Here is a 52825-nt window from a genome sequence, read left to right on the forward strand (position 1 = left end):
AAATAATTTCAACGTCCATCGACCCTCCAACACAATGTCAGATGTATGATATATTATTACATTGATATTGTTTTTAAGATCTCGAAGAAAATAAAAGCAGATACTATTTTTTTTATAAAACATATAATAATAGTTATTTTTTAAGGAAATCTGAAAACGTTCAGTTATTACGAGGTTTTTTAAGTAAAATACATATTAAGAGACTATGTCCATACTTACGAGTTACGGTAAATTGTATTTGTGTTCAATATCACCGAAGAAAAATTAATACTGACTAAAACATTCAAAACAATTAGGCAAATTATAATCATCATTATGTCAATAGTCAACTCATACTTCATAGGACGCAATTGATAACGTGTTGAACTAGATGTAGAGTTATCCAGTCCTAGGTATAAATGAATCTGTATGAAAAAACGTCTGCGCCTTTCCTCCCCAAAAAAAAAAAATTCTAATAAATTCACAGACATGAAATATGAATTTTTACACGCTATAACTTTTCCTAGCACATTTGGTATGTATTTAGTTATTGTCTTTGTATATTAGTATGTTACAGTTTAGAATCATATTTTTTAACTGACCATGATTTGTAGTGTAATTAGACAATCAAATCTTTTATATGTGTATTTGGCATTTACCTACAATTTTTAAATGTGATTGACCCTTTTATAACAAAGATCTAGAGTTTATAGTTTTTTGGGATTATTCCGGTTTTGCAGCTAGGTTTATTTTGCTTGTGGAAATAAAATTGTATTTTTTTCTAATAAACAAATTGATTACGCATATGTTTTGTGTACTTGAACACGACTTACTCTAGTCTCATTTTCAATACATTTATACGCCCGAAAAATAAATAAATTTCTATTTCTTCACGAGGAAAAGCCGAAGTTTCATCATAAGAAGCTACTAAAATTATTTTATTGGTTAAACGGTATTTCATTTGTAAAATGGTAAAACTACAGATTACAGTATATTTTATGGCAAAACTACAACTTAATTGTTAGCGACGCATTTCAAAGTACAGTGCTTAGCGTCAATAATAATTGTGTATAGCATTACTATTTACTATAGTTATAATGTCTACGACTGATGTCATAGACTGCATACCTACGACATCGACTGCAGTATTTCCGTTTCAAGAACCTTATAAATGCATTAAAAACAATATAATTAAATAATCGAAATTTGATTAAATTGAAATGTTCCTGTTTAATTAGATTTTAAATATTTTCTATTTAGGTAAGAGGAAAGTAGACAACGCGGCGGTCAACACTTATAGGTATGTACTTATTACAAATCAATTTTAACATTATTAGATTGGTGCAAGTCTTAAAAAATACACATTGAAACATCAATAAAAACGCTACCGATTTTTAACTTCGGATTTTCGACCATAACAAGTACTTGCACGCTTTTAGTATTTATATTTTGCAAAATAAAGTTTTTAAAACATTTTCAATTTGTTAACATCCGGTCAGTCTGTATCGTAAGTCATAACCGCTGTGTAAATCCACCGTGTCGCCTATCTCTCATAGGCCAGTATTAACTATTAGGGGGAGAGAGACGGGCAATATCGGTCACTTTATTATCTGGCAAAACATCGTTTTAACATTTAAACGTTAGGTATAACCCACAAACGATTTATTTTTCATCGGACTACAGTTGGATCAGCTCTCTAAGCGTTTCTTCGACACTATTTAATTTTAACCTTATTTGTTCGAGGAATTACATTCAATTTTTTGGCGTTATGGTACTCGGTTGTACCTTACACAAGTAAGTACATTTTTATATCATGTAACACGTGTTTCATCTATGTGTTCTCTTACTTGGGTTTCCGGCAAATGTTGCTGGAGGACGCAGACAGCTACGGTTAGAGTTTGTGGAAGCCAACAGCATTGCTCTCCGCGACGTTTTTCGAAATTCAGTCCTCTGTTCGAGGCGTTTCAATGCGGAAGATTATACAAGAGCAGTGCAGCGACGTCGCCTTACAAATGCAGCTGTGTATTCAATAAGTATAAATAATCATGAATGTATGTTAGTTAATGAGTAACTAAAAGTCAGCACGATGGTGACAGAGCATAATATAGGCTACTAATCTGGAAATTTAATATGGTCAGAAAATAATTCAAATTAGACAACGCAAAGAGTATTCACTCAAAACTGGTTAGTCAGTATTATTGTACAGATACGTTTAATTTTAATTTTTTTCGGTAGACATTCAGAAAATTTCCCAATGATTTGAATTCAAAATTATCATTTACTTTTATTAGCATTGTATCAATTTTTTATATAAATGTTTAAGAGGTTTTACGCTTAGATAATTTTTTTTTCCTTTTATTTAGAGGTGATCAACAACGTAATTAATGTTTGATAGTTATACTTCAAGTGTAATGTGATTAAAGTGAAAAAACAACATGTGTTTATTATTGGATTATTAATAATTATTATATTTTTAATTACTTAAATAGCCTCTCAATTATTTAAAAAAATAATTAGTCCATATTTGTTTCGAGTATTTAAAAAAAATGAATTATCCACTAATTTCCAATATAAAATGTTTATGTGAGATTATAATATATATACGGCGTGGTACAAGCGGTGGCGGCGGCGGCCAGCCGTGCGGGTTGCTGGTAGCAGGGGATAACACAGTTACCACGAATGTTGCGTGCTACGATGTTATGTTAGTCCGACATTTTTGTTACGAATGACAATTGCTACGACGACAATTGACACGAATACATTTACAACGAAAATATGTTTTCGCTTTTATTTTTTATGCCACGATTTACAGTTACATCAAAGTTCCATTTTTAATTATTGCTTCGAATTACATTTACCTCGAATTCCTGTTACATCGACATGACTTATCAAAAAATCTTAATGTTATGATTTCGCTATTTTATAGGACATTTACATTGATAAACATTATATGGACCTTAAATTCCATTTACACTGACATGACCCAACAAATAATTTATATAAAACTATAAATAATATAATCTGAGTAAAAACAAGTTTAAAATTGTTCAGCAAGATGTAACTCAAAGTTAAAATAACATTAAGGGGACCGCAGCATGTTTTTTATAAAAAAATATTAAGTATAAATATCAAAGAAATTAAAAAAGGCCAACCCATTGATAAAGTGTTTCCCTATACATTGTGAGAATTTAGTAAATCTACCCCTTAAGGGGGTCGGAGCACAACTAGTTTCATGCGTTTTAGCGGTGCTTAATTAGACATACTTCTCAATGTTGGATTTTTAAAGTATGTGTGGATTTGTTGACAAATCGTCTGGGTTTCTTAGGAAGCCCATTTTTGATTTAAAATGTTATGCCTAAAATAAACTCAAATAAACTATCATTGAATTTTCAAAAAAAATAATTTTGGAGATCTTCAAAAGAGAAAATTAAAAATCGCCTTCCTAAAAACCTTGAAAATTTGTCGAAAAATGCATACATGTATTAAAAATTAAAATCCAACATTGGGAAGTATGTCTAATTAAGCACCGCTAGCAGATGATATTTACCAATATAAAGTTAACAACATTTTTATTTTAACGTTGTAACTTACTTTATTAATAACTAGAATTCAATTGAATTGAATAAATTACCACTACTGTGCTTACCAGTCGTGAGTACATTGGTTGCTGGCTGAAATGTGTGTTACTATGCTGAAACGGCTGCGATAACAACCGTCTCAGACTTCAGTTGTTTTTCAGCTTTTCACGAGCAAACGACATTTTTGTTGGAAATACAGTTTTTGCGTTTCAAGTATTATATCTAATATTCTGAAATATGTGCTCTATGGAGAAGATTTTGTGGGCCGGCGGCGCCGTTCTAACGGTAACTGGCGGCGGTTACCTGCTCTATAAGGTATGCGTATGAACATACATATTGTTTGATGACATGTTCAATGACACACCTTCGACCAGGGCTCGCTGTTTTGTCAGTGTCAGCACAATAGTTATTAGTTTAAATAAAAATTGTTCTCGTGTTCAAGGCCAAAAAGAAATGGTGGGACGCGGCACCGGTAGAACTTGCACCGGTTGAACTTACACCGGCTGAATCCGCACCGGTAGAACCCGCATCGGTAGAACTTGCAACGGCTGAACCCGCACCTGTAGAACCTGCACCGGTAGAACCCGCATCGGTAGAACTTGAACCTGTAGAACCCGCACCGGTAGAACTTACATCGGCTGAACCCGCACCGGTACAACTTGCACCTGTAAACCCTGCACCGGTAGAACCCGCATCGGTAGAACTTGAACCTGTAGAACCCGCTCCGGTAGAACTTGCACCGGTAGAACCCGCTCCGGTAGAACTTGCACCGGTAGTACCTGCGTGTTACTACCACGACAGATACGGGTCGGCGGCGCACAGATGTCGTCCTCCGTGCGGCTACAGGCCAACTGAGGCAGGACAGCCGGAGCCACCGTGTGTGTACCACAGGCGACACGGCGCGGATGCAGTAAACTGCATACTGCCGTGTGGATTTGCAGGAGTGCAGGAGTACGGCATAGGGGAGCCCGTACCATATTGCATATACCATCGACGGTTCGGTCCGGAGGCGGTGAACTGCCGAGCCCCGTGTGGCTTTAGGGCCATACACTGAGGTAACACATTCATTAGTTTCCACAAAAAGCAACATACTGCAACGCGTTGATAATATTTCTTTGTCAGTCTCCTTTTTTTTCTCTCTGTTAATATTGAACCCAGGTATATTTAACTTGTTTGACTCTACTGAACTCATATCTACAGACTTTCAGGTGTGGAAAAACGGCCGTACTATCATGTTGGAGACCACTACAATTATTAGTTGTCTACGGCCGCCGTGTTTGAACCCATCACGTTGTTTTTTCTCTCTATCTATTCAAGCTGTCATCCCTGTGGTCGCATTCATTTTGTTGACCGCCGTCTCAGCCATCCTCGCCGTGGCCGTCATTCATGTGGTTGGCCGTCGACTAAGTTTTGTAAATTAATAGTTATTTAAGTTTATGTAGAAAAATTGTCCTGTTTATTACCTTTCTCGTGAAAACCTTAGTGATACTAATACACTTAATTAATGATCACCTAATAAATATGTACTGTGTTAATACGGATGTTATTGTTTAATATGTTAGGGAACTCGGGGCAATTGCCCTGATGTCGAAACACTTAAGCTAAAATATTATGTACTTACTCGAAATAAGTTTACCGACACAAGGGCTTTAAAAACCAAGTCGCTATTTTACTACTTTATCTATTTTACTAGAGCTTCGCTCTAGCTGGGAGCTCCGCCCCCAGGCCCCCGAGTCGGGCGGTTAGGTCACAGATTCCTGGTACTGTACCCGGCTACGCCGGGCACGCTCACGTCCTCTCGCTGCAAAGTATTTTCGGGGAGGTCACAGATTCCGAGGGGGGTGCCCGGCTGCGCCGGCCACGGTATGTGGAAGTCAGTGCACAGCGGTTCCTATGGGGGTGCCCGGTTGCGCCGGCCACGGTGTCGAGCCATCGCAATACGTCTTAAAGGAATGACGTTATAATTCATGGTACCTATAGGCTGTATCTAGTAATCAGAATTCATACCTAGTTATGGACAAATATTTGCAAGCTAAGTACTGATTAAGTGTAGAGTAAGTCTAGCTATGTATCTGTAATTTTTTTAAATTTTGAATTGAAAAGAATAGTCTAGAAGTTAGACGGTTAATAAATATCAAGTGTCCGGTGTTGCTTACTTGGGTTGCTACCACTTTTACCAATTTTTATGAACTAACAATGTCCAGTTTCTTATCAGCGGGCGGAATTCGTATTGAAAACTGATAAGGACGGCAGGTCTCCGAGTGTTTTGGCATTCACTCGCTTCGCCAACTAAAAATATCCTAGGTTTGTAGGCTACAGTCTATGAGGAGGTAACAGGTTTAAAATTAAGTTTAAATTAAAATTTTAAAAAGTTAAAGAGGCTTGATAAGAAGCTGGCCATTGGGAAAAAGTGTACAATGGAAATTGTCTTTGGTAAAAGTTGTTATATTATAGACCACGTCATCAATATAGGCCGGCGTCATCTCGCTTAATTTTATGAGTTGAAAACAGATAAAAATGTCTAGAGGACAGTCAGCTAAATGTCTGTTAAGGTTTACCTTTGTGAAACAAAATTTGTTTAAACGTAGTATGTTATATGTCTGTACACAGCAGTTCCGAGGGGGGTGCCCGGCCACGGCGTCGAGTCAGCTCACTACGTTTTAAAGTATACCGTTATAATTCATCGTACCTTTATCTAGTAATCATAGTTCATACTTAGTTTCGAAAAAGTGTTTTGCAAGCTAAGTACCGGTTAACTGTAGTGCAAGTCTAGCTATCTGTCAGATCAGAAACGTCCTACTACTAAAGCGAGTGTGCTACTTGCTTAAAGGACAATTTTTTTTTTTTTTTAATTTGAATTGTTTGAGGTGTTGTTTACTTCACGGGCTTGGTAATAGCTATGGTTAAAAATAGAAAGAAATGTTTAGAGGTCAGTCTGTATATGTCTGATATGGTGTTCCTATGTGCAACAAAACTTTTTCAAACGTATACGTTATATGTCTAGATATTGGTTGAATTAAAATTCTTATTTGTTCAGAAATCACCGTCTATGCCATTTTTCGGTAATGACGTACTGTACGTTTAGAATGTAACCAACAGCATAATGCATTAAATATGTATATTAAAGGTCTGGTGGTTTAACAGAAGTTCATAAGTGTTTAAGAATTCAAGAGTAAATCACATGAATGAAATGTCTAGAGTTTATATTAAAACTTAAAAGGGAAAGAAGTGAAGAGTGATAAATACATTATTTTAATTTTTGATCGACTATTTGGCAGAGCTTATAAAAATGTCCAAAGAGAGGTTAAATGAAATGTCTCGATGCAAATCTTTTAGTTTTTGGATCTGGATCTTTAATGCTAAAGGTACTTTGTTACTTAAGGTCTGACGTTTGTTGGTTATTAGAAGTTTAAAAGTGTGGAAGAATGATATGTTTGTGTGACGGTTACTTAGGAACTCAAGAGTACAAAACATGAATGAAATGTCTGAAATAATTTGTAGCAAATATTTTTGATTATTCGAGTGTCCGGCGGTGATTATAAAAACGGCCAGAGTACAAAATGATAATAATAATAATAATATTCAGTGCATAAAATACCTAAATTATTTGATACTTATCCAGACATATTTTATACATAATAGATAAATTGATATATACATTAATACTTTTTTAAGTAAACCATGAAAGGTATAAATCCATATGTTGATATATTTTTAGATGGCTAACCAACAATTCATCCTACTAAATGATAATAATCAAAAATTTTAAAATAATTTTATTTTTCATTATGTAGTATCAATTTAAAAAAATATAGCAAAATCTATAGATTTGCTATACTTTTTTAGGGTGGAGCGAATACTTATACTATACTTCTATAAATAATAAAATAGTAAATTAAATGTTGATTTTTAATATAAATTTTAACCCTTTGAAGCACAGCATTTTTTTCTCCGATTTTCTCTGAACATGATTATGAAGGTGGTAATAAATATATACCACTGTGCGAGAGTAGGCTATTTTTTGAAAAAGTGGTATATTACTTATACCACCATGCTTCAAAATGTTAAAATGCAATAAAATGATTTGAAATTAATATTTTATTTTTATGTTTTAATTATGCCCTATGTCTGAAATCACACCACAAAAAAAAACAAAATAGTCAATATTAATAAGTATCTAATTTAGTTCAAGCTATATCAACAGCAGCTCAAAAAAAAAAATATATATACATACATATAATATAAAAAATTAACATTAAATAGTTAGTAAAAATAAATGTTGGCCGCAGGCAAATTAATCGGTGACGGCATAGGATAACAGTCTGTAACCAATGGTAACAATAATAACTACTTATTGTATTAATTAAAGACAGAGTAGATAGAAGTAGCAATCAATCTTCTAAACGGACACGCGTCGGTTATGATTTCACTATAGTATTGGCCTAAAACAAATAATTTACATATATATAAAATAAGTCAGTAAGTTATTTAATTGAAAATAAACAGTAGATATATACGTCAACAAATTTTTCAACAAAAAATATGAAATGTATCGTTATCACCACACACAGCGGTTTGAAAAAGATCTATACTCTACACATACAGTTGATTTAAAATTGAAACACTGGTTCAATATTATTACTTTTTTATAATACCAATTTGTTTTCACATATTAATCGTAATTAAAAACTAACTTTTATATTGTTACAATTATTTTATAATATTGTAAGTTATTGTCCATTTTAAGTGACTCTAAAACCTAAAAATAATTGTTTATAATACCAGTCACAACGAATTAACAATAATATATTCGAAAATCTATCTGAAACCCTTGGGCCTCAATTTGAAGCAATCACCTACCTTCTAAATTATATTATATTACAATCAGATTTACATAATTATTTATTAAAAAAATAGTTTATAAAATTCTTATCTTATTTGTCTAACTTTTCTATTTTAAATGTATAGTCTACTGTATTCAATTATGTATATCAACTATTTTAATAAAACCCTTACAATGGCCTTTGTTGCCAAAGGGTTTTACCCAATAATTAAAAAAAATATTGTATATTAAAATGTGCAATTGATAATAAAGAATATACTATAAAACGTAATTAATGAATTTAATATAATGTAATATAACATATTAAATTCATTATGCCCGGTGGTCAAGTATTCTTATCATGTATAGTCGAAGTAAAATACTTTCGTGGTATCACAATATCGGGTTAACTGTTGTATGATTCTTTAATTACTTTACGATGTCGGGTATGTTAAATTCGGGCTAACCGTCTAATCGTAGTAATTGTATATTCGAAGTAGATTATATTCGTGGCAAATGACTGATAAAGCAATGTCGGAGTAACTACGAGTCGTGGCATGCAACATTCGTGGTAACTGTAGCAACCCGGTAGCAGCGCCCGTGCAGAGACGGCGCGGCGTGCTTCGTGTTTATACTAAATACTGATAAGTGATAACAGTTTTCCGTTACCGTAGTGTTATTCGTTTAAGAAAATATTGCTTTTTACATTTTCGACTCTTTCCCGTCGTAGAGGCCGAGTTCCGGACACTAACATGTATTATTATTAATATTAAAATGAAAAGTAATAAAAAAAAACGAGTTGTGATCGACGTTTCGTCTGTGCGCGGTCGTTTTTCGACCCTTTGTTCATTTCGTTTGTTATTGTGCTTTTTAGGTTTTATTTAAATGTCGATCAACGTATTACAGCACCTCAGCGAAGACTGGAACTGACGATCGGTATAGGTTCAAGTACGATATCCGATATTTACGCAGTCGAGTGATTGCAATTATTTATTTAGTTTAGACGCCGTTTGTGTTAAAACGTTTTGTTATTGATTGAGTTTTCGTTTCATTCGACCGCGGCCGGTGTGTTGCCGTCTTGAGATAATAACACTATGCTTTTCGATTTTAATATATCAAATTTTACTTAGAAATTAGTTATTGGTATCCCTTACAGATAGTTGTTGTGTTTCTACCAAATCTTCTGCTCAAAATACCTTACTGTCTACCTACGATTGAAATCCGGTATTGTATGGTGTTTGAAACCTGAGCTATTTCTCTGTAATTATTCGGTACAAAATCATATATACTCATTATTCATTTTTTGCTTTTCTGTAAAATTATAAAAAAATAGGTAATACTTTATTTATGTTTAAAAAATATGTATTTTCATAACAAATTATTTTAAACATATTATATAATATAATGGAAGCACTGAATCCAAATGGCCCAAGTCAGAACAATACATTTTAAAATTAATAATACTGAATCTAATTTGTGTTATATATATTTTATATGTTGTATATTGAAATACAACAAACATTTGATAACTATTTTAACTACTACATTATTTTATTCATCAGCTGACTACAATTACTATGAGTATTATTACATATTATATATACACCATCCGCACGAGGATAACCATCAGAGATTTTGCGTGTTACCGTTTAGCCGTTTGATACAACGGAAACAACGACTGATGACACAATGAGTTTAGCTTGATTCATGCAGGACGTTTTTGTTGCGGCAGTATGTGTGTGATCAGTATATTCGAATGGAAGCCCATTACCTGAACTGTATCTGCACGAATCAGTCTGATTTTTTGCAGAAGCCTATCCAGGTTTAATGGATCACATTAACCAACAACACAAAATGGACGGATTAGTCAATCCTGACGTTAGTCAAAGAGTAATTTTACTGTCTACCTTCACAGGCTGTCCTATATGCATGAAACAGTGCTATCACAACGCCATGACGGTAGTGCGTAAGTATGGTAAGCCCGATTTGTTCATAACGTTTATATGTAATCCTAATTGGCCAGAAGTCAAGGATAATCTCGCTATTCGCTCGGGAGCAGCTACAGACAGACCGGATTTAGTGTCAAGGGTGTTTCATGCCAAATTAAAGGCTCATGAGTGACAACACGGTAAATAAAATATTTGGTAATGTCGATGCATTTGTGTACACTGTTGAGTTTCAGAAACGAGGTTTACCACATGCTTTATATGCTTACGTTAGTAATACTATATCACAAAATTATATTTTGTTTAAGGTTTTTAAATACCTGTTACGTAAGTCCACCTGAGGCGTATTGGAGACTGGCATCATACAAAATGCAAAGGCATAGTCAAACAGTAGTTAAGCTACCTGTACACATGGAAGGACACCATAGAGTGGTCTTTCCGCTCGGACAAGCAGCCGAACTACTATGACGTTAAAACCTTAATCGTACAAAACTGACAGAGTTCTTTACGCTCAACCAGACAGACAACAACACCCAGCGATATCTGTACCATGAGATACCTACACATTACACGTGGAAGACGATTCGTGTGTGGTCTGTCCACCGTTGGAACCTTACCAATTCAACATTGTCCCGATGTGTATTGTCATGGATCCATGTATGGACCGTGAACAATTTTACATGCCTCTGTTTTGTTACACCAATGAGGACCTCAATCCTTTCAAGATTTGAGGACGGTCGGAGCGTTATGGCTGTTGGAAGGCAATCGCGCCTGGCGATCCTGCATGAATGAATCTTCGGGCTTAGACACAGTGAGTCAGCAGCGGTACCTATTCGCAACTATTCTTCTTAATTGTGAACCGGCCAACCTGCTTGCATTGTATGAAGCTTGCGGGGGTTTTTTTTTAAGCCCAACCGCATATATACTTAATAATCTTAATATTATGTTTATATATATTAACCACTTTAATATGTTTACATATTATATTATTAAAATTAATTAATTAATAATTACAGGTTCATTTAATGCAGTATTTTGTACAGCGCTTTAATGATCCCGACCGTGCAGGGCGGCTTCACTTGATGCCATTAACGAGTTGTTACGTGTTCGTGGTCAAATGCTAGAAGATTACGGGTTGCCTTTACCGAGACTTGAATTGTTAGAACAGCGACAACAGGACGACCAAATTGATCAGGCTGCCGAAGCGCTACGAGCGACTGAACAATTAAAACAGCTCAATGATGAACAAAGAATTTTATATGAAAGTGTCATGGATGCCGTGAACGTTGATCGACCTGTCGCAAAACTATTTTACTTCGATGGTCCTGGAGGCACAGATAAAACCACTCTTTGGTTGTCTTATATCCACTCTTCGTGGACAAGGCAAAACCGTACTATCGGTAGCTTTCACTGGTATTGCTGCCTCGCTAATAGAAGGTGGAATGACGGTACGTTAATTAATATTTCAGATTTCATTTAAAAATAACATTTATAATAATAACTATATGCTCAATTTAACTTTTATCAGTTATTTTTATGTAATTATCAACTACAATTTATCTGCTAAAATGATTTATAAAATAAATATATAAATATAAGATATAATTTTATTTATAAAATTATTTAATTGATGATTAATTATGCCAGAAGGGATAACCTAGTCATATTGACTTTGCAAAAAAACATTATTTGCTATTTACCTTGAATTAAATATATATATATTATAATTTAAACACTTAATGTAGGTGCATTCAACGTTTGGACTGCCCATGGGTGTTTTGACAAACGATTCTACGTCCACCATTACCATGCAGTCGATGAGGGCTCAAAGAATACGGGAAGCCGCACTCATTGTCTGGGAATAGGCCCCCATGTCCCCTGGAATGCAACTTACGGTGGTTGATCGCTTACTTCATCACGAGACATCATGGACTCGCAGTTGCCATTTGGCGGGAAACCATTCTTATTTTCGGTGACTTCAGACAAATATTACCTGTCGTCGGCAGAGGCACGAGGAGTGATGTGAAGTCTACATTCAAGCAAAATTTGTTGTGGCCGTTGATGCAACAGTTTCGCCTGACGCGTAATATACATGCTGGGGGGGGGGGGACGCTGCGTTTGCCGACTGGTTAGTACAGTTAGGCAACGAAGATTTCCCTTCCGTGGGCAAAATACCTGACTGTGTTTAAATTCCTCCTCGGATGGTATGTGCGTAAGTTGATCACAAACTTCGTCTATGCACCGCAAATTTCTTTGGATAACATCGAAGAATGCGCTCGGAAAATCAAACTGTGTCCGAGAAACGACGACTGCAGGCGTATCAATCAAACTATAGTCACGCAACGTATTGTGGGACAAGTTAGAGTGTACAATGCTGTGGATACGGTGGTAGCCGACGCCCCCGACGAGGTGGCGAATTATTCTGTCGAGTTCTTAAGGCTATTGGGTACCGGCTAATTTTTCTGTCCAAAACTACCCATTTAACTGCAGTTGGTCCGATCATTGTATTAAAGCGATAAGACTTCTGAAAACAGATTTGAATTCAGCATGAAGTCTACTTGAGATCAGTCAGAGTATTTTTTTCAATTTTTAATTTTAACCCTTTCCAAATTTGATTTTAAAATTAGGAATTTTGTATAATGTTGAAACGTATTTTATACATAGTAGGAATAAGCTATCAAAAAAGTACTCTGACCGATCTCAAATAGACTTTATGACAAATTCAAATCTGTTTTCAGAAGTCTTATCACTTCAATACAATGATCGGTCCGATTGAAGTTGAATGGGTAGTTTTTGACGGACAAATTAACTAAAATAGGCAAAATAGGCAAAATTATTTAAATTAAAAATAAATCCAAGAAGCTTTGTACAAAATAAATTAATTGACATGGCCGAAATTTATTAAAACCCCCTTTTTCTTAAATATTGCCTATACAAAACTCCTTAAAAATTGCCCGGTAGCCAATAGTCTTAAACACACTTGAACCTGATGGAATGCCATCGTACAGACTTACGTTAAAATTCGGTGGCGTTGTCGTATTACTTCGCAAATTGGATTCAAAGAGACAATTGTGCAATGGCACAAGAATGGTTATTATCCAATTGCGCAGGTACAACTTCAAGGCTAGACTGTGTTAGGGTCAACAAGAGGAAGTAGTCATTTCTGTCATACCATTTATGACCGAGTTGGGCTTTTACTACACGGGAAAAAATACATAGTTGGACCAACTTAAATTATGGTTAATATAGGGACGCAATAAATTTTTAGTTGAAGCAACTATACTTGAGTTGGGCCAACTATTTATTTAGTTATTCCAACTAGAAATTTATTGTGTTACTATATATTAACCATAATTTTAGTTGGACCAACTATGTATTTTTTTCCGTGAAGCGTCTCCAGTTTTCTGCACACGGTCAGCTATATGTTGCCTTTTCAAAGGTTCGCAACTCAGATTCGGTTAGTGTTTGGTTTAGAGCTGGAACTGACGATAAGTACACTACAAAGAACATTATTTATAGAGAAGTACTAGAATAGTAATTTCCCTATTTATGTCTGTTGTACAAGGCGGTCCGAGTATTTGCATTCTATGTAAGTACTCGGTGAGGTGGTGTTTTCTTGAAAACCCACCTGCGATAGGTGTTCCTACGGGAAACCGGTCGGCAGGTCCGATAGTTGTGGCTTTACCAAAACAACGGTCGGACGGTGTGGAGAGAATGATCGAAACCTCCACGTGGTTCTTTCTGGATGCGATATGTCATTGGGAACATTCGTAACTAATATCGATCAATTTGGTTTCAACAGTGTAAACTATTTTCTCAATATATTTGCAACAACATCCAATTACTTAGTATTTAATCAAATTTTATTAAGATTATTAATTGATCATAATTTTTGTTTCAGTAGCTATTCATCATTTTGATGCTGATGTGCCCATCAACATATAGTTTGCTTTCTAATGTTGAACACTTGATTTGTCTGTGTTGGTGTTCAATGATAGAAATCCTCTACAGAGGATTCACCAATTTGAGATGGGTTTTGCGACATTGGGCTGTTAATCGATTATACGATACAAGCAAAATATTATGACCATTGGAAGAGACCAGTATTGGTATGTGTAATTAAATTCTTATACATAATCAAAATATACAACTTACGTCAAATATAATACATACGCATAATATATTTAACTTTTTACAGTGTTTGTTGATTTCCATGTCCTGAAAAATGATAAGAATGTAAAATTGAATGCAGAACACATTGTTGATGTTACAAACTCATTTAGAAAATTATTAAACTAATTTACATGTTTAACTGCAAATTTTTAATTGTATGATTGTTGATGTAAAATATTTAAAGATGCATTTTCAATATTTTTTGTACTGTAATTCGAATATTACACTGGTTGAGTTAGGTCAACTTATGTTTTGTGTAACAAAAAAAATGTGCTATTCATTCTGTTATACCTAATTTGCCATATAACTTTTTTAAAACCTGTTAGTACTATATTTTACTTTTTTTGAATTATTAAAAAATTTTGTTTGCCCCAAGTGAGTTTTTATAAATGCGTAAATAATTTAAGAGTCAAATAATATAGGTACTTTCTCTATTTAATATGTACAGATTGACTTCTAGACATTTCATTTGTTTTTTACTCTCGAGTTCAAAGGACACACAAACATACATATCATTTTTCTACACTTTTGGACTTCTGATAAATCAGCAGACCTTAAGTATATGCCGCTTAAGTATATATCAATTTATTATACTTAAATACATCATTTGTAATATTCATATGTTTTAATTACCAAAGTTTCTATTGTTATGTTACTTATTTCAAATTGTATTTTTAATCGTTAAATAAATTAAAAGTTTTTCTTTTAATTTTTTTATATTTTAGTTAAAAAAAAAAAAAATTATTCAGAAGTAAAAACTTTGGTACATAGGTAATATGCACGAGCGAAACTTTTATGAGCTTTGTACATTAAGAACCTACCTATTATATCATTATAGTAAGTCAAATGTACTGAATTAAAATTTCTTAAAACTAATTTTACTATGATAATTTATAATGAAACTCTTCATTATCATTACTCATAATGTAAACAATGGGCTCTTTGATAAGAAAAGTCGGCCGTTTACCTGACTTCAACATTATTTCTTAGTCGGCTATAGCAACATATTCTGAACGAGCATGCGCCTAAAATAACAAGTTTGCAGCTACAATCCGCTTGAACAGTGTTCGGCGATTGTTGTTGTTACCATTAACCATGATGTAACCCATATTAACCTAGGTTTTTGGTTTTGCACTTACCGCCAAAATAACATAAATTTTGTTTATTGAATAATTATCAATTATCACGAGGTCAACCACGGTTATAGATAGATTATCTATAACCGTGGTGTCAACTGAGAAAACATGATAAAATAAAATATACAAGATAATAACAATATTGATATAACTGATCGCGTTGTACGCATACGCGAAACTTGTGACTGAACGTTAAACTGCCAACAAAAAATGATTGTTTCCAACAACTTGACAACATGTTGCAGCGCTGATGGAACAAAAAACATTTTGTTAAATGTTTCTATTTGCTCTGCTGGAACACGTCTTTGACTTTGCGCATGCGCAGAAAGTTTATAACACTATGTTGGAACAAAGCTAATATAAGTCAAGACTCAAGTTGTTGGAAAACGAATTTGCTCGTTATGAAAAATATGATATCCAAATAGGTCATTTTTAGATCTTAGAGAAAATAAAGAATACATTTTTTTCGTAATGAATATACTAAATAATGATTTATAGTTGGAATCATTTTAAATAAGTTAGAATGAGTTAAATTTAAGAAATTAGTTACAAGAATAATAATAATTGTAAAAATCATATTGTACTAATTTTTTCATTCATTTTTTATTTTTATCTGTGGTTCATGTTTATATTTTTATATACTCGTCATTTTAAAGGTTAACACTACAAGGCGTATACCGCTAGAACAGTAAATTGTATTTAACACAAAATAAACTGGAAATAACTCAATAATAATAACTCGTACACACGAAAGTCATAGGAACTCTCTCTGTAGATAATTATTCCCTATATAACTTTTGTTTGAAACCTTTAATCTTTTGATTAATTGAAAGTCAGATATTTATGACAAGATCGTTTTGGTGACCTTTGACCTTATATATAACACCGTAATTTTTAATTAAAATAAATACATACATTTTTTGGGTGTTTTTCTCGATTTTGAAAAGAAAGAGGTAAAATTAATACACTAAACGGTCCGCCGCCCGGTCATGATCTTATTTTGAGCCGAGTATACATGCATATACTTTTATTAAACTTTTTATTCTTTTAATAGAGTTCAACAGCTAGAGTCGCCCTTATTCTTTTTTCGCTACAAATACGATTTGTAGGTGTTCATTATGCTCGAATATAGCCATTAAAAAAATGTCACTCGTGACAATCGCTCATTGTGTGAAAAGTGCATGCTTGTCGACCCATTTTTTTCAACATTACGAGTATATGATATTATACACAATACAGACCCTGTACTCCATTTAATACCCAATTCAGCTATTATCCTTTGTGTACTACATTCCTTTTCGCACTTATGTATATATATAATATAATATAATATATATGAACATAAGATCACTAGTAATGAGGCTGGAACAATGGATAAGTGCCAAATAAATTATAATCTTCTACCTTATACATTTAAGCTTATGCGTCCAACGTTCGACGTACAAAGTTGTTGACTTCCAACTTGGTTTCCTGGAGCACATAACCTAGTTATAACCGCTAAAGCCGTTACAGGACCTGAATTCTGGTTACTAGCTGTAATGTATAAACCGTCCAGTCGATTTTGTGCTCTTTCGGCCGCTACGTTACATGTACACGTAACAAACCAACGAACGAAAAGCTAAATGGGTTATGAATACTTGATACGTTGCTGATGGTGGACAACTGTTATGTCGCTGAGTAAAGAAAAAAACACTCGTCCCAGAGTCAGTAGATTCGTGGACAAACGAATTTAATGAATACATTTGAAGTATATAAATGTCAAATAAAAAAAAATACAAAATAAAATATTATACGTTTATAATACATTTAGGGCCTAATTAATTATCGAAGGTGTTCAAGTCATAGTCGTCTGAATCCCAATAGTCCCGCCTATAGATTTGATGTTTGCGCACTATGCATTGCATCAGGCGGTGAAAAAGTGACCACTATGACTTAAAACTTACGCAATAATCTTCTTACACAATAATAATAATACAATTATATTTATGCTTAATTATACTTATACTTAAATTATGTAAATACTTGAAAAATTCGTATGGTTTTGTTAGCTCGGTCACGGTGAAAACGCTTAAAATCTAATGGGATACAGGTACATGTTCCATTGCAGACAAAAATATATTATTTATAAGAAAACCAAAACAAATCTACGGGACAATTCACCTTAGTGTGACGTTAAAAATTTGAAAGAAAAAAAATAATAATAAACGAGTGAGATGTCAATAAATACGGAAAAAAACTGTCGATCATCAGCGATTCGCCTACAGTACATTTCTTATCGCAGCCTGCTCGGATGATGTAAGGTATTTTGAATGAATATTTTTGTCCTTATGATTTTAGTACCTGATTTTTGTTTCCTCCCGTCGAACCGAGCTTAATAAATACACAACGTTATTATAATTTGTTGTTCTTTTTGGGAACTATACCGATTTTAGGCGATTTTCCTTTAAAGGAAAGTATACCCAGTATATCCATCGGCTGTCACTTAGCTCCGGTCACCAACCGTCAAACCGATAGTTTTTTATAATATTAATTTACAGTTTTTCTTTCCATGTATCAAACGGCTGATACCAAAACCGTGATCGGCATGCTGTCATAGCCCACAACAGTTGATATCGTCGCCTCCTACATATTATTTAATAATAAACACATGTACATTTATATTATGTCATGTGTGAGTGTGTACTTGGATAATATAATAATAGGTTCTAAATTAATAACGGCATAATTATGTTATTCAGTCTTGGGGAAACAAATTTGTCCTTTTAGTATCAATAGTTTCATTGCAAATTCATTTTTTAGGTAGATATGCTAAACTTTTTTTTTTAATTTACAATCTTTATTGGTAGCTTTAAATGAAACAAAATGTATTTAATTATGTTTTAGAAATTCATGAAAAAAGTGTTTAGAATACCTGGTTATTCGTGGTCGATAAAAAATGTATGTTGTATTATTCGTATCTACGAGCTAATTTTATAATAATGATAATACTAAATAATTGATCATTATTAATGGGTGTAATTACAAGGCACGTCACAATTTACAAAAAATACTTAAATGTATTATAAATATGTACAAAATGCCTATCAGCTTTAGGGTAAAACACTTGAGTCAATTTAAGAACCGTAGTAGTAAGTACGAGGTATTTATAGTTCTCTGGAAAAAAGTCGTCTGTTTTTTGTTGTTTTCAAAAAAAAAATCTGTTTTAGATCTGCTGTGTTTCACTCAAAAGCCTTTAAAAATATATATATTCTTATATGCAAAAATACATCTTTTTATTTTATTTTTTCACCAAAAAAAAAGACGTGTTACGTAATTTGCGTTTTATTTCAGTCTTCTATGTTGTTGTCAATAATTTATTGTTATACTTTATTGGCCCGATTAAAAAAGCATGTGAATTGTTTTTAATATGATTTTACACAATAATTATTTCACTTTATTATAGGTAGTTTTAATACCGATTAAAACATATATTTTTAGTAGGTTAGTATACCTAAAACAAAATTTTACTTTTTATGAAAATACAATAGTCTTGAAAATTGTTCAGAATACAGTATTAATTAACTTGAATACAGCCCAAGACTGATATCATTTGTATACACCCTTTTTTTTTTAAAGAAAAATTGTGAAATCCTAAGTTTTTCTTTGAATTTTAGTCAATATTGTATCAAATGATTTTTTTTTTTTTGCTACCAATGAAGTCATTGTAGTAGCAATATTGTGAAGTGTTAAAAAAAATGCACACACTCACACATAAACATAATTATACACCTATCGACCGGTATTTAAAGTACAGGCATCACGTTTTCAAGGCCGAAAGTGGGGTGGTGGCGGATGTCTCCTAGTGTTCCACTTGCATTTGAGTATCCTTAGGTAGGTCAAGCGAAACGTAGTGTTGCATAGGGCGTAGCACATTGGGTTTATGGTACTGTTGATGTAGCACAGGTAGTAGAAAAAATCCCACACGCCCTGCGTCACCCATCCCTTGTTGCTATCCGACTCAACGGTGCTGCCGGCCGCGTCCGAGGCCGCCGTCAACGGCTTAAGCAGTACCAGTATGTTGTACGGCGTCCACGTGATAATGAACGTTAACAGAATGGCCGACAGCGTTTTGGCCGCCTTTCGCTCGCTCTTTTTCTCCTGAAATTTTTTCTTTTTCTTCTCCTTGTTCGTGTACGCCGCCGCTGCCGCTGCCGCCGCCGCCGCTGCTGCCGCGGGCCCTCGGCCTAACTGCTTGGGCAGGATCTTGGTCGCGTTCAACGGTAACCGCATGTCTTGCGACGGCCGTTGAACCATTTGTCCAGATCTCCTTTTTGCTTCTTCGTAACAACCGTGATACTGCTTCACTGTCGGCACGTCGTGATCGCAGTCGCCGGGCAGTTTTATCACAATAGTATACACCTTGACAAACAATAACCAATAAGTATATTAACGAAATTAGCGATCAAGTTAAATTACCTATATAAAATTATCTCAGTATATTGACACTTCATCAATATTATTTAATTTGGTCACTATATACTTTGTCGTTTCAAAAATGTTGACACAAACATTATTATTATTAGTTATCATTGTCGTTAGTTAGAACATATTTGAGAATATATACGTGATCTTTTTCGCCATTTAAATTTACATTTATAATTATAAATTATTATTGAATATTATTTTTAAATTATGTTAAATTATTCGTAGTACAAACAAAATTGCACTTGAGTCACGATTATGCGAATAAGTTTTTTTCAATATTTATAATAAATATCTTACGTTGTATAAAAATTCTAAGGAATTTTTTAAAGATCTGATAAAAGGCGGTCTCTTTTTACATACATATCGAAATATTGTAAAAACAATTTATCTTGACAATTATATAAATTCAAGACAGTCCCTTAAAGGCCACTGAAAACTGCCAAGGCTCTGCTCGATTAATGGTAGTAAGATCTGGATGGACTTCTAGAGGCTGTGTATTTTGGTAAAAAACATATTTTACAGACTAGAAAAATTCAAATGGTATCAGTCCAATTTATCGTTGGATTGATTTATAGCGGATAATATTTTTAATTTATAAATAGAAACGTTTCGTTAGACCCAACCATATGAAAAAAAAATTTCTACATTTTATAACACCAAAAGTTAGCACGTGATTTGCATAAAATCACACGTCTAACTAGAAAATTAGCACGTCCCCTATAAACTATTAAACCCCATTGTCTACAAATTACGTTTTTTGATTTTCTGCGTTGCGCCAGCCTCGCCTAAAATTGAAATAACAGGATTATCAAAAAAAAAAATTAAAAAACTACAAATAATTATCATGTAATATTCATTTGCGTCATCGTTTTTGCGGTGAATTTACACAAGACAGTAAAAACCAATGTTATTTTTATTTTTAACATGATTGCAGGTTGATTAAAAATATAAACGTTATATGGCCTATCTAATAATTTAGATTTATTTAAAAATAGATGTGTATAGAGACCTTTCGAAAGTTACTCCGATATAAGGAATACCATGAGAATTAGATGGTTCGGGACTTGGGTGATTTGAAGAAAAAAATAAAATAAAATAGTGAAGGAAAGTCAACGTAGAAGGGAGTGAGGGTAAGAGGTAGGCTATAGGAGTGGATACATAATATGGAAACGTTGGGCGGAAACAGAGTGATGGATATTTTTTATCTTCCTCGGATGAAAGGCGAGGATTTAAGTGGCGCCGTCCCCGTTATTTTGTGTGATGTAACGAAGAAAGAGAAAAATGTAAGTGAATTTTAACTATATTGCTCAGCTGTATTATTAAATCAGCTACCCTTTTGTCGTAATAGTGACAATAAAAGGTGTCGAGTTCCCGTAGTGCCAACGTTAAACATTTAAAATAGATGCCAGAAATATTGAAATATTACTCATTATTTTAAAACCAAAATTGTATGCTAACAGGTACTTATATGAGTTAATGAATAGTTGTATCTTAGGGAATATTATTAATCTTCCAAGGGTGATGTATAGAAGTGCACTTATACACGATTCCACAATGCAATTCACTTGTTTTTTCTTCGAACTTCTCGAAGTTCTTTCCATTTTTTTCTCTAATGTTTACCTCGACAATATTTCTACGTACGTCACAAGCCTGTTAGCACGCTTATTTTTTAAATTTATTTTGTCAGATTTTATACAGTAAAAAGTATACATAATTATGACAGGGGGTATGCCCCTGTCATAATTATGTATATAATGAGAGAGACGATGTCGGACTCATTGCGGGTCACTATATTCTTTAGTTTCCGACTAGTTTGCTAAATTGTTTGCAATTAAAACAGTGATTTTTTTTTTTGTCATAAAAGCTAAGTCAATGGCCTCTGTGGTTTTGCTACCTGACTTAGACTATACGAGGATGTACAACTAGCGCTCACCGAGTCGTTGGACAAAGACCTGTTCGCCAACCGGTTGTTGTTGTTAACCGCGTGGTAGGACTTCAGCGGCGGTGGCGTGGTGGGCTGCTGATGGATGATATTTAATGATGTCGACCTGGACACCGTGGTCCCGTAACCGATGCCGCCCGGCACATCGCTGGGCGTTTGGTCTTCTTCTTCGTCGTATTCGTCATCACGCCCTGAGTGCCACCAGTCTACGCACCAGTCGCGTAACCACGACCACGTCAGCAGCCGTCTGGCTTTCTGTGAACACCAGTGTGATGTAAAAATTCTACAAATCACAAAATCGCGGACGTCCGAGGTATTTTTTTTTGTAAAAATCGCTAAAAAAAACCACCTCGAGAAAAAAACAATTGAAAGGGTAGAGGGACACGGTGCGCTAAGTCAAGATATAGTAATTGGTCAGGAGACCGTAAAAGAAGTTTACAGTTGCCGACGTACACGGGTGCAAGTGCAAACCGCAAAGAGGTATGCAAATAATTACCAGTGAGCACTGCGAGTACGCTTGTCGCAATGAGCTTGACTCGTACAGTTCCCTTCGGTCCAACGAGTTGCTTGGATCCGACCTTATGCGACCCCAAGAGTCTTCGTGCTGTTGATCGCTGTCGAGAATAACAAAACAATATGTGACCGCCATGCAATGCAAACTGTGTGGCCGCACTTACTTGTGAGGCTTGTTGATGGCTTGCAAATTAGGCAAGTCTTTTTGTCTTTTTTTGGTCTCCATATAAATGCGGTAATACAGAACGATCATCACCGTCACCGGCGTGTAGAAAGCCAGTATGGCCGTGCCGAAAGTGATATATTGGTTAGTGAGTATAAACTGTATGTAGCATTGTGTCTCGGGTACGGTTCGCCTGCCTTCGATTACAGGCCACAGGTAGATCCACGGTGGCCACAGACACAGCGATATAAACCACACGGCCGCTATAAAACACATACCGCAATGTGGTATTATATAGTGTAAACAGGCACTGGACACTTTAATGTAAACAACAATTGGTAGCCATTTTGTTGGAGGAATTGTACTATCATTGATTATATATATATAATAACTGATGTTTCCTCCAATAAGATAGCGGACTAATTTCGACGGCGGCAAATGCTGCCCGTGTAATTTGTTATCAGTGCCTATTCTGATTTATCTATTTTGTGGCGTGAAGTCAACTGGATTTTTTTTATATAGGAAAGTGACCAAACTTGATTTTTTTCTATCCAGAATTACTATAAAAATATTGAAAATCTGTGTAGATTTTATGCGAAAGACATAATATTTGACAGCAGATCCGAAATGATTACTTTTTTTCTATGTAAGCCAATAATCGAAATTCCATACCGGATACTAATTTAAAAACGTTACTAGTGCACCGGTCTAATTAGATTTCTACAAAGGTAAAATATAAATCGGCGTAGCAGAAGGATAAAACGACAATGGATATCGGTTTCGGTGCCCGACCGGTTAGAATACAAATCACAGATACTTAATGAAAATTAACAAAAACCATACAAAGCACTACAACGAATGGTCGAACGTTCTTCATTTGTCCCTTCCTTCTTTTCGCTCACCATCTCCCACGGTTTACATGGTCACACACACACATATTATACAGGTACTGTTTTTCTGCTAGAGCCCGTCAAACGAGAACGCATTAATCAATCTAACGACATATTCTTTACGGTCCATAAGTCGTCTAGTTAAGACGTTTAAGCCGCCATACTGCCGGAACACAATTTAACGCGATCGACTCAATTTAATTTCAACGCCAGTTGTTTTACCACGTTTTAGTACGCGCTTTATAGTCGCCAATAACATCACAGGTTAGAGCAGCCAAGACTAAAACGAAAATGTTTTCATGATACACTTTGCTTATAATTCTAAATCACGGCGTATCTCGTAGAATAAATACGTCTGCACCAATTCAATAATGTTTAATACATTTCCGGCCAAAAAGGTTTACTGTATAATGTGAACAAGAATAGAAAGATTTATTTTTGCCAAATCGTAGTAAAAAAAAAAAATAGTTCATACTTCAGGAGCTAAAATACATAAAAGTTGCGAGTTAAGTATTGTAAATAAAAGTAAAGGGAAAACTTTAAAAGGCTCTACTGTAAAATCGTCATACTGTACTTAGAAAATTGTTTAATTAGGCCAATGGAATGCTTATGCTCAAAATTCAAATATCGAATCCGTAGAATCTTTTTTTTTTAACAGAGTAGTACAATTGAATTATTTGCTGAAATTAACTAGTAGGAACTACTATGATACTAGTAACTAGAGAGATGTGGCGATGTCTTTCGGAAATTAGGTGGTAAACTGCGCCACAAATGTTATTGTATGGTATTATAGGGTAAAAAATTGTGCATGGAAACTTTTTGTAAAGTATTTCCTACATAACTTTATGACTTACCAGATCTTGAGGAAATTTTAGCAAACGTGGAAGAGTTAATTAATTAAAATATCGTTTTTCGGGCGAACTTTCTTAAAGCGAAGAAAAGTGGAGATGTATAGCAAAAAATGTGAACGGCCGCCACACAAAAAAAAAAGAGTTTTTTTGCCAAACGTAAAGCTGTGGACGATATTTCTGAGCAATCGCCAAATATATTACATGGACCTAATTATTTCGGTGTAATTTACAACCGCCCCTAGAATATATATGCTATACTGCCAACTTTTTTTTCTAATATACTTATGTTACGGGTTATGTCGTCAAATGTGGTAATATTCTCATCAATCTAACACAAATTGATAATACGGTATATACTTTATAAACTATTACAAATTAGTGTTTTTACTTTTCATGAGTTCTACGCCTCTCTTAATTTACGGGGGAAATGACCTACTGACTTTGAAAACGTTCACTTACAGATAAACAGTAGCGCTTTTCTTCTTGTTCGCTTGGCCCTATACGTAAGCGGCCGTGTCACTGAGAAGAATCTGTCGAAGCTGATCAGCAGCAGGTTGAGCACTGATGCGTTGCTGGCCAAGTAGTCGAGCGCAAGCCAGCCGTCGCAGACGTGTTGGCCGAACGGCCAGTAGCCGAGTATGGTGTAGACGGTGAAGAGTGGCATGGATATGAGCCCGATGAAGAAGTCGGCCAGCGCAAGGCTGAACAAGAAGTAGTTGCTGATGTTCTGCAGCTGCTTATCGATCTTGAACGACACCATGACCATTATGTTGCCCACCACAGTGATGATGCTGAGCACACCGGACATGAGCGCGATAAACACGGTCTGGGTCAACGAGAACCTCGGCGGCGAATCGTACAACGGCACCGCGGTCGAGTTTGCCGTGGTGGCCACCGTCGCTGCCGCCGTCGCCAACGTTGGCCACGCATTGTTGTCCGAAGTCGTTGATGAGTACAATACCGACAGCGCCCCAGCCACGAGCGCTCTCATTACGCAGCCATACGCGTCCTCATCTTCCACGCTGTCTATCACGTACCATACATGGCTTCGATTCTGCACAAAAATCACAGAACATTAATTAGACCTTCGAACAACAACAAACTCACGGCTGCTGCAACTAACGTTTGTTGTTAGAGTGTACAAGTCAACAAAATATCGACACACATACCACGGCTGATTATGAAATTAAGAAAAACGTGACGGTTTTAATTTACTTCATTAGAAAAATCTATTATGTTCAGTTAAAAAAAAACACGTTTCATTACTCGTGGATATACAACAGAAATGCCCGAAAAAAATACACACACAAAGAATGTCCAAATCCAAATGTCCATAATTAGGTAGTCTAAACCTTAAAATATAAATAAGTAATGAAATGTTTATAAGCTAAAAAATATTTTATCGAAAGGTCAACAACAATGTAATTTTTGTAATATAATATTTCACACGTATTTAATTCAATAATAAAAACCTACCGTTCACACGAGACTAACGCGAAATTTTGTTTTAAAAGTACGCGTTGAATAACATATGCATGACCATAGCTTATTATTTTTATTCTATGACTTAATTTTTTCATTCATTGTTAAAAAATTGATTAAAACAAAATGTTCACACGTACTTACTTATTAGTTATTACAATTTCTCAAACGGTATACAGTTCAATCGGTGCAATGGCATTATCATAGGTAGGTACGTCAGTTTTGGACTTTCCCGGTTAACCAAGGTCAAACATTGTTTTTTTGAGTAATAATACAATGTAATTTATTATTATTTATATTATTAGATTCACTCGAGGACCGTCAGTGGCATAAAGTAATATTAATTCTATAGGTATTTTTATTATTGGTCATAATTTGTACACTGCCGAATTTTAGTAAACACATCATCTCATCACTTTAATATGAATGCGTCATTTTGTAATTTGTATTCCACATAACTTAAAATAGATAAATGATTATAAATTTACCACTCTGTATGACTTATAGTTTACATAACCTTAAATATTTCAATCGAAGAACTCCCAATTCATTTATAACACTACTTTTTTTCGTTGGTTATTGGGTGATACTGAAAACGAGTTATTCAAAACAATGACCTATAAACTAAAATGCAAAGGTTCAAAATTAAATGTCAGTGCTACTGTTGTTAACGAGTTAACAACAGGAATGTAAATGACACTTACAGAAAATGATCAAACACACGATTAAAGCAAAAGCACAAGGCAACGCTCACACCGATGATGACAGAAAGGCCGAGATAAGAGCACTACGGCGAAAATACAAAAGGTTAACAACGGTTAATCAACTGATGTTAAATTCGTTAAAAGTTCTCGGTAAAATTGTACAGGGTGATTCATTCAAGGATAAGATTCTGATTACCTCTTAAAATAATGAACTCATATATTTATTATAATTATTTTTTATTTATTTATCAGTAAACTAACAGTAAATTTACTGATTCATAGTCGGGTTGTCATTATAAAATCGCATTAACAGTGGCTAAGTAGAAAACTATTAGGTACCTAGTGAAACAAAACAAATGTTGGGCATATACCGATTAAGTTTAGAATAACTGAAGTGGTGAATATGAGGAGGAACACATCAAGGGTACCCCGTTTTATCAGGTAATAAATTTATAAAAATGGCACAGAATATATTTTTTTGTATACCAAATTGTATTTTTTTTTTAAAGTCTGCCGCCTAATAATTTGATTGCCCCCAGTCAGTTTTCTCCGCCTTTATCCCAAGTGGGATCGTTCACTCTGATTTTCTTGCTATATATATTCCGGTCTCTGTAGGTTTATTCGCATACTGTCACAGTCGTATAGTTTTCACTAGTATGAGAAATCTATATAGATAGTTGACTATTTATAATGCCGAGTATTACCGTTCAGAATAATGCATGAAGATATTTATACCAGTTGAACACAATTGAAATTTTAGTATACAATTGGCCAAACCGATAGTTCCTCACACGAGGTACTGCTTATACCTACTATAGTGATTATACCTACTCATAACGATGTGATATGTACACAATCGTGATCTTCAAACTAAGCTATAAGCGAATGTAAATCAGTACAATATTATATTGCAACAAAATCGGATTAATACTTATAAAAACGATAGTAAAAAAGTTTTACAAAAATCCATAATCGAAAATAACATAAAAGGCTACACAAATTGGTTTTCGTTTAAATCGTCGTTCAATTTAAATGAAAATCATCTATTTTGATAGACAGATTAATGGAAATTAATATAACCGCCGATCCTAAGATTTATTTTAAGAGGCCGATCGTTTTAAACATATATCCTTTTCTCGAGTTCTGTATTATTTCTTAAATTATTTTAATTCCTATCCGAGAAACGCTCCGGGTTTAAAAACGTATTATCGTGGATATTAATTAAATATTATGTTTAATCAGAAACAACTTAAGCAACTGCCGCCCTAAATAGATTATTGCTGCCCTCAGCCTGGCGAACAGATACATTTATGGCAGAATAATATATATATATATGTATATGTTTACTGTATATAACATAACATACTGAGATATAAGACGAGTGGGTTCCGGAAGTTCATGCATTTTTATGATTTTATTAAATGGTCAGAAAAATAGTTGTAGGTATGTAATAATAATAATTGTTTAATATTTGTTCATATTTTTTAATATTTCCGTTATATTGTATTTTGTTAATTGTCCTTATCTAAAAATATCAATAAAATAATAACAATATATATATTAATTTTTTTAGAAAAATAAAGAATTATACTATAGTAAAATTAGTATTCGTATTTGGGGTTTTATCAGTGCACACATTAGCCGATTTTAGCGCATAATCTCATCCATATTTCGGTTATTTTAAGAGCATAACTTCTGGGACCTAATACGAAGAATTAATGTAACATCAAAATAATAACCATAGAAATGCATACAGGGCGTGCGGGTTGTGTAGCTGAGTACTCTGTTTCTTAAAAAAAAAAAAAAATGTTTCCTTAAATATTCAAATATGAATACTTTAACGAGACCAACATTTTTTTTTCAAGTTAAATTAATTTTACACCGTACACAAAACCCCTCAATTATAACTTAAAGTCTAACTTTAAATTAGTGCTGCTAAATTGCCTCCCGAAGTACGTAACTTTTTGTTTTGCCACTCAAATTTACTATATTCAAATTGGCTGTATGAAAATTACTATGTATCACAGTACTCAAATTGACTCATAGATTATTATGACCCATAAAACCCAGGGACCCATAGTAAACCTGCCCACAATCATTATTATCATAAGGAGTCATCGTCAAAAATTAATTTACACCATCCTTCAATTGTACATAGGAATGTCATAGGACTGAAACGGGTTATGTATGACATGGTTATGGCGAGTGGGATGAACCACCGCAGTGAGGCCGTGTACAATTACAGGGTGGGCCTTGCGGTTTTGACAGATTTACATACAACATGAATATAAATCTGTCAAATCATCGTGACCCACTCTGTATGAGATGTAAAACACTAAGACTTGACCGTTTTAGTGTGACAGAAGCCTTCCGGACCCAAATTTGAATAGGTTTTTTTTTTGTTAACTATTTTAGCTTAATTTTTTAGTATTACTATAATTAGCGGTTAATAGAATAAAATATGTTTTACTCACTAAGCTAATGGCTATTTATTGCTTTAAAATATCTAACAAGTGGAACATAATTGACTTGAAACGTATATACTGCATTAAGAATATCGACAAAAATGTCGGTACTCTGATCCTACCAAATAATAATAAGTTAACTAAATTAATGTTAAATGACTGAACTTTTTGCTGTATACAAAACAAATTAAATGTGTTACTGTTTTTTTAAATTATTTGATGAAAATATGTTAGAATATTTTTTTCAATAATTACATTAATACATGAATAAGTATATTAATTTTCATAACCGATAGAAACTAAAAAAAAATTACAATTGAATAAATAATAGCAATTTGAGAGGTTTGAAGAAGTTAAGGGACAAAAAATGGTACTTTTATTTTACCTGCGAGTTAAGATTGGCGAGGGATAGAAGTAAAGTGTTGGACATCAAAAGACACTATACTAATACATTTAATAGGACATGAGTGAAGGTAATAAAAGTAGGCAACTCATCGAGTCATTTAGTCATACATGGGCGTAAATACAAAGGTAATATATTTACACACATATAATTTGTTGGACCGCAATTAGTATTTTATCACATTAATTATATTTAAAAAAAAAATGATACACATTTCCTAATTTATTAACGCACCTGACCATATTATTATTAATACAGGTCTCATTTTTGCTATATTTTTTTTAAAGGTATCGGTTTCCTATACAAAAAATCGCTTAATATCATATTTCAGTTTAACTAAACATGTATTTATACAACACGTTGTAATTACATATTGTGTGACAATAGGAGTAGTAGTTTGTGTTTATCTATGACGACAGTCGTGTTGCAGAACACTGCAATAAATGAACGATTATAAAACCTTGTACCGTTTTCCAAAATTGCAACACTGACGCAGAATCTTAAGTAGGATTTTGACGTCTATGTGAAAGGATATTGTAAGTTTTTCCAGCGTAATCCTACTTTACAGCCGCACAGCCAAGGGAGGGGCGTGTGCAGGATAACAATGACAGTAAGGTATTATACAAAAAACAGATGCACGCTTTAAAAAAAAAACGGCGAAGTTTCCCGGACGACCGAACTTGCCTCGTTTAATATTTTTATAAACAAACTTTAAATACGGTGGCCATATTTATATGTACACTGGCCGGAAGGTTAGGACACTTGCGATGACTTTGGACTACCGACTCATTATCTTTGCGGCTTGAATCGCCGGATTGCTTTCACCGATGGTCGCGGTGGCGGTCGAACGATAAAAACGTAATTAGCTACAAATTGATAAGTTGCGTTTTTTTCGGTTATGTCATTAATTTTCTTTTAGAGTCACATTGTACTATAAACCGTTTAATCCGTCGATCGGTGTGTCATTGTTTGCGGTTAACCGCTCAATTAACGATTGACACGGTACAACAATACCTATAACGATCGCACACAAATACCGTTCGTCCTATATATGAATATATGTATTATAATATATATGTATATGAATACACGGATCTGTGCACGTGAGACAAAGCAATCGGTTTAAAAAATGATGCAACGACACACTTGCGGGTTTATAACACTTTGGATTACTTTTAATTAATCGTAACTTTAAATACTACGGTTAAACTGACAGCACTACAAGCCTAAAAACGATTATAGGATCGCGCTGAGCTCTTAAAGGTGACCAAGCATCGATAAAAGACATTTTTGAAAAAAGAGGCCTACTGATCGAAGGGCAAATGAGAAACGTCGGTTTAATACTGTGGCGATTAAACATACACTCACAACATGCACCGTTTACATATTAATATATAATGTATAATATACGGGTAATATATTGCCTACGGCTATATCATAACAAAACGATCGGATAGTACCGAAATAGACACTACGGATGCTAAGCATGCGTTTTTGTTTGTATTACACAAGTCATTGGAAACGACAACGATTACAATATATATTATACTTATAGTAGTATAAATGTCCAAATTATAATTATCGAGTAATAATATGTAATGTATGAGTAATACTTATAGAAATATCGACGGGATGGTGCGTGATTCGTTACGATCACACGCGACCAACAAAATGATATTACTATCACATAGTGGTGTCTACTATATATATATATATATTATTGTTATTATATTCTACTCGAAGGTTATGTAGTAGTTATTGTACCTGTGCTGTTTACGTTTGGCGAAACGGCGCATCGGTAATCTCGACAACCCCGCTATATAGTGCTGGCGAGTGGCCGAAATGTTGCGCTTACGGCGGCTGTTGGTCCAAGACTGGAAGCTGTACGAGCGGTCCCGCCGGCAGGTCAGGGGGCTCATTGATTTTCGGCACCCGTCACCCTCCCCGAGACCGTGCCCTGGCCACCAGCAGCCCTCCGGGGTTCGGCGCGCGGGTTACACTGCACCGAAGCAGAACGCTTCACGCCCAACCAATCGTGAGTGCATCGATTTCGAAAAATACGCCCTGCTCTCCCCCACACCAGCATCGCCCCTCACCAGTGTATAATATAGTATTTAGTAATATAAAATAATTATCGTTTCGAAGCCAGATATCGGCAAGTCAACCGGGAAAACGAAAAACAATATAGCACATGTTGGCGCAGCACATAATTTAATTACACACCAGCCTTCGAAATAATTTTTTTTTCATTTTCAAAAAGTAGTAATAATTTTTGTAAGCTGCAATGCTAAATCATTTCCACGATTTTTTCGAAGGATTAATTTATTATTATTTTTTCATCCGGTCCGGTATGTCGTTTACAGTCGCTAGAACCTTTTATTAGAGGGGGAAGATTCTTAACTTTAAATCGAGAAAAAGGGAGAATACGGCTGGAAAACTGAGAATGCCATAATGTCGCGATTCGGACGACAATTTCATAGAACCGGCGCGGCGATTGCGCGTGCTCGTTGGAAATGTTATAACTAAGTCCGTTAACCCTACTCGACGAGCTGCTATACCTTGCCATCGTTCTCACACGCCCCGGAGTAGCGAAATTGCCTACGTCCGACGCCGTTACATCAAATATGTAGTAATTATTATTATTACCCAAGACTCGCGAGTCACCGCCGCGTCGCAGACCGCAGTATTCATAATATTATAATTGCAGTCTATGAATTTATACACATATATATATAAGGGGAGTATAGTGTTTATTAAATTTCCGTTTCCCTTTGCCGTAACGCTACAGAGCAAATAATATTCTACACTAGTAAGATATGATGTTTTTGTTTTTATCCATCGATCGTTTAATCAGTGAATAAATAATATTCTTATTGTAGTATCGCATGGATCGACAAACAATCGTATAACGTACATAGAATTTATATATGTGTATAGGTATTATAATTTATAACCTTTTACCAAACATAATAAATGACATAATATAATAAAAAACAAATATATATATTATATATATATAATATATATTATATAAATAAATATAATTTTTAGGATCTTTGCATTCATAAATTATTGTTCGATTCACCTGTAGTAATTATTGTAAGACTAACAGCTTATTTTTCCGAGTTGGCGTATTCTATGTTTAATAATATGTTAAGTGAGATACTAATACTCCGAGATAATGCATTGATATAGTTATTATAATATTTTTTTCGCAGATCGGAGGTGTTGACTCGGACAATACGGTGGGGATAACTGCAGTTATCTAAACTACTGACTAAGAAATATGTGTTTTAATTATAGAGCGGTGACGGCGGTCATTTCATAGGGCTGTCCTCGTAGCTCAACATCATGACTTGCTCGATCTTGTCCTTGATCCATTTCAACGTCGCTTTGTCGTCGTATTCCACGCGTTTTTCGTCTCCTCTAAAGAAATAACTGGAATGGTTTTCGTCCTGCAACGACCATATTAGTATGAGTTTCGGGTAACTATCGATTGTCAAAATACCCGACTAACTTGTCGGATTTTGAACGTCAGTTTCTTGTCTTCGATTTTCGGCACTTCTGTGATGTTGTCCACGTAAACGCTCCATTCGATTTCCCACGGTCCTTTTGTGCGACACTTTTCGGCCAGAATCACCCGTCTAAAACCGACAGTTATTATGTAACATTATATGCGTTTTTAACTTGTGTACAGCGTCGACGCTGTCACGCACCTAAGAGTAATGAGAAGAATTTTTTTCCCTTCCGGCATAAAACTAACGTGCGCCCAATAACCGTCGTTGGACGGCATACGGCTTAGGAGTCTGAACAGGTGTTGGCCTACCGCCTCGTACGAGCTGTAGCTTTTCATTCCCTACACGAACAAACGGAACAGCCGGTTTATATTATATACTATCGCACAATGCAGTTATAAAGTCAACATCGGTTAAAAAGCGACAGACCATCGGGTTGATGTATCTCGGGAGTCTCGTCCGCAACACTACTTCTTCGCCAGACTCGATGACCCTGAAATCGTATTAAGAACAACATATAGAATGTACGCTGTCAGCGGCGCGACCGTTGGTAATGAGTTCCGGTTACCGTTTCACTCCGTCGTACGCCATCGATACCTTGTCGGATACGTTGGATTTTGACAGTACTGCCAACAAGTTCCGACCGGGACCTCTAAAGAATGACTCGGCGGCTCCGTCGTCTTCGCCCCCTGTAAATGTATACCGTTGAAATCGTGCAAACGCCGAACTATCAACGGACGTTTAACTAACCGATATGGGGCCTCTGTATTGCGCCAGACATAGACAGCAGCACAGACATTTCCGTTCCTTTGTAGGCCGCCAATGCGCGTTCCGGTAGCGATTCGGTAAATCCCCATTTTTCTTGGCGTTCGACAGTGGCGGCAAACGCTTCGTGTTGACTGTCACAGCAGAGTGTGCCCAAATGGTTCTGGAAAAAAAAAAAATCCACCAAGTGAATAATCAAATCGGAAAACCCGTGTTTCACGCGTCGAGTATACATACTTCGGGCGATTCGGACGCGTCTGGCCGTTCGTCGTTCGCCTCGTAAACGTTTTCCAGCACGTCCGAATTAAATATGTACACGTGACTCTGTTTCAATAATTGTCGGGCGTAATGCTTCCATCCGTAACTGAAAATCGATTCGAACGATTCCTTGTGAATGCCTTTGCGGGTCAAGCCGTTCAGGCTACAAAAAAAAAAAAAAAAAACTCAAAGTAGAAATAATTATAACTTTTTCGGCGACCGTTTGCTTCTATATCCATACTCGAGGCTGACGGTTTTCATGTCGCTCAGTCGGTTAGCATGGCCGTCGAGTACGTACAACAGAGCGTCGGTGGTGAAACTGTTCGAGCCCTTCAACGGGCAGTGGTCGGCTACTTTGGCAGAAAAACTCAGATGCACGTGGCACGGTGAACAGTCGAACGATTCGATGTACGTCCTTCCGGATTTTTTACCCTGGAAAAAAACGGATAAATAGCAAATGAGCGAAAAACGACAGAGGCTGTTCCGACGTCGCTTACTGGCGGCATATTGGATGCATGAAGCGAGCTCACGTCCTGTCTAAACCTGGCGTCGAGCGGACGTTCGAAAACGGCCAGTAGAGGTGACAGAGTTTTGTGCATCTTCACGACGAACGTTCTGTCCAGCTGCACCGTGAAATCTCGAAATCTTATGTTGAAGTATCTGTAAAAAAATATAAACGTTTTACATTTAGTAACGGTTTCTCACACTCTCCCCCCCCCCTTAAAAAAAACCTCTTCGTACTTGTAAACGTCGTAATGACACGAGACTGTAGTTTTTGAATAGCCTATCTCCACGCACGGTCTCAGCAAAAGAGACGACGTCTTGGACGAGGGCGTCGGGTACAGTGCAGTTTTGAACGTACAGTCCGACAATTGATTATCTACCTGCAATAAACGACGGATAATAAACAATATCATTATCCTACAAGTACGTTTAACTCATACCGGGTCCAGCAAAGGGACGGGGAAAAAGTATCAATCATCAATATAGATAATTGTAGAATCAAATAAGTTTATTAGATTAATCAATTACATAAATTGTTAATGAATATAACATATTGACAAATCACCGTGTCCAACGAAGAAGGACACGGCGAAATGTCATTGTAAATTACATTTATAAATACATCAAGATTTTTTATTTTATACCAAGCTCACTTGCGGTTTAACCCGACAGTCGAAATACTTACTTGGATTCTGTGAACCTTTAACTGAAAAACAGTGTTTTTTGTGGTCACTTTACAACGGCTCCACACGGCTGGGTTGTACAGACGACGCAGTTGTCCGAAGAACGGTTTGATCATTTGCATCTTATCAAAATCCACCTGTGAGTTTTTCAATCATTACTAATATTTTTACATAAAAAAAAAATTAGTTGAAAAATTATGATCCTTTCAACTTGCGTACATGAACATAGTCTTTTAGATGAGCTCTCTTGTTGTGGTTCTCCCACATATCTTCCAGCCAGCATGCCAACTCCACCGTAAACGGTTTCCAGACGTTGCCTACTTTCACCATCCATTCGGATGCCGAATCCGACAGGCTAGCGTACGCGATTTCCTCAGTGTGTACTCCGCGAGATGTACTCTAATAATAATCGATATTGATAGTTTTCATGTTTCAATGAATTGTACATAAGCGAGTATCATTTACCAAAGACAGTCCGACTCCTTTTATAGACATGACCGAATCGACGCAAGAATGACTTGTTTGTATTTTCTTGCGGGCAACAGATGCCGTTTTCTCGTCTTGAGTAAACAACAACACACGTTGACCGCCAACCTCTACGTAACTCACCCAGTAGACAACTATCTTGGCCTTTCTTGTTTTTGTCAACTGAAACGTCACCTACACGGTTTAAGTTTATATAACTTTTTTATTGAAAAAAAAAATATGTAAAAACCAAGTACCTTAGCTCGAGGTTCATCTGAGTCCGAGTCTTCGATACTGCTGGTGTCGCTGGGCTCTTGGGACTGACTGGTTATCAGCTTCATCAAGTTTAAGTTGTTATTGCCGGCTTCGGGCGGTTTTACTTGACAGAAACTTAACGTCTCTTGGCCGTACCCCTCTTTCTCGAATTTCGCCACGAACCCTTTGGATTTTTTGCTGTACACGTTCCAGTAGAGAACACGCTGCTCGGTTGGGTCATCCCACGTGTATAACACGGATTGATTCGGACTAAGCAACGTCACCTTAAAGGACAATGAGATTTGTTAATGAGTAAATAATACGAATGCTGTTAAGTGACTGTATCGCATTACCTGACCCAAATCCTTTTGATGAATTTTCAAAAACATATCTTCACACACGTTGTCTATTCTTACTGGAGCGTCGTTTTGACGGAATTTATGAAAACTTATCAAAAACGGATTATCTCCGCCACCCGTTACTTTTACCACTAGTGCTCTCTATAAAATTCAGAAGTGACATTTATTCGAAAAGTTCTGCTTGCATCATTTTCAAAGCACATCATAAGGCATACTCACTCCTCTATCCATTCTAAGAACAGTCTGTTGCTCTCTTATAATTGAAAAATGTTGTGACCCTGATTTACTATCCCTAAACTTGACAAACATGCGCATTGAATCTGTTTCAGGCCAAAATGGTAAAGTCTAGAACGTATATAGTACAAATAGAAAAAATGCACAAACCCATAGACGGTAGTTTATAGCGCCTTGTTAAAAACATACTTGTCCTTGTAAAACGTCTGTCCACAGATCGGCCTCTGGGTTGTCTTCCATGAACCGCAGACTTCTACTAGAGTTGTTTGCTACTGAGAAATTCGGCAAATATGTCACGATGGTCGTCAAATGTGGACAAAGATGCGATAAGACGGGCTTCATGAGAATCCTGTATTTTTTTTGACGCTCTTTGTCCTTGCAAACGACTAGCCCGGGACAGTACACCGTGTCCATGGAAAACGCCGATGACCAACTCGAGTGGTAAGCCCTTAGCTTGATGTTTCTCTTTTTCATCCGTTTGTAAGAAAACAAAAGTGGCTCCTCCGAATGAGATTCGTAAACTATGTCGGACCGCGAGCCCTGGACACACGCATAGACACACACACACACACACAAATTAACTTGTATTTTATTTACCAAGCCGATTATAAGTGTGCAATAAATACTCTCAATTGCAACGGCAGTCCAGTCTTGTTGACGATCCAGTACGGGGAGTGGATAAAAATACGACAAGAATCTTCGTTTGTCACCCTCACTGCTATTTTAAGGTGTTTGTTGCCGCCATCCGTGTCGTGCTCAGTGCTCATGTTCACAGTTTTTTCGTTCAGATCTTTGCGTAGATTAAAAGTACCCGACCACGATATGCCCAAGTAGGAAGGTACTACCAATTCGGTTTTTAAGATACGATGAGTTAGATTCAACTCGTACACGTCAATTTTTTCAGACGCTTCGATGCGATGCTTGAAGTTGGGGAAGTTCAATTCAATAGCGAACGGTAGAAAATTGTGCATGATTACAGGAGGAACCGCCCTAAATGTGTAGTTTGGCACGGCCCTCGACGCCCGGTTAAACACCGGTTCTCCCTCTTCACAGACCACCTGTTAAAGCAATAACACAATTTATTAGGCATGAACTATTCGACGATAACTTATATGGTCGATAATGTTGGCCTTACACGAACTGAAAACGCAAGCTGCTCGTCCGGTTTAGAAGTTGCACATACCAAATCTTTTGCAGGATTCGTATCGACCGCCATTTCGGGCCACCAAACTCCCGTATCGCTGACAAAATAATTTCTAAAATATAGAAATCAAATTAAAATACAATGCAACTTAAAGATAATTAAAGACTTAATAATAGCGTGTTTTAGCCAAAGACAAATCTAACATATGAATTTCAAGGAGATTAAAGAAATGTAATGAAATTTAAGTATAGCGTTTAACTTATTTATAACGTGTAAAAATGACTTAAGATGCAACGATCGAGTATTTCGGATAGAAATGAATGCCTCTTAGGTAAGTTACGCATCGTCGAAGATTGTTTCATCTAGATAAGTCTTATGAAATACGTGTTATTTTATCTAGATTTAATTAATACTACTGCTAGACAGTGAGCATGCTCTGACGCTGGTTTCAGCAAATGGTTTTTTTTTTTTTTTAACTGGCCTATGAGTTGTTCACAAACGGGCTTACTGTAGATTAGCCGGCGATAAGTATAGTTTGGAATGGTAAGCCAGAGCGATAGGCACGTTGTAGACTGATCCCGCATCGAGGATGGTCGCTGTGCAAATCGCTTCAAACGGATTGTCAGACTCGCCTATTACTGCAGAATCCATCTCAAAGGCGTCCATGGCTTCCGTGCGGTTATAGTGTACCATCAACGGGTACGATGTGTCGTTTTTCAACTGAAACGTCCAAGTCGATGATATAATTAGACCTTTGTTTTCACACGTATATTATTATACAATTACCATAAGCGGCGACCTGATTGTAATAGTATAGCATAATTTATTTGATACCACGCAAACCATAATCCAATACCTCGTGTCGTTTTTGACTGGACGAAGTGCATGCAATTTGTTACACGTCCGTTTAGGACATACCACAATTAAGTCGTCAAAACCTGTATAAATATTCGGTTAATTTATAAATAGCTATAATAAAAGGCACTTCAGTCGACATACCCTCGACTTTAATGTTGAGCTGATTGTCTGTAATATTTCTGTAAATAGTATTCGTAGATTTATGGTCGTTATCCTCCAAGTTACAATGTCTTGTCATGTTGCTTACAAAAGTACAGTCGTTTGAAATGCTGTAATATGTGGTATATTATATTAATATACAATAATGCATTTTTATCCCATAAACTCACCTTTGCCGTGATATTGAAGATGTCCTCGACCCATCAATCGCTTCCAGAATTTTTTCTAATCCTCTCTAAAAGTAACATTTATGGTGATAGACTATATATGGTTATTTTACATCTATCTGATATCATGGTGTAAACGAATCGCTTTTTGTTAAAAGGGCACATGTTTCAACAGGTGAACTTTTGAGAAATTATAAAAAACTGCATAACTTTCAAAATGTGGTAACTTTGTAAATAATTTTTTTTATGTGCATTATGACTTGCTTGGTACTCGACATTTATATCAAATTTCGATACTGTAAAAATATTTAATTCAAGTTTATACTAGCTGAAAGTTGCAAAAATATTTAACAAAAAATGTAGCTTAGCCCTTTTAACAAAAAGCGATTCAAATATAGTTTAACGTACTATTCTAAATTTTACAATATTTTTAACTTTAAAACGAATACAGTTAAATAAAGATATAACTCAATTATAATATAACTGTTAAATATTTACTCTAAAAACTCACTATGAAAGTTCATAAAACTCTAATGATTACCCGGTTCAACCTATATGGTATATGGACCTATATCACCTATATGGTAATTTTTTAACAACAGCGCAGCTTACTTCGCTTTTTTGGTATAACATGACGATTGATCTGACCGCGAGATCATTGACCAGGACAAAACTTTCAGTTGAATCGCAATCATAATTTTTTGGACTGTAAAATGATTTGACGAGTGTGTCGAGAACTGACAAACTGGCGGGAGTGAACGAAACTTCCAGTCTGTCGGCTTCAACTACTACACAAGTGGCGGAGTCTAGCTCTTCAGAATCGTTTTCCAGACCAGAGTCACTGGAATCGCCTGTAAAAAATAATATATACATTAGTCTTTAGTATCAAAAGTCCGTTTTAGTTTTAAAATTACCGGTTTTTATTACTCGACTTACTTAATTTTTTTTTCAACGTTCGGTCATTTTTCTGTTGTTTGATATCGTGATCGGCAATGCTTTCGTCACTCGAGTCGGTATTGGTTATTTCCTCGTCACTAAAATCGCTAAAAAAAAGGATTAATAATGAACTATAATTAGTTTAATGTTTTTATTTTATAATATTTTTGCATACTCGGAAATCAGATGGGATACAGCTTTGGCTAATTTGTCCATAACCCCGGTGTCGTTGTCAGAATCAGAATCGTCCGAGTACCATTTCTCTAACGAAGTTTCTGAACAAATAACATAATACTAATAAAATATAGATAAAAACGATTATGAAATATAATTATGGTTTAGCCAATTAGTTGATGCTTGGTGTGCAACGTTACACGCACTATTTATTGTTCTACGATATCTATTTTACACAGTATTTTCACATGTTTTATGAATCATTTAAATATTTCCTACAACATTCAATATAATATGCTCTATTTTAAAGAGTTTTCACGGGACGCTTGAGACGGGGGAGGCTACGGCGCAAAAGATGTTTTTTTGCATACTTAATCTATGAAAACTACTAGCTCGATTTACGTGAGATTTTTATTTTGAATTTGTTTTTTCCTCGAGAAACGCGATAGATCTATCTAATAAAATTACGGCTGTAGCTCTGACTGCAAATTGATAGATTTTCCAGAAACTTTGTAATATATAAAGGTAAGAATGTAAGATCTTTCTTCATACTAACTTACAGTTCTTAAATCCTAAAATGCTAAAAGTATATTTTATACTCAAAACGATAAGCAGAATTGTGTGCTAACCTCTCGATTTTACTGATTTTCTAATAAATTTCATTTCAGCTTCGCTTTCGTCGCCAGAGCTTTCAGTTTCGGCATCTATGATTGACGAAGGAGACGAACGCACCATTTCACCCATGTCCATTTGCTTGTCACCGCACTTGCCAACAAATCCCTACAGAAATACACAAAGTTACACAAAACACCATACTTGACCATTGTCAATTGAAAATTGTTTACGTACTTTTAACGTAATAGTCCATGGTTCGACAAGTGGTTCCCAAACTCTTAAATCGCAATTGTAGTACAAAGCTCTTAAGTTGAAACTGCCTTGAATTGAAAAAATTAAAAAAACAATAAAATTAGGTATGTATTAATTTAATACAAAAATAGTTTTCTTCTTTTAGAAAAAAATTCAATTTTATGTGAGTTGATGATTTCTGTCAATGTCTTGAAAAAGTATTTGTGTTTACAATAGACTACCTAACCCTATGAATTACCCAGTTTTGCTTTTGTATTTATACATGTAAATAAATAAAATAATTGTTTATTTAAATAAACGTTATAAACGTAATTTTATTATTTAACTCGGACTAAAAAGATAATTAGAACTTAAGATATCACTCAAATCCCATTACTCCAGATGTCAGTATAATACCTAGTAACTATATCATGCTCATTGATTTGTTTATTTTTAAATTAAAGATTATAAGTTAAAACACGTATTCTTTTTTTTTTTATCCTTCAAACATTCGACGTAGGTATTTTAGTATAATACCTAAAGTTTGAGTCGTCATGTTAAATAGTTACAAAATTGTTACATAAGTACTACCATTATTATTTGTATTCTTCATGTACTGAACTAACAGTTATTATGTATGTATAATAGCTTATCGTATTATACCTATAATTATTATTTTATATACCGTTCAAACGCAGTTGGTCGGACCAGTCTTTGATTTGCATTTTCAGAGATGATTTCAAATTGATAATAGGTACGTCTTCCAAGTCGAGCTCTTCTACTTCCAATGAAACGTGTATGTCTTGCGCGTAGATCTCGAGATTTTCTGATTTCACGTCGATGCTGTCGGAAGACTTTGAGTGTAAAAACCACAAAACCGGATTCTTTGCCGCGGCCGCACTGGGCGAATAGCTGGGAGTTATCGATTTTGGAGTCCACAAATCTTCGGTCTTGTACTCCCAATAAGAAGACCCACCGAAATCCACGTCTTCCTCGCAATTCAATTCGATATAGTCAACGACCTTGGTATCAAAAAAAAAACGCATTGTAATTATTATTACGGCGGCAATTATTATGTACAATTACTATAATAGCACTGTATTTACATTGAGAATTATATGAATTGTGCTTGTCGACAAATTTAGGTTCAGAGGACTGGAACGGAAGAGAATGTCAACGGCGTCACGGTCTCCTGAATTTATCGTTCTAGAGAGCTCTATGTCGCACGGATGTAAAACCTACAAAAAAAAAAAAGAAAATTCAAAACTAATGCGTCGACCAAAATACTTCTTCTTAGCGTTGGAATTTTTTTTTACCATTTTTTGGGCTTTTCGTTTTGACGACACGGCTAACACGTGGAAATTCGACAGAGAGAACACCAACGCCTCCTCGTGTCCCGGATGACGGCTATAATCCAATAGGAACTCGGTTTTGCACAGCAACGCTTGATCGCGATAATCCAGTTCTTCCGTTTCCGGAGGTAATATGGCTATTTCCGGTCGTCCGAACCGAACCGATATCGTTAGTGCTGAAGATATAAAAAAAAGTTTAAAAATGAATACAAAACGATCAAACTTGCCACCACCGAAATCGTCGCGTTGTACGACAAATTATTTGTATTTATTATCAATTTTTATTTATTACCCGATTGTTTGATAACGTTTAGCGATTTCTTTTCCGCCAAAGGTCTCTCGTATCTGTACTTCCTGCGCCCGTCCATCCTGTTGGTCGGCGACATTAACGATTCGTCGTCAGATAATTTTTTCTTCGACGGCAGCGAGTCAAAGATAAACTGAGAAAGTTCCACAGCGAATGGCACTGAAATGTTTAACCGGGTCTTGTCCAAATGGATGTTCATGGTTTTATCACCGCTACAAGTCTTTTCGAAGGACAAATCAAACAACGGTGGCGTCAAAACCGATATATGCACTTCACCAGCTGAATCCGATGGACCAACCGAATCGAATATCCTACAAAACAATATCCAAATTAATATTCCGTTGGTCGGTTTTAAAATAATTGTAACCACAAGCCTACTTTTTTTCCGATTTGTTCAGCCTTCTGGTGTCTTCCAGTACACATTTCTGAATGGAAGCATTCATAGCTACCCTGTTGTTCGAATACATTTCCACCTTTATATGTATTTCGTCCATATCCAACTTACATAGAGAATGGTTTACGTCACGTATTGGAGAACTCAATATCTAAATAATAAATTCATTTTTTACTTTAAAAGGAAGCTTAAATTTCCATTTTTTATTTAATAAACCGCACTCATTTTTAATTCACACTGAAACATATTAGTTTAGAAACAAAATAAAGATATAATTGACTCGATTAATGATATTATTGTTTTGGAGAGAAAATTAGACAGCTCTTACTTATTAACCACTAATTTGTTCTATAATTCATTAATAAATACACCAATCATAATATTCAACGCTCTCTTCTAGAAATTACATAAACCTGATCAAGGGCGTCCGCAGGTGAAAATTCAGAGGCGGGACCGCCTATGATTTTGTAATATTGGATATACATTTTTTTAACTTGCAGAGAAACTAAGGGTGATTTTTCCCCTCCCTGTGTGCGCCCTTGAACCTGATTAAATTAATTGATATTTATTATATAGATTAAAAAATAATAAGCCACTGAAATATTTGAATATGCACTTAAAGTATGTTTACTAGGGTTCCCCAAATAGACTCAAAACGAAATATCTTAACAATATTCTGATGTTACATTTAATGCTACACGTACCGATACTTTTTCCAGAACTTTAAAATTAGGATGTAAGGAAGCAATAACTAAATTAATAATACTTTTTGTTACATTCTCTTAGAAGTTGGTCACTCAATATTTTGATTTTTTTTTAAATAATTAAAATTTTTTTAAGTTAAATAGAATTGTTAAAAATATAATGAATGGCATATTATATTTGTTTTTATGAAAAGCGTCGAAGTTTTTATATACCTACGAAGGACATTTTCTTTGACCCTATTTTATGTTCAGAAGGAATTAAAGTTGTGTACCTCAACGAGGGAAATTTGAATACTTACCTCGTCGGAGTTTCCGAATAACGCAATTTGTACGTTGTCTAAACAAAACTTGAAATCGATTTCTTGAACCGATATTTCATGGTTGAAGAATACTTGTATCTTTTTTAAATCATTATCTTCCAGTGCTTCGGTCATGTGTGGCATTAACAGTGTTGCCATTTCGTCAATGCACCGTCCGGACTCAAAGTTTTCATCCCATACGTGCAGGAATGTGGCGAAATCTTTTTGACCCAAATTGATCTGCACGCTGTCGATGCCACCATTTATGCTGTACAACAATTCATTGGTCGTATTTCTCTTGATGTCCAAACGAATACTAAAAGGCTCGACCATGGGTTCCTGTACGGCAATTGATAAAGTCGATTATCATAGCTTTCATAAATGAGACCTGATCAGTATGGCCGTTAAGACATTACTTGAATAACGAGATTTCCGTCCAGTGTCATAATGGCTCTGGATACGTTTAGTGCGTCCCACTTGGCTAAAACGTTGTCGACGACTCCGAGACCGTCGTAGTCCTTTTGCGGTTGTTGTTTGAAAAAGTTTTCTATCGTCAGGTCTCCCATATTGCACAGAATTATGTTTGGAGAAGTTGAGTTCTGTGGAAATAGCACCACCGGACAATTGAGACATATCGACAGGTGTATTTTACTCTTCCATCCGTTGCGCAAATCCGGCATGTACGGCGCCAGTATGCCCCTTAAGCGTCGCCCGAAGTCCAATATTTCCTCGGCGATAATCGGTTCTACAAAGTACTGTGAACAGAAATCATAGATAATAATAATATTGTTGTAGTAACAACGAGAAAAAATGAACTATTTGTGTGTTTTACTTGGAAGTCCAATAGGACGTTACATAAAACGGTGACGTGCACGCGTCCCAAGTGTAACTTGACGCTGCCGTCGAACTTGACGTCGTCTTTTTTCGTTTCAATGTCGGTTTTGTACAGACGAGGATTGTGACGCACATATTTGAACTCTAACAGTTTATCCTCGTCCGTGTAAAATAGCTGTGGACGAATACATCATGATATTACACACGGTTCTTGAATCTCGGTCGTCCAATTATAGCAGACTTAATTAATACACGGCAATGTCACGCTCAGTACTCACCTTGGGATACAGCGTGACTTCGGACAAATCGTCGACGCTCGTGCTCATCACGTACAACCGAAACACCATTCGATCGTTGGCTTTAAAAGTGCAATCGCTTTCCAATCCTCCGGCCTAAAGAAGGAGGAAGCACGCGTTTTTGCAATGGTGTTGAGCTAAACAAACGTTTTTTTTTATATCTCACCTTGACATTCAGGAAATCCAGTCCGGTGTCGCAAACCAAAGCGTTTATGTGGGTGATGCGTGCGGAGTAGCTGAACTTGGTAGCACCGGGTGGTACGGGCGGATCGTCGTCAATAAAATGGTCGTTAATGCGTTTCTTGAGATTATCCACAGTCAGCGCCGCACACATCCGTCTGTTGCTAAACCTAAAACCGCGTCGATTACCGCAATGGTCGAATCAAAAGCGTCACTCACACCGTTGATTAAACTCACTTAAGCGTGACGTACTGTAGGTATTTATAAAGCGTTATGATGGCGGCTCGATGGCACACGATGTCCACGTGATTCAGGTCGAGGACAAGTGATTTTTCTACACTATGGAAATGGCTTTTGAAATCTGGACAGCTGGCTCTCACCTGAAACAAAATCGGTTAAAAATGTTTACCTACTGACAACCGTCGTTTTCGCAGTTAGTTGCGATTATTAATATTTATGTTTTTATTGTTATTTGTAGTTGAGAGAAGAGGTAGTAGAACTGTAGAAGTGTTACGAAGAAATATCTATGAATTTTACTAATGTATATTTTGTTGTATACTAAAAAGGGCGGAATTTGCTGGTTTACTGATCATGTTGGCTATTTTTAGTTGAATTGGAGGGTTTTTGGAAATGGTTATTTTCAGCATCTACTCCACTTACACACAACATGCATAAAGGAGTTTAGACGTATATTTTTGTACCAACATACCGATGACCTAGTGTTATTTTATATTTGTGCAAATGACTTTTTAAGTCATTCGCTTGAAATTTGTTTTTAATTGTACCTAATTTGGCCATTATTCAGTTAAAAGGGAAAGATATGAATGTATTATACTTATGCTAAAAAACAAATGAATAGATATTATTATTGTATTTATTTACCGAACGACCGTGGCACGGGTCATTAGTGATGCTAATATATTAGATTATCATGTTATTATTTTATTTATAATAACTATGTTTATTATGGTTATTGTTATTTTGGGAAATCTATATAAACAGGTGTACTTTTCGATAAAGTAAGTTGATTGAATCCTGTGTCGGCGCGTTCGGGTTGATCCAGAGCAACCTGACGTTTTCGTTGTTTTTGCAAATGTGCTGTACGTCTGACAGGCTAATTGATCCTATAGAGGTCTGTATTGCCGGGCCGTACTCCATGACGGCGACATCACAACAGAATCTTTTCATTGTCAAGTTCAAGTACGGCTTTTCCGCCTTGTCGCTAGAACGGTGGAAATTCACTGACAACTATAAACGAAACAAAAAGCAAACCGTTAGCAAAACATCATGTTTGTCGGTGATTGTCAGTTCAGAGCCATACTTCTCCCATGACAAATCTAAACAGCGAAGTGATGGTGTTGTTCGGCGAAACGTTGTCGTCAAACCCGGGTAAGTCAACGGTGCGAGCCCAGAGCTCAGCAAACTCTTCGTCGCTCATTTCTGACGACACGAGGCTCCTTCGAAAAACAGACAGTCATTAGTGTGTCAAAAATATTATCTTTATTAATAACAATACAACCAGAGCAACAGAGAGAAAGTGTAAAGGAGGGATTAAAATGTCTCCCGGCAAAACTAATACATTAACTACGACGAGGCTTACAACGCAACATCTTAACTCGTTCCAAAAATTCTGGTTGGGCCTTTGTTATTCTAATACTCCTATATCACTTACTTTCTTTCGACGTTTCTAAACGCTTTTTTCACTTCGACTCTTTCTTCGTTGGACCTCACGCACACTCCTTTGGTTTTCAGGTATAGCGCCAAAGACGACTTGAGTGCTTTTAACTCGCCTTCTCCGTTATGCAAATCAATCTGTCCCAAAACAAAAGCAACAACATTAGCAGTGAATAATCGCCAACCGAACTGTACTGCTAACCCTGTCACACGTGTTAATTTCATCGCCGGTGCTGTAACGTTTTTTCAACGTGGCCGATGAAACATGGTTAGTAGGCAGAGGAGTGTTCTCGATGAAATCTAATATGGAGCTGATTTTGTGATCGGATAAGTTCAATTTGATACTCTGTACGGAAATATTAACCTTTCGCTTGGCTAATTGTTTGTACTCCGGTTTGATGCTGTTGGAGATCACAATCTGAGTAACTGTTTTCGATACGATGTGAGATGACGAGTCCGCTTGGGTTTTTAGTGTTCTCCAATCATTTTCTATAAATTCCGACAGTAATATTTTTTACACAGTGTATGTAATAGGATAGATATTCTTACGGGTAAAAATCACTTTTAGTTTTTTTTTCTTCTAATAACCATATTGTGGTACATAATCTCATTAATTTATAGACTATAATATCATCCCATACACGCAATTTAAATAACACAAAAAATAAAATGTATAATATAAAGTATTATTTTGTTGAAATATTTTGATTTTCAAAAAATTTGTCTTTTAGTTCTCACAACTTCGGTTATGTACCTATATATTTCAAAACTTCATATAGTTTTTAGTCTTGTGATTCGTATTAATTAACTATAATTAATTGTTAATTTACTATTTGATAGTGTACCATTACCTACTATGTGGACCTAAAGCTAGTTACGATATATTTGTACTGTTATAACATAATTTACAATTCCATTTGTGTTTCTTAAGCTTTGCCTCACTTTAAAAACATGATTTCTCAATCATTATACTAATTAACTAAAAATTGAAAATAAATTTAACATACACAAAAAAAAATATATATATATATTTTATAAAGAATCACAAAGATGGATTGAATAATTTATTTTACGCGAAAGTTTATTTTTCACCTGAATTGCAAAAGATCATTTGAGATCCATCCACGTCGATGTGATATCTATCATAGAGTTTCTCTTCCATTTCCATTTGAGTGACGTCGTCCAGACATATGGCGTCTGGCTGTAGATCACTTTTGATTTTGATTGCACCAAAATCCAGTATCATAACATTCTCGCATCTGTGCCACAAGCATTTGATTATTAATAATGTACATTTTTGTTACTTGATAGACAAGTAAAAAGCGAGCGCGCACTTCTGGATGGACCCAAATTCCGGTATGACAATGTACGGCAGTTGCAAGTCCAAATTCAGCAACATTTTCTTATACTTGGATTCCGGTCGATTGGACTTGAACACATTTTCGACCATTTCGGCAATGTAATCGTATACGTTTTTAACGAGGTTCTCGATGTTTATTTTTTGATTGTAATAGAAGAAGCTGAGCAGAGCAGATAAAGCGAACTATATACAATTAAATGAAATTCAAGCACAATACAATGATTATAAATAGGTAAAAATCCATTAGTTTAATTACTTCGTGATAAACAATTTCAGCCAACTCCGACGTGACGCTCAACCCGTACTCGGCGTCCGAATTAAGTGGGTTTTTTTCGAAGTCGACGCTCAAGAAGTACTTGGACGAATTATCTACACGAAAAGCACACACATTATCCGTAAGCAAATAATCATTTTTATAACGTCACATTGTCGCCGTACCTCTCATTGTGCAAGTGTCAATGATGGGAACTAAACTGTACTCGACAGACGCCTCCACGTTTATGCTCTCGACCCGAGTAGATATCTTGTACGCCTTGGCCGATGGTCTCGTCTCCAGACTGCTCATCAGATGACCAACGGTGATTACCATTAACTCGTTGCTGCCGCTTATCAGACTCATCAGACAATTGGCCACTGTTAAATTAATCTTGTGCTCTGCGAGGGGAGATAATTGTTTAAATAAAATACAATTTAATTAAATATTTAAAATAATTAAAAAAATATTTTTACTTCTAAACTGCCTTATGAGATGGTACAAATACGGCGAGTATAATAATATTAGTTTAGGTATCTTATTTACCTATATATTGTTTAGGTGTAGCTACTCGAATTACATCCGCCCCTTCTGCACGACCCAATAAGTCATTGAGCCGATCCTTCTCCGACTGACTAAGTAAGTTCCAGAAAGTCTTGCCTTTGTCGCACGTCAAGCACAACCTGTACAAGGGTTTGGCATTCGTCAAACCCCACCATTTTGACTCGAACTCTTGTATGGTAACACTCTCTGGATTCTTTTCGCACAGCTGATCAACGTATGCAATGTACAACATAATAGTTTAATAATAAAAAATATATAACATTATTATTCGTAGGTATTACTGAATGCACGCATCTCAAGCAAACTATAAATAAAGGTTTAATAGTAGTCGGGTAACGGACTTTCGATGATGTTATAGTAATTTTAATTTGTACATCTGTTCGTCATTACTAGTCTATAATACAAATTAAAAATAATGTACTTAACTCGTTTTACTCAGGCAAGTGAAATGAAACACAACAACAGCAACATATACTAATGGACATAGGTAGTGAAAAAATATAGATAATTTGCTTGTTTTTGACGGTCGATGAGTAAAAACAATGAAATTTTAATTAATTTTTCATTAATGAAAAGGACGTGTGAAAGAACTTCGTGAGTTACAACATAGAAACTACTAACCGTCAAACGAGAATTAATAAATTAAAAAAAAATATTTAGATTGCATTTAGTAAATTAAACTCTAAACGAATCCGACCCACAACTCGAGACGAACTTTTTATAGCGGAACGGAACTACATAGTAACTACTTGCAATATAATAACAGGAGTAGAGTTATTACTTATTATACTAAGTAAGCGGTTAAGTGTACCTCAATTTTCGCCTGTTCTCTTGCCAAGACCAAGTTGAAAATGTCCAATTCGTCTTCGAGCATCTGCAAGTCTAGTTTTAATTCGGTGTCGTTGGGGTTCACTAAGACTTTCTTGTACGCGTTTATATAGCTCCTAAAGTTTTTCCTGCGAAACAATTTTAAATACAATAAGTGTTCGTTTTATCTACTTTTATCATTATCATAAGCGGTAAATATAGGTTTACCTGTGCGTTTTTATTTTTTGCCAATACATAGTGGCTCTTTGACGCAGCACACACTTGTAAGCGTAAGACCACCAGTTTTTGGCGTTTTTTACTACTCCGGCGCGCGGCCGTATATCCCGGAACGATCTGAAGAAGACAAAAACGTTGACATAAAAAAATAAAAAATAAATCAGATGATTTTATTATTTTCGACCTGTTGATTTCGGCCAGTTTCATAAACTCAGCAATTTCCATTAGAGAGACAAATTGTTTTCTGGACAACTGCAAAGCAGCGTCTTGCAACACAAAGTCAACTAGTAGCTTGGGCACTCGAGCTTCATTAGACTTGTTTACGATAATTTTGACTTTCAACACCACCGGTTTAAGTACTGATCACGAACACACGCGAAAATATCATTAAGCGTTAGCGTTAACGGACGGAAACTCTCATATGGTTCTATATAACAATATTACATCTATTATAGTGTGTACTTACCGAATTCGAGAGGTTCTTCGTCTATGTTAAAATTGTTTAATGCTGACCGCATTTTTTCCTGCCAATTGGACACCACGGTTTTGTTGTTGTATAGCAAATTCGAGCACAGCGTGTTGCAGTAAACCGAAGCAGAATCTATTTTAACGATCTGATAAACCGACGACTGTCCGCGCTGTTGAGACAAAATCGGTTTCCACTTGCTGCGAATGCCGTCAATAGTGTCACAATTGTATAATAGTTATTTTTTATTTTGGATATATAGATATATATATATATATATTTTTTTTTTTCATTTACCTGTTGGTGGTTTCCAGCGAAATGGACTGCACGCACAAGCCCAACGCTCGGGGAGAGTCTACATTACTAATAGTGTCTTCGAATCTTACATGAATACCTCTTATGAATATTTGTAAATTATTCATGACGGTCGTCATTAGGGTTTCGATAAATCCGCCGTTCTCCATAGGTCCTACGAACACAAGCATTAAGACGATCCGCTGGAAAAAAAACCGAAAACTACACACTTACCGCTACCAAAAATCGAAGTACTCTCTATTTTTTCTAAAATGTTTTTTTTCATGGCTCTCATCAGCCGTTTTTCCAGTTCTGTATCCCATTCTCTGTCCAGGACATGCCCGGTGATGATGAGTATTTCCTGTACAAAAACGTTCGACATTATTGCTGTTATAACTATGTACGGTGTGCGTCATAAATCAACTGTAATTCGACTCACTTCAATTTTTATCACGATTGGTTGATTGGACAGTCCATTCCACGGTATGTTTATGTTGAACTTGCCTACGGAGCCGGCTTTTACTTCTATCGGAAATCCAAGCTCATACTGAAATAAATAATATAAATTGTAGAATTTATACTCCCCCTGCGGCAGCTACAAGCTTAAAAAATATTACAATTTAATAACACTTACAAGAGCTTCGGTTTTCAATTTCAAATTGGACAGCAGCACGTTGCCGCTGAATATTCCCACGTTCAAGTTTTCCAAGTCCAAGTCTTCTATGTACTTGCCCAAGTACCTATTCAACAACGACGCCACAATGCCTTCGAACATGGCTGTGGCCTGTTAATAACGATATTCCGTTCAAGATGTTTTTAAATGTCCATAACAATATATTATTACAGTTCAAGACATTTTTTCACAGATCGCCGTTCGTAACGACTACGAGTGAATAAGTTCCGTATGGAACTGTGGGACGTAGCCAGTAGAGAACCCTGGCGAGGAGCTTTGAAAGTTCAGATATTATTGATCCATTCAAACACGTGGAAGCGGCCGCGTTGACGTCATTCCAAGCCGATGTAACTTATGTACTATGATGATGATTTAAAAGGGAAAATCGGGTAAAACAACAAATCAAGTACACGCGATTAAACGTCCAATATCAATTAGTCCCGGATTATATACCGAAACAATGACATAAGTCTTACTGGAATACTAAAATGCGATCAACAAAGGCAGAATGTTTGGAAAAACAACTTTTAATGACCCAGTTTGTACATAATATGAATTCGTTTTTAGTTAAAATAATCAAATCGAATAGTATGTTTGCTTATAAGGTAAAATAGAAACATACACGAATTGTCGACAGTTAATACATTTTTATATTGATCAAGTCCGTTTTTAGAAAGCACGTAGGAAATAATAAAAATGTATAGGTATATTGTATAAACGTTGATATAAACAAGGGGGTAGATGGTTTTTAGCAAAAATTACATTTACAATCGACAAGATAGAACGCTACAGTATTAATATCTGACAGTTCTGTTTTTTTTACTATAGATTGTAGTCAACATTATATGTTGTTATCCATGTTCGTTTTATAAAGGTAATATTTTTGACAGCATACAAATTTAAATATTTAAAAACACAAAATATTGAACGACATAATTTCCAATATTTTTTTTAGACCGTTTAGGCTCCAGACAGTTTTCACTTGTGGAGCAGATCTGTACAAACAAATATTTTTTCCCATTGGGGTATTATGCTTAATTAATAAATTTGAATAAAGCATTCTTCGCTTTCTGCAATCGTTTTTAAAATTATAAAATGTTAAATTTCTTAAATTACAAATTGGCCACAGCTGGGGCAAATCTTATAAGTTATATATTATATAAAAATTAAGAAGGCAATCTAAAGAGGGCTTCTGTTTTTAAACTTATATATTAAAGTTTAATAACGCTAAGTTTATAATCATTACTAATATTCAACTTAATTTTTATTTTTTTACCATTTTCAAGAAAGGTTTTCAT

The 52825-nt window shown here is 35.5% G+C and overlaps 3 protein-coding genes and 1 pseudogene across 4 annotated transcripts; 2 read left to right on the forward strand and 2 right to left on the reverse strand.

Annotated features, from left to right (window-relative positions):
• The first annotated feature begins 3119 nt into the window (after window positions 1-3119).
• LOC126838900 (skin secretory protein xP2-like) lies at window positions 3120-5176 on the forward strand. Its single transcript, XM_050573680.1, has 3 exons — window positions 3120-3872; window positions 4000-4612; window positions 4758-5176. Exons 1-2 carry the CDS (start codon window positions 3795-3797, stop codon window positions 4609-4611), a joined length of 690 nt encoding a protein of 229 aa, XP_050429637.1. The 5' UTR covers window positions 3120-3794; the 3' UTR covers window position 4612; window positions 4758-5176.
• Window positions 5177-9048: 3872 nt separating this feature from the next.
• On the forward strand, window positions 9049-14871 carry LOC126838903 (uncharacterized; annotated as a pseudogene).
• Window positions 14872-17342: 2471 nt separating this feature from the next.
• Window positions 17343-31421, reverse strand: LOC126838897 (muscarinic acetylcholine receptor DM1). Its single transcript, XM_050573677.1, has 6 exons — window positions 31276-31421; window positions 24917-25511; window positions 22718-22979; window positions 22537-22654; window positions 22032-22295; window positions 17343-20032 (listed from the first exon to the last, which is right to left on the reverse strand). Exons 2-6 carry the CDS (start codon window positions 25446-25448, stop codon window positions 19439-19441), a joined length of 1770 nt encoding a protein of 589 aa, XP_050429634.1. The 5' UTR covers window positions 25449-25511; window positions 31276-31421; the 3' UTR covers window positions 17343-19438.
• Window positions 31422-32566: 1145 nt separating this feature from the next.
• LOC126838226 (intermembrane lipid transfer protein VPS13A-like) lies at window positions 32567-51752 on the reverse strand. Of its 2 annotated transcripts, none has more exons than XM_050572485.1 (56): window positions 51489-51752; window positions 51294-51401; window positions 51089-51215; window positions 50858-51029; window positions 50561-50760; window positions 50279-50453; window positions 50086-50211; window positions 49862-50006; window positions 49033-49255; window positions 48672-48887; window positions 48490-48602; window positions 48208-48416; window positions 47966-48132; window positions 47076-47362; window positions 46872-47011; window positions 46521-46656; window positions 46208-46447; window positions 45437-45579; window positions 45186-45369; window positions 45002-45115; window positions 44722-44898; window positions 44306-44644; window positions 43890-44228; window positions 42871-43037; window positions 42478-42803; window positions 42150-42361; window positions 41940-42071; window positions 41519-41855; window positions 40837-40922; window positions 40617-40767; window positions 39989-40088; window positions 39814-39920; window positions 39490-39728; window positions 38881-38945; window positions 38693-38820; window positions 38480-38631; window positions 38202-38413; window positions 37685-37805; window positions 37176-37607; window positions 36739-37089; window positions 36535-36660; window positions 36310-36456; window positions 35959-36240; window positions 35702-35884; window positions 35456-35635; window positions 35239-35373; window positions 34791-34933; window positions 34547-34709; window positions 34291-34481; window positions 34029-34212; window positions 33777-33954; window positions 33595-33715; window positions 33456-33519; window positions 33228-33367; window positions 33029-33155; window positions 32567-32966 (listed from the first exon to the last, which is right to left on the reverse strand). In XM_050572485.1, exons 1-56 carry the CDS (start codon window positions 51627-51629, stop codon window positions 32829-32831), a joined length of 10041 nt encoding a protein of 3346 aa, XP_050428442.1. In that variant the 5' UTR covers window positions 51630-51752; the 3' UTR covers window positions 32567-32828. The 2 variants fall into 2 exon arrangements, with proteins under 2 accessions (XP_050428442.1, XP_050428441.1); XM_050572484.1 differs by having other exon boundaries at window positions 35702-35896.
• Window positions 51753-52825: the final 1073 nt, after the last annotated feature.

The sequence above is a fragment of the Adelges cooleyi genome, unplaced genomic scaffold, assembly GCF_023614345.1.
Source record: "Adelges cooleyi isolate 19-005CV unplaced genomic scaffold, UGA_ACOO_1.1 ACOO_flye_CR_arks_rails_tigmint_CR_PRNA_30, whole genome shotgun sequence".
Classification (NCBI taxonomy): Eukaryota; Metazoa; Arthropoda; class Insecta; order Hemiptera; family Adelgidae; genus Adelges; species Adelges cooleyi.

What these genes read in the sequence shown, in the direction of transcription:
- LOC126838897 (XM_050573677.1), bottom strand. Translation starts at nt 25,448, where the DNA reads ATGAGAGCGCTCGTGGCTGGGGCGCTGTCGGTATTGTACTCATCAACG. An exon ending in AAAAGCGCTACTGTTTATCT is followed by an intron (nt 22,980 to 24,916) that starts GTAAGTGAACGT and finishes TGTGTTTTATAG; the next exon opens with CGGCCGTGTGGTTTATATCG. An exon ending in GCCATCAACAAGCCTCACAA is followed by an intron (nt 22,655 to 22,717) that starts GTAAGTGCGGCC and finishes TATTCTCGACAG; the next exon opens with CGATCAACAGCACGAAGACT.
- LOC126838900 (XM_050573680.1), top strand. Translation starts at nt 3,795, where the DNA reads ATGTGCTCTATGGAGAAGATTTTGTGGGCCGGCGGCGCCGTTCTAACG. An exon ending in GCGGTTACCTGCTCTATAAG is followed by an intron (nt 3,873 to 3,999) that starts GTATGCGTATGA and finishes CTCGTGTTCAAG; the next exon opens with GCCAAAAAGAAATGGTGGGA.
- LOC126838226 (XM_050572484.1), bottom strand. Translation starts at nt 51,629, where the DNA reads ATGTTCGAAGGCATTGTGGCGTCGTTGTTGAATAGGTACTTGGGCAAG. An exon ending in TCGCTGGAAACCACCAACAG is followed by an intron (nt 50,761 to 50,857) that starts GTAAATGAAAAA and finishes CGGCATTCGCAG; the next exon opens with CAAGTGGAAACCGATTTTGT. An exon ending in AAACGTTATCAAACAATCGG is followed by an intron (nt 42,362 to 42,477) that starts GTAATAAATAAA and finishes TTATATCTTCAG; the next exon opens with CACTAACGATATCGGTTCGG.